The following is a 72,089-nucleotide window of genomic DNA, read 5'->3' as shown; positions in this document are numbered from 1 at the left end:
ACGTATTCGGCTGTGTATTATGTCATTTAATTATTTACAATGTTACACTAAATAAACACCGAAATGGTCTATAAAACATTTACTTTACGTGGTGGAACATGACCTTTAAAAATACTTTTGCTCTTTCCAAAAATATATACAAAGTGATTTCCGCTTTGGGTGGCACATCACAATCACCTCCAGCAGGTCTTCCTTTCCAATATTTCAACTCTATCTCTGGTGTGGTGTTTCAATGTTGATTAAGTACACTTTCTTTAACATCAAAATAAGTAAGATGTGTTTCCCAGCTTCGGCATTTTTTAACTGCAAAGACGTTGCAGGAAACATAAATATAATAAAAATATTCAGACAACTGCTGAAGTAAAAGATAAAAATTGGCTATTGCTACAGAAAGAAAGAGCAATAGTGTATTTGAGCTGAAACGATGATAACATGGAATTTAGTTGTTTGTAAACTGCCAGAAATATAAACTAGGATAAAGTATAGTAAGCATATACACATATACATATACATTTAAGGAATTATTATTAGATGAGTAGATTTATTCATTTACAGGTAATATAATACGGAAATATAATACAATTGTAGACAGTGGATAAATATATTCACCTTTAGAACTGATAATTATATTAACTTTCTACTTGGTATCAAATAGAGCATGAAGATTCACTAAAACCTTTACTTGCTGATTCAAATGTTATTAAACTTCAATCCTTTACAGTACGTTCTATTAATTTGCATTTCTAATTTTTGGTTTGTAGAGCTAAACTTGAGTTTTATATCGTCTTTTAAGAAAACATTAATATAAGCGATAATTCGCACATTTCGTTACAATTATATTTCATTTAAATTCTCAAAAATTAAGAAAACTGTGTTATTAATCCAACCTAGTAAACCAATAAATGAAAAATATAAATATTTTTAGATTAGCTGATTGACTTTACATTTAAAAGAATATATTTTTAGAAATCGGACTTTTGGCCTCTCATAAATCCAGTGTGTAATCAACCTGTTACCACGCAGATCAGACATTTTTTGTAATGGATGAAGGATCCAAACAAATATTCAGTATAAAATAAGAACTAATGCATCTCGTAACTGATCTTCTTGTTTAACAGCATATCTTTGAGGAATTTCCATTTCTGGCACTATTCTCATTCTACTAGATCAGAATTGATTGGTACTCCTGGTTTAAATTTAAAACCAGTTAAAATGTTGATAGGTACGTCTAATTTGAGTTTATGATTAAAAGTACATTTAGTGTTACATGCATCTATGACAAAACACACAAGCAATAAGCATATGGTTACCATGCACATAACATTATAATAAAAATGTTGTGTTCAATAAGAGCACTAATATAGTGTTACTAATTTTAAATTATTACTATACTGACTTGAAATATCCAACAAAAATAATTTTTATAAGAATTTGAAAACAATTGAACTATTGTATATTAATTTAAATAAAAATATTCATTGCTTAAAGATAGAACTAATTATATATATTACATTATTTAAGTTAAATACATACAGTCAATGCTTTCCATAATGAAGACCTTAAAGTACAACTGTGCTCCATTAACACCTCCTGTCGTTTATATGAGTTTGCTTCAGTCTCATAAAATGTTAAACTAACTGTAGAACTCTCTTAATCTATTAGTACAGTACATAATATTAGTGCATTTTAATTAAAGATTATTCCTCTAATATTAGCATAATTTACTATAATACCAAATATAGTATACTTTTAATTCCTACTGCAGATGGAAATAGACATATGAGAGAAACAAGTTTTGCTAAAAGGTTATCTTTTTGAAAAGAGCTTACGACAAATGTTAGCTCTCACCTCTGACCTTTCATGAGGCCACTCGGCATTGTATATTATACAATATAAAAGCTTGCCTCTTGTCAGTTACATCTGACTGTTATATCGCACTACAAACATATCTGTAAAAACCAAGCAATTTTACTAATATTTTACTAACATTTCTGAAAAAAGATACAGTGTTTTCAAATATTAACTCAGGACATAAATTGTGTTAAATAAATACAGATTGCTAACTTGGTGGAACACGTGAGTTATTCAGCAAAGTGTCTCGTTAGTAAAATGTATGTCTAGATTTTAGTTGTTTACCGTCAATTATAACATCTTTAATTGTATATCTAGGTGAAAAAAATATAATTAAATGTGAAAGATTGCCGAGTATATTTCTTTATACTTAAATAGTAATATAACGGTTATTAATTATTAGTTGTCTTAATTTGTTTTTAAAAGGACTAATGTTAATGTTTGGAGGCGTTTAATTAACAGACCTATTTATATTGTTAAAATTAAACCTAAGATGTACTCTTGGAATGTGGAAGCTGAGATTGAGGTTATGAGAGCTGTATAGCTTGTGAATTTGTTATGAGGAGTGGAACATGAATTTTCCATTAGTTAGAACTAGATTTCAGAAGTATCTCTGTTACTATGAAACAATCGGATGAACCGAGTTAAAACTTCTATTACAATTTATCATTCCAACCAAAAATAATTCGTTATTAGGAAGGAAATAGCTAATTGGCCATTCTCGTATGTCAAATTAAACAATATAGTTCTAACTATACGGTACGTCTAATTTCTCTCTTAATAGAATTTTAATCTTTACAATCAATAATTGATAGTTCGATACCAATGTTGGTTCTCCGGATTGTGCTTGTCTGTAACATCAAACAGGAGAGTAATGAAAATATTGAGTCTCTTACGTTTAAGAAACGTGTAGTTTTGTTAATCTTGAATTAACAAGAATAAAATTTATATTTTTGTTTGTAGTCGATTGCTTGTCACATGAAAACGGGTTTAAATTGCGTAGAACAGTATTAGTGAAAGCGATTTAGTCACTTCATACAGATAACCGGAACAATTTATTGCTTTATCATATTGCTTTATTAATTATTTATTATGGGAACTGAATAATACTATACTCGTCTTATTTAAATATTAATTTATATTGTCTTTAACTAACTACTGTTGTACTTTTTCATTTAGAGACTTGACACGTCATGATTTGTACATAAAGCCACAGAAAATAAAGTCAGAAGGAGTATGAAGAATGGTCTTCATGAAGATTTAAAATTGGAAAATATTTGAGAACAGACAATCACTTTACGTAATTAAGCAAATATTTAAATAATTATAATCGATATTTTGTATAGATACAATTGTTTCCATTTCATACACAACTGCACTATTCTGTTAATTTTTATTTATTGATCCAAAGAATAACAAAACAACTTGCTGAATACACCATCAATATTGTACACTAACTTTATAATTTGGAACGACTTCAACAAAATTGGTATGAATAATGAGGTTTAATAAATTGTATTCCCTTAACGCTTACTGAAATTATTTTGGAAAAGTCAAGAACTTTTGTAAAAGTGTTTATTTATTACTTTTTATGTTAATAAAATCCAAGAAATTGTCTCATATTCTACATTTTTTTGAAATTAGTTTTCACGAGTTTTCTTTACAGCACTGGTGGGATTTCTGCATCAATGAAAGGACGAGTATTTGTATCTTGATTGCTTTTACAGTCTGATTTTACAGTTTTGCAATTACTCATTTTTACTCGTTTAAACCATTTGAAACGGTTTTTATTTTGGTTTTCAGACCATTTTTCCTGGTAGGTGATTATTTAAATTCAATACAATGTAGGGAAATTCAGCAACATAGGTAGTTTGAGTAGTTTTGCATATACAACACGAAAGTCAGCACATAATTAAAAGAACAGAACTTTAACTTCTTAATATGGAAAATTCCATCCAATACTTGCCCCCTGTATCTTCCCTGTCTTAGGCATATTTTTTGTCTTGTATAGATTTTCCCGGTGACTTGGCCACCTTTCTGTTACATCATGTTGTACCTATATAACGAAAAAAAGCTTCACTTCATGGTCTCAAATTTTCATTGATAAATGAGTCTTTACAGGAATTTATCGTATAAGAAGTTAATACTTTTAAAGTATTTTATTACGTTGCATTACTAAAAATTAATTTTAGACCCTCTAGAATTTGTCCGAACAGCTCACAGAAGATATTCCACACAGTATTAAAGCCATGTAAGCGTACAAACTTATTGCGTATACTAGATACACTTTCCTAAGTGTAACTTGTACAAGGCAAACAATGGTTTGAATACTGAGAGAAACAGTTGTATTAACCGGAAGAAAGTTTTAGCGCATTCTCACGGGTATAATTGTCAGATTACATTTCCGGTAATACTGTCTCTTACAAGACCCGTTTTACAGTAATATTTTAATCGCTATGCATTAGCACCTGTTATTATTAAACAGGTTAAAAGTTGCGAAACTATAAATTTATGAAGTTAATTGAAAAATATTATTTATAGACGTACTACATTTTCTTCAGAAACTAAATTTGAATAGAGCACTTTAATTAAATTAGTTTTTTTCAGTTCCTGAGGACTCCTCAAGATACGATTATGAAAATCTGTATAACATAGTAATTTTTACGGTAATTATAATATTCTCCAGCCTTAGTATTTTTTTACAAACTTTATTTTGCCTTGTAAGTCGATCAAGAATATATATATAAATACACAGTTCTGAAAAGCTAAATTTTTGTCAAATATGGGTTTTATCACAGTCTTTAAATTTATAGTAAAAGTTGAATAGTAAATTTATCTTTGATATCTGCATTACAGTACTGAAAAAGCACTGCATACCTAACATTTGATCAAATATACAGTTAAAAATACATTTTTATAAAAAGTTTATAATTCCCTTTTTAGGTTACTTTCCTACTCCATGCTCAACAGCGGTTGCGGAAAAGGTTAAAATAAAACGTGTGGTAATTATCAAGCTTAATCACACTATAAATGTAACACATTTAAATTTATCAAAGTTAGTAAATTAATTAAATATATGGTTGTGCTGTCAGAAATCAATGTTTACACATGACAGTTGATTACATTTAACAGAGTCCTTCAAATAATAAAGTAAAGCAAAGTAAAGATGTCATTTTACCAGACGAAGTTATGGCTAAGAAACCCTCTCTAATAAACCTGGGGACTTAACGGCTTAAAGATGACTTCCGAACCACCACCCATGGCCGGGCAGGCGGGCTGCTTGCAAGGTCAGGATCGCTCAGCTGTCACTCCATTCAAGTAGAAGTCAGGCTCGACGTTACAAACAATGAAATAATAATATTTGTTTTGCAGTAATGCATCTTTAGAGACCAGTAAATCAGAGGGATTTTCAAAATAAGAATAGGTCCTTAAGTTAACCAGGGACTATAAGATTTTCTAGGTAACATTTCAACAATCGGTTGAATAGTTTTCGTTTGATAGCGTAAAGAACAAACAACTCATTTTCGGATTCATAATATTAGTTGTATTAGGTAAAGTATTCCTTCTGGTTTAGTCCCATGGAAGGTAGGTTTCACTTGGGGCTGTTATCTCGATCTTTAACGCTTTTAGTTGGTATGTATACGAATTTTCCTTATTAGAACCTCAATTAGAGCTAAAATAAAGGACGTAGTAAATCTAATTTCAAAATGGCGGCTGTTTAAAAACCAGTTAATAGAACTTTTAAATTGATAATATTTGTTTGCCGTAATGAGATTTTAGAGCCAAGATGGGATTTTTCACAATTGTAGAGACTAGTGGGGTGTACCCTGAAGGGACTTTAGAATTAGCCATAGGTTCTCCAAGAACTCTAAGAATGTCCCTGAAGAATTTCAGTACAATCAGTAAAACACAAACAAATCTGCTAAATGTCTATTAATAAGGAAATGAAGTTTCATACAAATGTATGTATTTATAGATGAAATATTTCTCGAAATATATTGCCACATGGTACATTCACATTGTTTTTTAATTAAATTACATTTCATAACAGCGTTTTACTACTAAAATTTCGTTAGGTAAGGAAGGTACTACAACGCAAGAGTGCGCTGAAAAAGAATCTTGTCACCGATTTTTAAGATTGACTTTCTGCTATATTATTTATTCTATTTACTCTATGCATAAATATGTCCATTGACTTTTTTTGTTGCCATTATGGTTACACTTAGAATAAATGTAAAAATATTAGTTAGTGTTCAGCCAAATCCAATGAAGTTACATGCACCATGATGACCTCAGTGTTGCCTATATAAATTAAGCTCCATGCAAATTGTAGTCTGTAAGTCAGATAGTTTTAGAAATATCGATAGATAGACTGACATACAGAAATACAATTCTTCCAGCCCTCTAGTGTTAAGCTTTTACTTTGTGCAGATATTGATTCAAACTTATAAAGCTTTATTAATATTTAAAACACATCGCTGTGTTTGACGATTTTTGTACCTCTTCAGAAATTACCATTATCTTATCAGTATTTAATATAATTAATGTTAATGCGTTAGCGTTTTCTGGGTGAAATAAAACACCTCACTCAACTTATTCATCTCATAAAGATAACCGTATATGGTTAAATGTTTTTCAGGTGATCAAACAACTTTTATATTTTAAGCCTCTGTAAAATACTAACTTAGTATACGAAGTCAAGCCTACTTCCTGGAAACGCTCAATATTACAAACATGATCAATTGATAATTGAGTTTGGCAATCGATATCTTCCATATTTAAAATGAATAATAACGACATCGTCTTCATCGAATTTCTAAAAAAGGGTTGACATGAGCAGTTTTTCTTCTAACCTATGTACCAGGCAAACCAGAATGTGTAACCCAAATCCAATGGCAAATCAGTCACTTTTTGTTGTATATCCAACAGTTAAGCTACAAAACGCCCTCATTTACAATACAAAAAATTACATTTAACTACGAACAAATGCTGAACTTAAGTTTTTCAATATTGTAAAATTTAATATATACTCGTACTACTCATTTATATTTCATTAATATACGTATATATATATATATATATATATATATATATATATATATATATATAATATATATTCTAGTAACCAAAAACATTTGTACATTTTTCTTAATACTCTTTGCAGTTTCTTATCTTTTTAGTTAACTCAATAATATAAAATAGACCTTAGATTTAAACTAAATTTAATTACAGTAAATAATATTGAGGTTTTGAACCATGCAAATAAAAGTAATCGGTTTACGCCATTCCATCTAATCTTAAATTAAATTTTGGTCACTTTTCTGTATAATTATAATTTTTTTCGTAAAATTTTTCGTTTTTTTTTTTTTTTTTATCGTAATTGTGATAGATTAAATATTTTGTGTATCACCTGAATTAATTTCCCAGCGGTTGGAAAGTTATAACAGTCTCCAGGTATTAAAGTGGCACGTCCAGACATGAGAGACTACAACTTTTAATTGTTGTTACCCAAACCTTAGGCTTTCAAATATTCATTGTCTTATATACGGCTGGCCTTTTTTTAATGGGACATAATTTTTATGTCAGACACTAAATATAACACGGAAATTTAAATGGAAACATTTCCTTGTTTTTTACAGACATTTAAAAATAATAATTCAATACCGTACTTTAAAAATATTGCCACCATTTTCCAATCATAGTTTTTCAGATCATCTTTGTTTTAATTTTACAAATTATTTATTCTGTAACAAATTCCGTAAGGAATTTCAAAAACTTTATCTGTTATATTCCCGTTATAAACGAAAATGTAAAAAAGTGCACAAAATACAAAAATCGTAAAATTACTTTTTTTAACAAGAATAATAAAAAATATAGATTGTTCTGTAAGAAAAAAAATTGACCACTCAATTGGCAAATGTATCAAAGTTTTGAATGATTATTTTTTAATGTCTGTAAAAACGAGGAAAGGTTTCCATTTAAAGTTTTATTAGTGACCCATTCAACAGGCCACCGTATTAGACGTTATTATCTCCACGAATGTAAAGGTAATAAATTTTTTTTGTATTGGTATCGTGAAACCAATAAATTAATATTTATCAATATGTACTATGAGAATAACAAATAAAGTTCATTGAATCTATGCATATAGATGTAGCCACGACTTTCTTACCATAAATGTCTGCTGGAATTGTATAACAATTAGTCTATACGGTGTTCGTATGTTTTAAAAAGTGTTATAATAAGTTTTATTTCAATGTTTCAATAATTAACATAATATACAAGTTTTTGCCATGGCTCGCCTAAACAATCTCCAAGGGATTAATGTGGACACTATAGAGATTGTAACCACCAATATTGTATCCCTTAGTTAAAAACTGAATGTTTTAGAGTGCTGAAACATTGAGTGCTTAGGGCAAATTAAGTATAAAAATAATATATTTGAATTAAAATATTCATTTCTCGGTCACTCTTATTCGTCAGCAAGTTTTATCGATTGTAAGCAGCAGTTTTCTTTTAATTTACTTTTAATTTATTTTCTTTACTCACTTCAAAACATATGTAGTAGGCCTGCTAATCTGTAACGCAAACTACTGTATTGTATGAGTCATGTTATAAAATTGAGTTCAGTTTAGCAAATACATGTGATTTGTCCGTTTCACGTCTTAAACATATTTACATCCAACTGAAGTTAGATTTATTAGACCAAGCAAACAACAGTGGGCTGGAGTGCCTCATTGATGTCTGATATTAGTAACATGATCAGGAAATTGATATCTTCCATAATTAAAATGAGTAATGACTTCATCGTATATGACATAGTACTACTGTGCGCCTGGTTTCTACCATATAAACCATATACAGACCCCTCTGCATGCTGGACACAGCGGGAAAACTCCTCGAGCGTTTGATCAAACCTAGGCTGATCCAGGCTGTTGAAGCGGCTGGAGGACTTTCTGACCGCCAGTTAGGTTTCCGCGCGGGTCGTTCTACGATTGGTGCTGTCGGTGAGGTTGTCAGAGCGTTCGAGTCAGTACAGCAGGGAGACCATCGGTACCGCAAACTGGTAATGCTGGTAACACTGGACGTAAGGAACGCCTTTAACTCGGCCAGTTGGGCTGACATGCTCGGTGCCCTACAGTCCACGTTTTTCATTCCACCGTATCTCTTGAGGCTGCTAAATAACTACCTTAGGGATCGGAAACTGGTCTTTGGAACTTTGGACGGACCTCGTAGTAGGGAAGTGACGGCAGGTGCTGCCCTAGGCTCGATTCTTGGCCCAGACCTGTGGAATATCATGTACGACGGGGTTCTTCGTATGGAGATGCCGCACGACACATTCCTCGTAGGTTATGCAGATGACATTGCCGTAGTCATAACCGCGAGAGCGTTGGATGAGGCCCAGAGATTGCTAAGTCTAGCTCTGAGGCGAATACTCTGTTGGATGAGTGAGCATGGACTGTCTTTGGCCACCGAGAAGACAGAGATCGTGCTTCTCACCAGGAGGAGGATAGATCCCGTCGTGCAGCTAAACGTCAACACGGAACTCATCGATACCAAAACGCTGCGTCAAGTATCTAGGAGTGAGAATGGATTCCCGTATGACATTCTGGGACCACATCGCCTGTGCGGCCGAGAAAGCTGAAAAGATTGTGGCCAATCTAAGTAGGCTCATGACCAACGTCGGTGGACCCGCAGAGACTAAGCGCCGAGTCCTCATGTCCGTGACGAACTCGGTTATCCTCTACGGTTTGCGAGATATGGGCGGATGCCTTGCGGCAGAAGCGTTACAGGAAGAAGGTCGTGGCGGTGCAGAGGAGAGGAGCTCTCCGGATTTCATCTGCCTATCGTACCGTTTCGGAGCCGGCCGTCCTTGTGATTGCGGGGGTAATTCCCATCGATCTTCTTGCTCTTGAGCGGAAGCGTGTATACGATGGGAATGGCACTGTCAGCCGTGCTACTGCCCGTTCGCACACAATGGATGAGTGGCAAACTCGATGGGAGACGGAGAGTCGAGGACGTTGGTCTTTTAGGCTCATAAGTGATCTGAGGGGATGGACCGAAAGAGAGCATGGAGAGGTAGACTTCTACCTTACCCAGTTTCTCACTGGGCACGGTTGTTTCGGCTTCTACCTTAACAGAATGGGGAAGATCCCGAGTCCGGAATGCCAGTACGGGGATTCGGATGCGGACGATGCCCTGCACACCTTCTTCAAATGTAGAAGGTGGGAAACGGAGAGAAGGGAGCTGGAGGCAGCTATCGGGCATGTTTCGCCGGAGAATCTTATAGAAGAGATGTTGTCCAGTCCCGAATCGTGGAACGCTGTCGCTGCGTTCTGCAAAAGGGTGCTAAGGCAAAAAAGAAGAGAGCAGCTATAAAGCACCAGAATAGCTCATGATGGTGGATTTTAGAATGAAGTAATGCCCATTGGGCGAACGATGGCACCCTCTTGAAGTAGTTGCAGAGATGCGTTCCCGAGAGGGTTTCCAATGCCTGGACCGGTAGGTTTTTTAGTGGGTGAGAGTCCCACACACCAGGGCGAACACCTGTCCCTGACGGTGCATAATGCATTTTCCTATCGTAAAAAAAAAAAAAAAAAAAAAAAAATACCATATAACCCATAATCAATATTACTTGTTTATTTACTAAATTCTCTCTTTTAAACGTGAAATAATAGCAGTTATTACGTAAAATTTTCAGTTTGCGTGCATCAAATAATATTTATAATTGCTTTATATTCAAGTATTTAGTAGTTTTTTTGGTAGAATTTTGATCTGATATTCACGTGCTAATAGATGTGACAACGCTAACTTTCTGATGATACATAGATAATCAATCTTTCTGGATTTGTTTACTTTGGAACGTATTCTAAGGTAAAGATTTTAAAAAGTATTATAATTTATGTTATAAACAGTACAGAAAATATTGTATTTGTTTACTGTTACAGCATCAACTGAACATGCTTTAGAACACCAAATTACTTTACTATAATATAAAACAGAAATGAGGTTATCTAACTCTCCACTGATTGGATATTTCTCAATGACTGTGGTATCTCATTGATTGAACAATTCCCATTGACTGAACGATTTCTCAATGATTGGGCACTTTGAATTGTCTGAGTATTCTAATCGACTGGGTATTCCTCACTGATTGGTTATTTTACTCTGAATTTATTCTTGTCATTAAACTGAATACTTGAAATAATATCACTCAACAACTCGCAAAACTTGTTTAGTTCTTTTTTGGGTTAAATGGTTCTAATGTATTTCTGAACAGAATTGGTATAAAAAATGTTTGCACCGACCATGTAAAGTAAAATACAATAATGTCTAAACTTATTGTAAAAGCGTGTGTATGGGCTGGAAAATGGACCTTGTTTGTTTTGTTTTTGAATTCTTATCAGAAAATGTAATTTGAATTAAAGTAGGGAATAATTTAAAAATAAAAGATCCTATTTTACGAATTACTAGCACAAACCCGCGGCTTCCCCCCAATTTTTATGCAACATTCCGTGTATTTGGGTGAATAGCTCCTAAGATTACAGTCACTTGAAATATTTAGGCCAATTTCGAGGAACTCCAAAATCGAAGTTCATAGGTTCTTAGTGAAAGCACTTATGATATATATCGACAGGGTCCTACCATAATTTTTTTAATAAGACTATTTCATATCATGTATCAGGTTCTCATTTTTCTGTGTTCATGATTAACACTGTGCACCTGATAATTCATACAGGCAGATAGACAGACAGACAGACATGAGATTTCCCAATCCTTTGGTGATAGGCTTTGCTAACGCTCAGCCAATAAATGCGGGAAAACATTAGAAATAAGGACTGCTATAAAGTTTACCAATTACAAACCTTGAATTATCCATTAAATAACCCAATCATTAATTTTAACTATGGATAAACATGTATTCCAGTGACTAACAAAGGCCTGGTATAATTTATTCGAATTCATCATTACCTTTAAATCATATTCGTTTGCACAGAAGTGGACTCTATACGATTCGTACTCTTACAAAAATGCCACTTTTTTTAAGAGTTTTTCTTTTCACCTTTGTATTTAATAAATATGGTATAGCTTGACTAAGTTTTGGATGAGAGAAAAAGAACCCTTACATGTAGCAAAGAACCAGTATTGGTTTTGATTACTGAATAAATCTATGGAGTTAGAAATTTCAGTGTAGTTAAACATACAATTAATTTGCAGTGTTAAAAGTTGACTGGTTAATCTAATATAAAATGATTATTGGGGTCTCGTTTTCATATCAAAGCAGAAATTTCTTATAATTTGAAACCTACAGTGATTTTTAAATAATTCTAATAATAATGTTTTACATGCAAAAATGCCTTTGTTTGGTTGTGTAGCTTTCACGTATAAAAACTATTCAACCGATTGTACTGAAATTTGACATATACATTCTTACGGTCCCTAATGTGAACATAGGCCTATTTTTACTTCGAAAACTCCAAGTTGCCCAAGGTCACTAAGTCCTCGATGGCTGCTCTAAGTCCAAGCGCCAAATACACTCCTCAATCAACTGCACTTTCTGGTGGTTCTCACTGTAACTTTATATTCTTCAGAGAGAGAAAATACCTATTACTACATTAAATCATACTATCAATTTTAAAACGAGTTTGCTTTTTAAAACTAATGACTTTATTAAATAGACATAATCCATATTTTAAAATTAAAATCGTCTAATTGTTATATCAGTGTACACAATGAGCTACTTGTTAAAACCTGAAATCCATCCAATGACATTACTGTTGGAGACCCAAATGTTCCAGATATGGTTCAGATAGACGAATGGTGAACATTGAAGACCACTGACTTGGGTAATGTGTTCAGTGGTCTGTCCCAAGAAGCAAGTGGAATATGACAAGAAACGCACGGACCTGTTCATGCTATTGAGATATATAAAACAACATTTAAGAAATTAATAGTCCGTTATACCCTCCCCTTTAGGTCCGATCCTACCGATAGTGCGCCACCTATGGACTCCAAGCAAACACACGATTTCCAGGATCTGTATGGAATCCACCCTGCAAGGTTTCCAATTCCTGTTTCCGGGAAACATAAACTGAACCACTCGACTATCCTCTTTTCCTTCACATAAATCCTGCTTTACTGTGTGATACACATTGGCAAGTAATTAAACCAATTTAAGTAAATAAATGAATTTAAGTAATAACCAGCATGTAAATTATTGGTCTTTATCTGAACACAGTTTATACACAGGGATAAAATTTCCCTATGGATAATTCAATGGAGCACTCAAAGATCATCTAATGTGATGTAATATTTTATTTCAATTTTTTATGAATTATACTTAAAAAATATAAATTTGCCTTTAATACTTACCGTCTTTAATTTATTATTAGAATTAAACTGTGTTACTCACCGCAAGTGTACTCGAGGTTTATGTATTAAAATATGTGTGTTTATGTTACAGTAAACAATTCATTGACAGTTACACTGCCAATAAATATTAAATGTACCAAAGGTTATAAATGGAAAAGAAGCAATTCCAATATACGTCTGTAACTGGATGACTTTTCAATCTCCAAGCAATATTATACTATTGCCTTTCGACTCAGTAATAGTGAAGGGGATCTACAATTGTAATATGGGTTGTAGTGAGAACCTCCGTTTCTATTTTCGTTAAAATACGTTTGATACAATATTATTATCAGTTTATAATATAAATTACAATGCAATTTCTTTAACTCAGATGAAATATTACTACTTTAAACAACGTTTATAGTAGTTATCTGTTGTACAAATTTATGCTTTGACTTCACAAAACAGTTACATTCCGAATTAATTCCTTTTTATTTTAGTAAAATGATTAATATTTTTATTCGGTATATACTGTAATTATTGTTATACAGTGTGGATGATTGCGGTAATATTGAAATGATTATTATTTTTAATATTAATAGTATTTCGTTATACTTTCCTAAATGAATGTGTTACAAAAGTAATTAGGACCAATTTAGCTTAACGTTTAATAGCTAAATCAGCGTTAACTTACAGTAATGTGCTGAAATAAAAAACTTAGTTTACTAAATTTATTATACTTATAAAAACGAATTAGTTGCAATAAGATATATCCTGAGAACCATCAGCCACAGTTGCTTATGTCACCTGATTTTTTTATCGCAGTCTGTTCTAAAGGAGCTTGTCTTGGGGCTAAAGCGTGTTCATGAAGATTAACAATGGGCTATTGTTCCTGTGCAGTATATGATTATGATAATTCCCAACACATTCTGTAGACTCTGTGAAATAGAGACGATTCCCGCGGCTCTTGTTCTCTTTGCTCGCTGTTCACTTCACAGTTATGAAATCTGTTCCAAAATTCTGCTTGGAAGTAAAACACATCGATTATTTTGAGAGGAAGAGGAAATTGTGATGTATTTTCATGCAATCTAAACAACATATTTATAACTGTACAATAAACAGACCAATACATCCTCATATATGCCCTTTTCAATGTTTAGTTACAAAACGTAAAGTGTCATACAGCTGCTATTTTTCTGTAATTTTATTATTTAAAAAGTTTAAATTTGTATAAATTATTTAGCAGCGAAACTGATATTGAAACACATAGATTTTTAAATAGGCAAATTTGTATAGGCATCCCTCAGTCAGACCGTGAGGGCCTTTGTACTGCTTTCGGAGTGACGAGTTATTGTGGATGGTAAGGTTGAGAGTAGGGACTGCCTCCTTTTAGGATGCATGAGGAAGGGTTTTGGGCATTAATCTAAGTCATGTCTCGTTGGAGGAAGGACAAGCCAGCTCTGTACCAATCTCTCCAGTCAAACAGATAGGGGTGACACACCCTTATGTGTAGGCTGCCAGCCCTTAAAGTGGTGAGCCTTATCGATTTTGGGTTGAGTAAATTAAAAAATAGTCACAATCCTTCAAGATACCCTTCCTGAAGATATAAAAAGAAGAAAATTTTTTTTATTATTTAAAGAGAAATTAAATACATATGAAGTAGTAATTTTGGGTATTTTCATATTCACGCCTAATGGAAAAGTCTGATTATAAGGATTCAAAATTTTTACAGTTCGTTTGTAACTATAAAATACTCCCTAAACAAACTGCTGCAGAAAGGTAGTACGTATTCAAGGACAGTATAATGTGAGAGCAGTTTTCTAAACATTTTGAAAGTTTTCGAGACCAGGACACAGGTTGCAAAGGAAGAACTACAGAAGTGAGAAAAACAAGGGCAGCTTTGGCCAAATCGTGTAAAGGGGCGGACACATGAATTTGTACTGTTAAAAAGGGCAAATTTGGTAAAGGTATATGTGGACTATCTGATCAAAGTAAGGTACCAGTCTTCGGTTAGACAGGGAACTGTTACCTATACATTATACTAAATAATATGTTTACGCTTAAATCACACATTTAAATGAAATCGTATATACAGTGTTTATGTTTTAATTATGATTGGTGTAATACAAATTAACAAGTATTAAAGTTTTAAAAATGATTTTGTTATTGTTTATTTATTGATTGTACAGCATTCTGACAATAAGAAAGTATCCAACTTTCCAACAATAATCCTGTAGTCTTTATTGTAGAATTGAAGAAATGGTAACAACTGTTTTAAAACAGTCCATAATGTAATACAATTTTGCTTGCGTCATAATGGTGATATAATAATTAATGAAAGCCATATTCCCTTACAAATACTAGTATACTTATATAATCTGTACAGTATTACAATTTTTTAACCAAAAATTAAGTACTTAAAAATTTTTAGAGCAAACTATATGGTTTGAGCGATATCCACTATTGACTAGTTGATTGATATCAGTGGTTGGTAGACCACTTAAAGTTAAGACCATCCAGACGGTTTATAGATTACTTATGTCTGAGATCAAGATTACTCCACCACTCCTGGCTAATTGAATAAATAGTCTGCAGAAATCAAAATTTAACTGTTTTAGTACATGATTACATCAGGAATTTTCTATTTATTTACATGACGTATTTTAGTTTTAGCTGAATTTTATAGTACAATTACTAACATAACATACACGTGTAACATGTGACTGTGGTATCTCATTGATTGAACAATTCCCATTGACTGAACGATTTCTCAATGATTGGGCACTTTGAATTGTCTGAGTATTCTAATCGACTGGGTTTTCCTCACTGATTGGTTATTTTACTCTGAATTTATTCTTGTCATTAAACTGAATACTTGAAATAATATCACTCAACAACTCGCAAAACTTGTTTAGTTCTTTTTTGGGTTAAATGGTTCTAATGTATTTCTGAACAGAATTGGTATAAAAAATGTTTGCACCGACCATGTAAAGTAAAATCCAATAATATCTAAACTTATTGTAAAAGCGTGTGTATGGGCTGGAAAATGGACCTTGTTTGTTTTGTTTTTGAATTCTTATCAGAAAATGTAATTTGAATTAAAGTAGGGAATAATTTAAAAAATAAAAGATTCTATTTTACGAATTACTAGCACAAACCCGCGGCTTCCCCCCAATTTTTATGCAACATTCCGTGTATTTGGGTGAATAGCTCCTAAGATTACAGTCACTTGAAATATTTAGGCCAATTTCGAGGAACTCCAAAATCGAAGTTCATAGGTTCTTAGTGAAAGCACTTATGATATATATCGACAGGGTCCTACCATAATTTTTTTAATAAGACTATTTCATATCATGTATCAGGTTCTCATTTTTCTGTGTTCATGATTAACACTGTGCACCTGATAATTCATACAGGCAGATAGACAGACAGACAGACATGAGATTTCCCAATCCTTTGGTGATAGGCTTTGCTAACGCTCAGCCAATAAATGCGGGAAAACATTAGAAATAAGGACTGCTATAAAGTTTACCAATTACAAACCTTGAATTATCCATTAAATAACCCAATCATTAATTTTAACTATGGATAAACATGTATTCCAGTGACTAACAAAGGCCTGGTATAATTTATTCGAATTCATCATTACCTTTAAATCATATTCGTTTGCACAGAAGTGGACTCTATACGATTCGTACTCTTACAAAAATGCCACTTTTTTTAAGAGTTTTTCTTTTCACCTTTGTATTTAATAAATATGGTATAGCTTGACTAAGTTTTGGATGAGAGAAAAAGAACCCTTACATGTAGCAAAGAACCAGTATTGATTTTGATTACTGAATAAATCTATGGAGTTTAGAAATTTCAGTGTAGTTAAACATACAATTAATTTGCAGTGTTAAAAGTTGACTGGTTAATCTAATATAAAATGATTATTGGGGTCTCGTTTTCATATCAAAGCAGAAATTTCTTATAATTTGAAACCTACAGTGATTTTTAAATAATTCTAATAATAATGTTTTACATGCAAAAATGCCTTTGTTTGGTTGTGTAGCTTTCACGTATAAAAACTATTCAACCGATTGTACTGAAATTTGACATATACATTCTTACGGTCCCTAATGTGAACATAGGCCTATTTTTACTTCGAAAACTCCAAGTTGCCCAAGGTCACTAAGTCCTCGATGGCTGCTCTAAGTCCAAGCGCCAAATACACTCCTCAATCAACTGCACTTTCTGGTGGTTCTCACTGTAACTTTATATTCTTCAGAGAGAGAAAATACCTATTACTACATTAAATCATACTATCAATTTTAAAACGAGTTTGCTTTTTAAAACTAATGACTTTATTAAATAGACATAATCCATATTTTAAAATTAAAATCGTCTAATTGTTATATCAGTGTACACAATGAGCTACTTGTTAAAACCTGAAATCCATCCAATGACATTACTGTTGGAGACCCAAATGTTCCAGATATGGTTCAGATAGACGAATGGTGAACATTGAAGACCACTGACTTGGGTAATGTGTTCAGTGGTCTGTCCCAAGAAGCAAGTGGAATATGACAAGAAACGCACGGACCTGTTCATGCTATTGAGATATATAAAACAACATTTAAGAAATTAATAGTCCGTTATACCCTCCCCTTTAGGTCCGATCCTACCGATAGTGCGCCACCTATGGACAAGCAAACACACGATTTCCAGGAGCTGTATGGAATCCACCCTGCAAGGTTTCCAATTCCTGTTTCCGGGAAACATAAACTGAACCACTCGACTATCCTCTTTTCCTTCACATAAATCCTGCTTTACTGTGTGATACACATTGGCAATTAATTAAACCAATTTAAGTAAATAAATGAATTTAAGTAATAACCAGCATGTAAATTATTGGTCTTTATCTGAACACAGTTTATACACAGGGATAAAATTTCCCTATGGATAATTCAATGGAGCACTCAAAGATCATCTAATGTGATGTAATATTTTATTTCAATTTTTTATGAATTATACTTAAAAAATATAAATTTGCCTTTAATACTTACCGTCTTTAATTTATTATTAGAATTAAACTGTGTTACTCACCGCAAGTGTACTCGAGGTTTATGTATTAAAATATGTGTGTTTATGTTACAGTAAACAATTCATTGACAGTTACACTGCCAATAAATATTAAATGTACCAAAGGTTATAAATGGAAAAGAAGCAATTCCAATATACGTCTGTAACTGGATGACTTTTCAATCTCCAAGCAATATTATACTATTGCCTTTCGACTCAGTAATAGTGAAGGGGATCTACAATTGTAATATGGGTTGTAGTGAGAACCTCCGTTTCTATTTTCGTTAAAATACGTTTGATACAATATTATTATCAGTTTATAATATAAATTACAATGCAATTTCTTTAACTCAGATGAAATATTACTACTTTAAACAACGTTTATAGTAGTTATCTGTTGTACAATTTATGCTTTGACTTCACAAAACAGTTACATTCCGAATTAATTCCTTTTTATTTTAGTAAAATGATTAATATTTTTATTCGGTATATACTGTAATTATTGTTATACAGTGTGGATGATTGCGGTAATATTGAAATGATTATTATTTTTAATATTAATAGTATTTCGTTATACTTTCCTAAATGAATATGTTACAAAAGTAATTAGGACCAATTTAGCTTAACGTTTAATAGCTAAATCAGCGTTAACTTACAGTAATGTGCTGAAATAAAAACTTAGTTTACTAAATTTATTATACTTATAAAAACGAATTAGTTGCAATAAGATATATCCTGAGAACCATCAGCCACAGTTGCTTATGTCACCTGATTTTTTTATCGCAGTCTGTTCTAAAGGAGCTTGTCTTGGGGCTAAAGCGTGTTCATGAAGATTAACAATGGGCTATTGTTCCTGTGCAGTATATGATTATGATAATTCCCAACACATTCTGTAGACTCTGTGAAATAGAGACGATTCCCGCGGCTCTTGTTCTCTTTGCTCGCTGTTCACTTCACAGTTATGAATTCTGCTTGGAAGTAAAACACATCGATTATTTTGAGAGGAAGAGGAAATTGTGATGTATTTTCATGCAATCTAACAACATATTTATACAATACAATAAACAGACCAATACATCCTCATATATGCCCTTTTCAATGTTTAGTTACAAAACGTAAAGTGTCATACAGCTGCTATTTTTCTGTAATTTTATTATTTAAAAAGTTTAAATTTGTATAAATTATTTAGCAGCGAAACTGATATTGAAACACATAGATTTTTAAATAGGCAAATTTGTATAGGCATCCCTCAGTCAGACCGTGAGGCCCTTTTCACTGCTTTCGGAGTGACGAGTTATTGTGGATGGTAAGGTTGAGAGTAGGGACCGCCTCCTTTTAGGATACATGAGGAAGGGTTTTGGGCATTAATCTAAGTCATATCTTGTTGGAGGAAGGGCAAGCCAGCTCTGTACCAATCTCTCCAGTGAAACAGATAGGGGTGACACACCCTTATGTATAGGCTGCCAGCCCTTAAGGTGGTGAGCCTTATCGATGTTGGGTTGAGTAAATTTAAAAAATAGTCACAATCCTTCAAGATACACTTCCTGAAGACACAAAAAGAAGAACAATTCTGATTATAGGGATTCCATACTTTTACAGTACGTTTGTAACTATAAAATACTCCCTAAACAAACTGCTGCAGTAAGGTAGTACATATACAAGGACAGTATAATGTGAGAGCAGTTTTCTACAAATTTTGAAAAGTTTTCGAGACCAGGAGACAGGTTGCAAGGGAAGAATTACAGAAGTGAGGAAAACAAGTGCAGCTTTGGGAGAGTAGAGTAAAAAGGCGTACACATGAATTACTCTGCTAAAAATTTCACTGGTCAAATGTGGTGAAGGTATGTGGACTATCTGATCAAAAGTAAGGTTATAGAGAGATCTGTTACCCATATTTTATATTAAATAACATGTTTATTCTTAAATCCCACATGTAAATTAAATCATATGTACAGTGTTTATGATTTGAATTATGATTGGTTTAAATGCAAATTAACAAGTATTCAAGTTTTGATAGTGAAGATATTTTTATTATTTATTTTTTGTAGAATCCTGAAAATAAGAAAATATTCAACTATTCATCAACAATGTTGATGAATAGTTGGTGGAATTGTCGGCAACCGATTTAAAACAATCCATATTTTAATACAACTTTACTTGTTTCAAAATGGTGAGATAATAACGAATCAAAGCCTATTTTCTTGCAAGTACTAGTATAATCTGTACAATATTACTGTAGAAAATGTTTTAACCACACATTAAATACCGTAATAAGTGTTTTAGAGCAAACTAGAAGGTTTGAGCGATATCCACTATTGACTAGTTGACTGATATCAGTGGTTGGTAGACCACTTAGTTAAGACCATCCAGAAGGTTTATAGACTACTTATGTCTTGAAATCAAGATTACTCCACAACTGTTAATAGTACACTGGATCTCTCCAGGAAATGACCCCAATATTCACTCACCTTAATATTCTGTTAACCTGTCACTCTGCAATGAGTTTCAGCTTCACACCCTACAAAACATTCAACACAAATAGGAGTAAAATTTGTCTTGTGTAAGCTACAACACTTAAGTAGTAGTAAAATTCTCAGATTAGAGTAATAGTAATTATTAAAAACCTAGGTTAAATAATACATACTAGTACGAACTTAATAGTCTACTTGACTTCTGTTTGAATTCCCTCTACAAATTGAAATGGTCGAGGGCTAAGGGGATGTTTCCTTTTGTGTCCTTATAGTACTAATGCTAAGGAGCGTTATATATAGGGTAAGATTACCAAGATTAAGACAGTTTTTGTGGGACACTCCAATTTATCTTAACATATGTTTGAATCGGCTTTGCCATGTTATTTTTAAATATCTAGTAAAAAACAATGCTAGTCTATTATATGCAGTAAAGCCTGTTAAGCGACATGTGGTGTGATCGTACTCTTGCATTGCAGTTACTTGAGCTTGTTTAAAGAAATAACTAACTTGGTGTTTAATGGCACGTGGTACTTACTAACCCTTACCTGTCTCCAATTTATACATCGTGATTCATGATCTAATGGAATTTCTCATAGAGTGCAATGTAATATGCTTTTTTCGGTTTTTTCATCAAAATTGGGCAAACACAATTAGTGAAGGAAACATGATTGCAAATTACAAATCTATAATCTGTTTTATATCTTATAGTTTATTTTGAGTTCATTTTTAAGAATTGGCAACCAAAGCGGTATAACTTTATTAATGATTAACTAATTGGTGAACTGGCAATTTAATGTTCTTGATTTGTCTACTTTTAAAGAAAATAGGTTTCCGATGTATTATGTTAGCTTCATCCCAGTTCACGCGATTGTCTTCGGACCTAAACTTAATTTATTCTTTGATGTCAACTAATGTAAATTGTACTGTTTCCTTTTCACGTTAATATATTGATTTATGTGTAACGATGAACAATAATTGTTTGTAAGTGTAACAAGTACACTTTTTAATAAATAAAAAGTCCCAAAGATTTGTATATAAAAATTAAACAATTATGATTTACGCCTGTACCTAGATGACTATTCTACATTGCAGTAGTTTTATATTATTGCACTACAACTATCAAATAGTCAGAGTAATATACAATTGCATGATGCGATGTAATAAGATCACCATGATTTTGCCCTTTATGCACGTATAATTTATTTATATCAGCAGTTATGTGATATGAAGCAAAATACAATCGTTTTAGGCTGGAACAATTGTTGCTTATTAAACAATATCCTTCTGTTGTAATAATGTGGTATGTGATGTCAGAATTTTTGAACCAGCTCTCATTATTTTGGTAAACAGTTGCTATTTTTTAATACATAACAAAATTTGGCTAAATTATTGTGTTACTTGGTTAGGTACACTGGTTGGAACTGCAATATCAGTTTTAGTTTCCTAATTTCCTAATTCAAAATAAAACAATTACAACAAATAACTGATAAAATTTTGTAATGGTATTAATTTATGATGGTAAATATATTAATTAATGAAGTACACAATAAACACACAATTTTACTCTACACTCATAAGAATGCCATAGTACAAAATGCATATCAGTACATTGCCAATAATAGAATGTATATAGATTAAGAGACATTCAGTGTTGTAAATATGAAACTAATTCTAGTAACTAATAGAGATTATTCTAATTGTTTAATAATAGTGTACTGGCAATCTATATTTTAACCGTAATATATTTCAAAATTTAATTCATTAATTTCCATCCTCCAATTTTGATTTAACTCTCTCAATATCAAATTAGAAAAGTCCTTCTTGAATTTCATAAACAAGCATGAATTTAATGAAAAGGTTTATAAAAGTGATATACTATGATTGCAATGGTGTTAGTTATTAGTGTTTGTCCGATTGGATTTTGATTTCGTTATGAGGGACACGACGCTTTCAGTAGAGATTACATCTTAATTAAATTTCTGTTTCATTCCATTTTACGAACTTCAAACAAATAAACTGAGGAAGTGCGACCCAACTGTCACTCCTTTGTGTCTGGTTGGGGAACCAGAAATTAAGACTGCAAGAATCAAATGATTGTTCATCTATATTAACTCGTTTGATATAATGTTACATATTATAATCGCATCTTTGAAATTAATTATGATTGGTGATAAATATCATTTTTTAAATATTCTTAGAGAAAACGTAAGTTGTTTATAAAATAAATAATTGTTTTAAATTGAAATTAAAACTCGTATAATGTAATATTTATTACTAGTAAATCTGTAAGTATTTTTGAAGTTTCTTGAAATATGAAAGTGATTATTAGTATACGATCGCAAGATCTAACCTAAATTAAGCTAATTTATCCAAAAATAACTGTTGTTACCTGACCTAGACATAAACTCTTTAAAATGAAATTAAGTATTTATATTATCAAAATACCACAAAATAACATTATACCAACCTGACAGAGTCTAAGCTACTACGGAGAAGGCGAAAAGGTAAAAAACAGTACTTCGTCCTGTAGGTTTGGTCTAGCCATAGTTGGCATTCTAAATGAATGAATCGACGAGTATTGGAATTCCAATGCTCAGATCTTTGGATATTATTTTAAGGCTTATCATCAAAACTATTAAACCTGTATGGTTGTGGTCACATAATACTTTGAACTAACTCTAAGGAATCTCGCATATTCCTTAAATATACATTAAATATCAATACTTTCCTATCAGCAAGCGATAACTCCAAACTTATCAAATTTTATACTGAAGGTTTTATTGGTTCTCGAGCCATTTTCACGCCTCTTAACATTTTTGGTTCGTAGTATAGCTCGCGAGCAAAACGCCGTATGCCAAATGTATTGTGAATGTAGGGTTTAGCTCCTGTTCACCTTAATCATAGTGTACCTTATGAGACACTGAGAATACTCTTCACCTATATTACACTATATTTTGTAGTTTCGTTTTCTCTGATGTCAAAAATATGTAAAGAGTTCATTTATGCTTCTACGACGTCAACCTTTATTTCTCTCCAGACAAACATATGTGACATCGAACAAACTGTCAATTCTGTTACAGTTTCCTGGAAAGTGAACTGGGTCTAAATTCAACATTCACATTGAAGCAACAATTCCCACTCCAACCGTATTTTTTTCTCCACTAGCTGCTAACTCCAGACTGGTTTGCTAGGAACTGCTAGCAGCGGTGGACTTAGAACTCCGTCTGGAACCAGGCTTCGAGAACTTTGCTGGCACTATTTACCATGTACTAATACACTAGGATGTACGAGTATACAGGAATACCCGCCAGGATGCAGCGCTTGTCCAACAAGCTGTACTACGTCATGGATTTCTTCTACGGCAATCTACAGGATGTGAGGTAATATTTTCTGAAACGTTTTGGATATCAGTGAAAATATAATATTTGTGTGTATATGTATTAGTTTAGTTACTGTCAATAATCTAGTTTCCGATCAACATAGATTCATTCTAATACTACTTTTTAAATTAGTTGCACGTAATTTAGCATAAAACGTAACTCTATATAATTTAACTTATTGATTTTTTTTCTACTTAATACATGGTGTTGAATGAGCTGTATAATTGGTATGTAACGTTATGTATTACAGGTACAAAGCCATATCGTTGACATCTAAAAATAAATAAACAACCACAGGTTTGTGAACAGTGCCACTGGAACCTAATAGTTTGAATATTTAGTGATAGGTTAAGTTATAGTAATGTATTCCCCATAAATTTCAACACTACGCCTATGTCTTACCCACCCTAGAGTTATGAAGTGTTATTGTGAACAGAAACATCATCATCCTGGAAATGGCATATGGATATTTTTATCAAAACCACAAGAAAATATTTTGCCCTAGTACACGTTGTTACTAATTGGATTACTTTCAGAATATTTAACATTATTTAAAAATTGCGCCATATTTTAATAATGTAGATGAACATTGACATGCAATTTAAGTCTTTCATTTTTACGCGACAAACCTACTCCTTTCATATAAGATTTCATCTACTTTAAAACAAGTCTAATTTTGTATATGGTTGCTTGTTTTGGGGAAAAGGACCTTCGATTCGCGTCACGGAATGTCGCGCATCAGTGTGTTTGCTCTGTAGCTCCTAGGGGCGGGATTATCACGACCATTTTGATGTCAGTGCGTTTTTCTGTTCCGTTAAGTGTCTATTCAGCCGTGACAGTGAGAGTACTATCGCTACTTGTTGAAGTGACTACTTTTTTTGGCGGGCTATGGATGTATGTTTAAAGGATTAAAAATAAAGTGATAAGGTCTTTTCTAGCTAAAAACAACTGTAGTGTAATTTAATCATGGAAGAAAATAAGTCTTTCTGTTGATTATGATTATCAAGTTTAATCAATTAAATTTGGCCTTACCTTAAATTCGTTAGAAAATTGCGTAAAACATACAGTAATACAAATTATTTTAAGAAACGTCAAAACCATTAATTGACTTTTAAAAGATGCATTAAGTTTCCCAATTTTATACAGTACAACGAGATATGTACAAGCAATGATACTGGGTTTACAAGATATTTAGCAACATTTTAAACTAGATTTTAATTTTTTATTTCAGTTACAATTAACACTTAATTTCATTTTTAGAACACAATAACAATGAAAATGAAGAAATCATTTCTGATATACAAGATCGTAGTGAAAATGAAACTGAAATTTTACCAATGTTTTACCCATTAATACAATTCTATTTACCAGTAAAGGTAGAGCTAGCATGTGTTTTAAAATGAGACTAAATTATCTTATTTATAAAAACTTACTGTCGTTTATAAAACAAAACGTGAACTGAACTTATTTCCCGGTGAGTTTAATTTGTTACTCCTTATGCACAACGTAACTTGCTTGAATTTTTGCACTAATATTTTTATAAGTCAGTAGAAAAGTGATCAAATAAGCCATATCACTTTGTCAACTAATTTAATAAAACATCGAACCATTCAAAACGATGGTACTTGATTGTTGTTATGAATAATTATTTTCAACCTATCTATTTCAATATTGTTAGTACTTTTTATGAATAGCTAAAAATTATTATGCAGGAAATAAATAGTTATTGTTTTAACACATCAATACATACGAGCAAAGATTTGTATCTACAAGACTAGCATTAGTTATACATGAATTTTATAGTGCAATTACTAACATAAAATATACTTGTAACAAAGAGCCAGTACATTCAGAAATGAACAGTGTTGTCACAGCCATTTTCATATAGTTGATTCTCTGACCCAAATCCTTATTCTTTTGTTACAGCTTCAAAGGGTTTGAATAGTTAAAATTATCTCTTTTTTTTAATAACGGCGTGTGAATAATGACTGTGTAAATTTCAATTGTGCTCTAAATCGCATTAATTTTGAATAGTTTTTTTCGTGTGCGATTATTTACAGGAATACATCTTTAATGTACTTTATTTTATATAGAATTTATAAGGATATATCGTTTGGGATGTTCTAAAATATTTTATAAAGTTACCCAGGTTTTTATAAAAATAGTATTGAGTTCTCAAGAATTTTCATGGTTAACATTAGGTCAAGAAAGCGCATCACAACCATCTATTGAAAATGCCCGATGTTTTTTTCCACTTTACAAAGTACATGTGAAAGTAACTACAGGAGCCCGCACGTAAATAGTCCGATGACGTTTGAGGCGGTGTTGCCATATCGCTGTTGACCACCAACTGTTCCTGCTATGGCGTGGATATGGTCATTACTATATAGTTATGGTCGTGTATTTTTTAGGGCAAACAGTGATGTTTGTTTATTGAGGCAGATGATTAGACTGATAAGTAATTTTCTTAAGCGGAAAACTGGTAACACTGATTAGTGTGGAGTGTAGAGGAATTTAGACGCACCTCTCACCATCTATTTTAGATTATTGTGTTCGTGCTCCTTTAGTCTTAATTAGCTCATGTTTACACAAACGCGTTATTGCTGTGAAATGTATGATTATAAACAAAGTACACTAGTATCGTAATGCTATGTGAATGTTTAGTATAGCTCCAGTTCAGCTTCCTATAAGAGCAGCGTCTGAAATCTGACTCTGTCACAGACTTGACTGCTGAAATACGGAGTCATGTTCGTCTGAAGAGATGCGAAAAAAGCCGGTGACGAAGAATTTCAAAACGGTTGCTCCATCGTGCTTTAAGATAAATGTGCACCTGATGACCATTTACCATTTATAAATTATTTTTTTATTTATTTATTTCTATTACCATTTATTTTTAGATTCATTATAGTTATGATTTACCATTCTCTAGTTTTGTAAATTTTGCTGATGTAATAATCACGCAATTTTAGTTATGTAAACCTTTCTATAATTTATTAACTACTAGTATTCATTCAAAGAAATTCTAATCTTGTCTTGTTCTAGCACTTAAGTTTGTTGTATGTATTCCACAATGTGTTTTTGTTATGTATATTGGCATTGCCGTTGAGAGAATAAATAAATGATACAAGCACCTTTCACCTAGATTACACTACATTGTGCCTCTGATGTAAAAACGATATAAAGGTTTCGTTTTGAGCTTCTTCGTCGACATATTTTATTGGATCTCTTCAGACGAACATCAGCCCAGATCCAGGAGTCAAGTCTGTTGCATTGCCAGATTCCAGGCACTGTACTAAGAGAGGGGTTTAAAACAAGAGTTAACATTCCCACCATAGCACATAATGCTAGTTTTATCAAATCAGTATCCACAAACACCAACTACTATAGATCCAGGGCACGTGTTGCTTAGCGTGAAAGTTTGTAGGAATATACTAAAGGAATGATAAACGGATCTTCCGTTTACTTACACGAACATTATAGAGGCCAAGGTGAAACATAAAACAGTTAATTTCCACTCACTCGTTCACAAACCAATATGAAATGTTCACCTTTGAAGCTCTATCGTATTTCCTTACTTTAACTCTTTCCCCAGCCCTTAGCATAACCCCAAACGCAATACAGTTACTATAGGAAACAAAACGTTCATTCAGTGAAAGAGTATAATATTTCGCCCTAGATAAACTTGTGGTTTTGATATTTTTTTACGGTAATGTAGGTAACATATTAAGTAAATGTTCTTTTTCCTATTATTTTTATTTTCTGAGCTTATGGTGCTACTGAAAATTTGAATAAGCATAATGAGCTTTGGATGGATAAATTATATATCCAGATAGATAAAATATTTACTTTATTATCATGTCAAAAATTTTAGAAATATGCCCCAATGCATATCGAGGAAAATCTGCGAGACCTATATGTATTTTATGGCCTTGGAAAACTTCGTAGTTCGACTCATAGTGTTACGTGCTTGAGTTTTGTTAAGATCCTCATAAAATATCTCTTGATACTTTTCGTCATTTTCTGACATAAATTAGGATTACGCACTGTGTTATTATTGAGGCAATGATAATGTGTTACTGACCATATTGACTATTCCCTTGATTACATATTTAGTCTAGAATTATATCAAGTATAATTACTAGGAATGTGTTTTTCATAACAAGTTTTTAACCTTATCTTGAAGTCCGGCCTTGTCACAAAATTAGTATTCATCATTGTTAGACGCAAGAGCTGAGTAAAGAACTTTCGGTTAAAATAAACACATACGGGCATATTGTAAACACATGAGTCAGGGTTCACAGCAAACACGTTGTATGTCAATTCCCAGCACACTGTAATTAAAACAAGCTCCTAATGAAACGCAATTGTCACTATTACTTTCTTCACAGCTAGAGTATATTCCAGAAAATATCCTGTCATTTTCAAAACCATTGTCAAAAAATACTGTAAGCAAATAAAATTCCCATTTTAAATCCAAGTCGTGGTCTATGTTAAATTAATGTTAAACAAGAACAACAAAGTAAAATAATTTAAAAATGTATGTAAAAGCTGTCTTGCACAGTAAAAGCTGTTGAGCTCATTTTTTTGTCATACTTTAGCATATTACTCTATAAAATGTAATCCATAAAAAAAAGTGTGGTATCGATCAATTAAAATTATATAGTTTTAAGTTTAGATTGTTACATAATCTGGAAATAATGTCTAATAAGCCTCATGTGACTAGTTTGCAAGGTCAAAATCGTCTAATATTACGACTTGTCAGTCTAATGCCTCTGCAAGGGCAAAAATTAGGACTTAAACTACAAATAGGTAAACATTTTTTAGTAGCAACATATTCACATGTACTATTAAAATGTAATATGTCAATCATTAATTTCTGGTTAAAATGTTGAACACATTTGAAAATTGAACAAGTATACGCCATCAGTTATGTAAAACAGATTGAAGATTCCAAGGAGAATAGGGAACACAAAGCCCAGGATAAGGCAGCGAAGGTAATATTGGCCAATTAAATAAACAATATAATGTTGCCTATTAAGCTTTGAAGAATTAAAACTCAGTAGGTGAAGCTATTGAACATTAAATTCCATTAGTGATATAATCAGGCCGCACATAACGGTCTATTGTTGTTGTTCAGTTAACAAACAGTTGCCAAACTGTGGGTATCAAACCGAGATTTGTCACAGAACAATATTGAACAAAACGAACTGTTTAACAAAATAGTATTACAATCAACTGGTATCCCAAAGGTATGTGATATTTAAATGGGTATTCAGGTTGGTACAAAAATAATACTTACAAGTTCGAAAGAGAAATGCAGCAAAAATGTGTAAAACTTCACGTAAACGAGGTAACCACTTCATCGTTCTGGCAGCTTGTGAGCTAGTAGTGGAAGAGATTGATTGCACATTATTTTCTTATTCTTCTACTGGTTTCGTACAAACTAGTTCCTGGAGAGAATTTCAAAATTGCTTTAAGAACAAACATTTATTTCAAACATTGCTTAATTATATTCTTAAAATGATTTGGTCTCAACGCGATAAACTATTATAAATAAACGTATGTTAAAGGGGTAATCAAATTTCATGCATTTAAAAACTTTTGATGGACAAAACTTAATATAAAGAATGTCAACAATACCGAATCTACACAATGCAATCTATATGCTCCCTACTATGACTTACTAAGGTCAACAGTTTCATTCAATTTTTAAGCTTTTGTCTTGGTCGGGTAATTTACCAAGGTAGTTTTCTCCTCAGGTGGTAACACTGGGTGACTATTCAATTTCAAGTTCCCATATCCTGTTTGTGTATGACTATATGTGGTTTAGTAGTTTTCGTTATTTTTATATTATGTTTTAAAAACTGGTAGGGGTATTTTTGTATTGTATTATAACCTACAGAGTCATTACAACTGGTATGTGGTTTAGCGATCTTTCAGCAAACCCGATTATAATACATGTACTTAACGCCCTCACTGCGACCCTATAATAAGTGAGTCAGACTACTATTGTTGCGGTTTTGTACTGTGAGGCGTCGTCTGTCTCTGTTAACGTGATAAGTAAACATGAAAGTCGCGTAGTAAAAATTTTTGGTGGCTCAGGCTTTGAACTTGATAATCCAATGGTTTAAAATGATAATAGTATATCGAACATTTGCCTTCGTTACAAAATGTACAAAGATTGAAATGTACCCTATTTTTCAAGTTGTAAACGGTTAATTCATAAACATGTACTAAAAACCTAAAACAAGTGGGTATGTAGTTTCTATAAAAAATTTTATCATTACTGACAACAGCTTAACGTTAAGATAGCAAAAGATGAACCAAGGCGTTGTTACTGCAAAGAGTATAAGAGCTCAAAGCAAACATAGCACCTAAACAAGCGATTGTTGAACACTAACAAGAAAGTCAATGTCGATATTTCCTTTGGTATCGTGGCGTGTCATCAAAGGGGAGGGGCAGGAAAGAGATAAAGTTGGGAGATGAAATGGTAAAAGCAGCCGCATTTGGCCCTATGTTTTCGTTCTGGTCCACAATTTCATGGCGTTTGTACGAATCTTGTTAGTTGAGGATTGTTTGATTGTTAATATTTTTAATAATTCCGAGTTAGTCGCTGTTTTTTTACTGGTACCTTCGGTAGCATTAACTCAACCGTAGATTGACTTAGCTGTTAATCTATTAATTTTATGTATGAAGCCTCAATACGTTAGCGTTTAAAGAAATTCTCCTCGTGGTATTTTATGTTGGCTTCGTCACATTTCATGTGATGATTTTAAGACCAGCAGTGTTAAGCAATTTTAGACTTTTGAAATTCATATTTTCTTTACGTTCTTTAATTTTTACATTCAGTGGTCTTTATGTATGGCCTATGTATTTTTTGTTACATATACATGATTTTTTAGTGTATGAACTCATTTTTTTAGTTCTGTGTTCAATGTTTTCCTTTGGTTTTTACGAAACTTTGTCAAAGAGTATTATGTGTTCTAAACAAGCACATACAGGGTTGAGATATCCGTAAATATTTCTTTATTTTCGTTTCTGACTCAAGATATTCTACGATTTGTATTAAAATTACGTATTTATAACTGACTGAGTTTTCCTTTTTCGTAAGATCCGACTAAACGTTATACATTTTTTCAACCCATCTTTGTCTGAGTACATGCTCTTTGCTCTGTTAAACAAAGAGTATGGAATTCTTTCTTTTACAGATTTCATTCACCAGATGAGACACGTGGTAGTAATATGGGTTTTGAAAGCAAGAAACATGTTGGCTGCAGACATTATTATCAGAGTTTTGAAGTGTGTGGTGATGATGCAATTAACGAAGGTATCCCATAAAAATACGAAAAAACATTGAATAATGACTATAGTGTTCACGTCGTCTATCTATAGTTACTAAGCCTTTGACTAGTACAATCCTAATAAAACTTCTTGGAGAGAAGTTTCAAGACAACCACTCTCTCCCAGAATTTTCCACGTTTTTAGGTCTCTCCTGTATAAAGGTTTATCACAAAACACAAAAAATTGTTCTCTAGATGGTACTTAAACTCCTACCATTGCAAACGTAAAATATTTATAGTTCCTTGATCCTTTTTGGCCCATTGGCAAATTGATTCAAATCTTCCTGGATACAAAATATACGTAACTTATCACCCAGAATTAAAGCAACAGGCTATGAAATTGGCAGAACATAACCTCTTAGTCTTGAATAAATCCAAACACAAACGCTTTCACATTCAATATCATTGTGTGCTCTGGAAAAAACGTCGTTTTTTCTGGTGGATTTTTTATTACAAGCAATGACCTTAATTTTAATGATTACTGCTCAACATGGACCAAGTTCTAAAGAAGCGGTTCTGAACAAAAGACGTAGATTCCTGTAAAAGGAAATCTTGGTCCTGCTTGAAAATTCAAGGCCTTATACTTTTGTCTGGAGTTGGTAGATGATTTCGATTTTTTTTTTTTTGAACAAGTGAAACATTGATGAGGATAAAAATACTGGCAAAAATAACTTAACGTCGAAGAAGAAGTAATTGGTCATAGAGCAAGTGGAATAAATGTTGAAGATGTATTATGAAATGTAGTTTTATGGTACGATAAACTTGTGTTTTAAAAAGTATATTACTTTTTTATGTGAGCGTTACATTACGTTTATCGTCAGAGAAACATTTATAAATAACTTTATATAAAAATCACGACATCATATTGGAACCATCTCCATGACAAATTTACAAACAAAATCTGGGACATAAAATAAAAGTAATTAACACCTAACTGAATTACAGCACAAACAATACGTAGTTACGCACACACATTAGACGTTAATGCGTTCATTGAAAAAATATGTAGATTTTCATCACTCAACTGCAGCGAAAATTCTGGCAGAACAATGTAACTGATAATGACACAATACGGATTTAGGTCAAAGTATACACTACAATACAATGGCTGCAACAATTGTGTTCATTTCTGATTCGTATTGGCTCTTTGTTACAATTAATATACAATGGTAGTTAAACAGTTCGCTCAGAACAGAGGTCTAATTAGATGATAGTTCGTTAGTTCACTACTATTGATTAATATCATGCGATATGTTGAGGACGAACTAACCTGACTTGAAATTTTTGTATCAATCGTAATTTCTGTAAAAGTAATATTCGAGTGAATTAATGTAATAATGAATTTATTTATTTATTTAATAAAAGCAACTGTTGGACCCAGTAATAACCAATTGATGTTGAATATTTTCAAAAAATTTCGCATTGAATTCAATGTTAAACAAACAACATGAAAAACTTAAATGAAACTGTGTAATTGATTTCTCTCCTTTGAGGAACGCAATCAAATTAACAAAACAACTGATTTACAAATCTATCGATATAAAATGGTTTTCCCAAATATTGAATGAACCGATTGATCGTATGTTACCATTACTGGTCTATATATTGTATATATTACACTTATAATAACTGTGGGTGACTACAAGTTTGAAATATCATGTAAAACACCGGTTGTTGTTTGAAGTTAACAGTTGAACGAAACACCGCTGGTAATCCAATAAATACACGCATAGGCACATAAACAAAAACACAACCACCTGTGCATGTGAAGCGTGTAAGTAAATTGTCTTTAGTTGGGAAATATCTATTGGATTAGTAAAACTCTGATAGAATTAGCAGGTATTTATGTATGTAATTTAGAAAGTAACGATCTAAACAACCCTTTAAATAACAAAAACTAAAGATGTGTTATTTATCAAAATTGAATTGTATACGTATGTTTTATACAATTTTTATAACATCCCATTTTTCTTGTAACATGCAGACATTATAATTATAATTATAATTATACAGTAATTTTAATATATACATATTCATAATGTATACGATCACTATTCCAGCATGTATACTATGACCATTTCAGCATGTATACGATCACTGTTACAGCATGTATACTATCACTATTTCAGCATGTATACGATCACCCCAGACATCTATATAGACATTACTTTCAGTGTCTGGCGATAGCCACAGGCTACTATAGGGGGGTTAGGGGCTTGCTGCTAGGGCGCCTGTGGGGGTGACGGGTGGTGCTGCTTGTTGCGGTCACGTGGTCAATCGGTGTGTTACAGTGATTGAATGTGTCTTTGCTTCTTGATCTTCGTTTTGGATTTTTCTTGTATTTATCGCAATATCTATAAAGTTTTTCTTTTTTTATTTTAACTATTATAAATTAATGTACTGTACACAATATGAGGTTGAGTGGTAGAGTGGCCCAACTGCGTATCTTTAGTAAAAACAATTTTCATTTAATTTCATAGCTAACTGACGCTGATTTAAACTTTATATACGAATCTTACGGTTGATTTTAAATGTGTTAAAAAAACAAAACATATTTTGATACTCTCCCATTCCAACCTCCACCAGAATTACAACAGCTAACAATCAATTACATTCTTAGAGGAAATTTCTGTTCGTTTTATGAAAAATGAGGTAGTCTGCTTAAAAGCGCAAATTAACTCTCGACTTCTGGACTCAAAGTTTTGACTACTAAGTTCCTGTTTCCGTCTGCACATACACTTGTTAACGTTATTCTTAGGCAGCTTTTGCTGCTAGAAACTGTTGGTACAACTCGATTAATGTTTCTCAATTCTCCACTGCCCAGCTGTGTTCACGAGATGTTATTTTATCCTATCAGCAATCAGATACGTTTCATAAGACCTTCGGATGGATCTTTCTGATGCTTCTAATTAAAATGTGTGTTGTTGCCGTGCAACTCTTAATTTTGTAAAAACAAGTCAAATCTCTGTACGATGATTCTTCACGGATATCAAAATGCCACGTGTCTTAAATGCTCCCTTTCATAACCTTATGTACATAAATGTGTGTGTGTGTGTGTGTGTGTGTGTGTGTGTGTGTGTGGTGTGTGTGTGTGTGTGTGTGTGTGTGTGTGTGTGTGTGTGTGGTGTGTGTGTGTGTGAGTGTGAGGACTTCATCCACTAACCCTAAATGGAAGATTGGGGTATTTAAAAAAATTTGATTACGGTTAACCCTAGCAGATACATCTCATTGTAAGAGTCCTTTACTACATTATTCAAATTTATGTCTCTTGCAATTAGCTATCCATTATTACATTTATTACATTTTTATTATTACATTTTTTTTGTATTTTATTAAATTATTTATTTAATTCGATTTCATTGTATTTTCCAAAGTTTGAGCTAATTATACAAACTAGGTTTAACAGGCTTTTATCACGGAATTATAGCATAATTGAAACTGAAATTAGGTAATCCATAATTAAATTGATATATTCATACTATATTTTCTACATATTTATGGTATTAATGAAATAAGCATAAAAAATTAAGCAATGAAAGTTCATAAAAAATTATTTTAATCACAGTTATACTAATATTTATATATATATGTTATAATATATATAAAATCAAATTTTCTTTGGTAGTCATTACTTTAATGCCTAACAATAAAATTATTTGAGTCTGTAAATACAAATACAAATTTGATTTTCATGCAAAAATTCGACTGTGTACTATGTCGATGAATTATTTAAAAACTGTTTACAAATTATACAAATGAGTGGTCTGTAAACATTGTCTTTATGTGATGGAATCCGAGCTTTAAAAATAATTCTGCTTTTTTCCTGGAAACTGTGCGTTGTGATTTCCGCTTGGGGTGGCACATCGCAATCACCCCCAGCAGGTCTTACCTTCAAATATTTCAACCCTATCTCTGGTGTGGTGTTTTAATCTTTTGTTTAGTTTTTTAATACAGTTTCTGTAAACTCCCCACTAATCCCAGATTCAAGCAAGTAGTGATTTTCAGGATAAATCAATACAATTATATTTAAAGAACAATATCTAGACAGTTGGAATTATGGAAAATTCAAAGTTCAACAAATGTAAATCATGGGTATTGGATACAGAAGTTAAATATTTGCCTATTACTACTAAACGAAAGGGTAAAGTGATACTTGTTGTAAAACGCAAATAACATAGAATTCAGCCTTGCTATTTGTTTTTTATTGTGGCAGCACTATTAAAAATAAAAGGTAAGGTTAAAAATAAGAAGGGTATAAATTAGTTCACCGACGATGAAATGAATACATGATGGTAACCCCAAAATACTGACATAATACCTAATTGACCCGATCAAAATATGATGGGAAGGTGAACAGATAACTTGAGACAGTACAGAAAATGAAGATCTGGTTGTCATGTTATTCGTTTGAAATGCACGAATAAAATTCACTGAGATGCATAATTTTTGCTTCTTCTGTTACTAATCACATCGATATACTTCCTTCTGCGCCTCTTCCTTTGTCCAGTGTGTCTGTTTAAAAACTGTTTATGTTACAAAAACTATTTAAAAATACAAAAATTTTATTATTTCGGACATATAACGAATATAGAACGTTACTCACGACAGTTTAGGATATGAAAGAGATGGTAAGTTTCGATAGAAAAGTTCCCTTATTTTTATTAAAATTTTAGTCCAGGAGCAGAGAGTCAATTCGCATTGTAAAAACATACAGTATTGATTTTACCTGAAATCTTTGAAAACACTTCTCCCAAGAAAGTAATTGATCAACAGTCGCGCTATTTTTGGTGGAGAGGTCTGATGGAGGTCATCAAAATTTTAAATATTTTCAAAACTATAATTTTTTTAGCTTCAAATCAAATCTTTTATTTGCTCGTTAGAATTACAATAAAGAGGTACACAAATTATGAATAGTTATATCATCTTCAGAGAAATTAGACCCGTAGTTTATATACCAAACTTATATACAATATTTGAGGGATCGTTTTAAATTGTGTTAAGCTAAAAAAATAAGACCCTTATAGTATCCTTCTATTTTGATCACCACCTAAATTATGAATTATTTCTTGGTTCTGCCAATTTTAAAAGAAATTCTGATTATACAACGGAAATTAGGTCTCGGTTGCTCCTGTGCTTATAAAATTTATAGTCAAGAAAGAATTGATAATATAAATATCCTTTGGCAATGTTTTGGATTAGTGTATAAGTTACTTCCTTTAACTCTATTAGAATAACATGTATAGCCATAATCACTCTTAATGTACAATAACTTTGCACATGGAAAAATTATTTAGAAATGAAGTTTTCTTGAACCTAAGGAATAAACTAACGTGTTTTTGTTCCTTACTTTATGGCTGGATATAAGCGCTGTGCTTTATTTGTATGCATTCATTAAGACAAACAAAAATCTACTCTCGAGTGAAGTACAACATTTATAATTAGGAACAAACTCTAACTTCCTAAGTTTGGTGATTAAATAGTAAAACAGTTTTAATAAATTTGGATTAGATGTGTCAACAAGGAGATTTTCTACTTGAATTTTTACCAATGATTTCATGTAAAATACACAAAAAAATAATTATGAAATGAAATAAAACATTAAAACTTAAATAAGAAACTCGTAATTTTGTTTATACACTTTTTTACAAAGTTGACTTCTCCAATCACATCAGTCTAGCCAAATGACGTTTGTACAGGAGATAAGCCTTTTGTATTAATTTTATATCTTAGCATTGTTTCCTACGAAGGTTCATATTTTACAAATTCATGCAAATATTTACAACTTTTATATGAATTAAGTTACTATTTTGTCGTCATATTTTGAACACTTTCATTATAACTGGTGGATCATAGTTTATTTATTAGTTTCAAATATATTTATAGTAATTAGTAAAATCTTATCTTTATAAAATCTATATATTCATACGATAGAATTATATAATAATACAATAAGATGTATCAGTAATGAAAATTGTAGTTACACCTCTTAGCAAAATTCCTTACTATTTAATAACACTTTTAGTTGTTCTCGACGTCGTTACTTCTCAACTACCAGTGCTAACATACTGTTTTACTGTTGCTGGAATCAAATTAAACTATAAATATAGATGGTATAATAGCTTTAATGTTGAAATTATATGTTAAAAGACGATTACACTACTAGTGCTGTTTTTAATTCGTCAGCCATCGTGTTAAATAACATACCCAAAAGCCCCAACAAAGTAGCTCAAACGCCTCAAATTACCGAGGTAACCCCAACACAACAGTAGGAAAAATTAGCTTAAAACCAACCTATAATCAATAATTAAAAAGGGAAGCAACCACCAATATCTATAACGGAAAAAAATTGGCCAAAGAAACCAAACCCATCCCAGACACTAAAAATAAAATGAAATAAGCAGACCAATATTATCACACGCAGAATGTAAAAGTATCAATCCAACATATAAAAATAGCAAACAGAGACTCAAGAAAAACGAAACAAAAGCGGAGCAAACTCCATAAGAACATACCAAGCAAAGATCAAACAGTCAAACACTAATAAACAGCTTAATGTTAATCAAAACAAAAAAAAAAAACTGGAGAACAACAAAACAACAACCACGAATTACAGGTTAGATCGTAGAACAGGACCTCGCTTAAAGAAAATAAAAAATTAAAACATAACAACTAATCAAAATATTAACAAAAACACCAAAAGATAACGAGCACCACTAATACTGCCACAAAACCAAACCCCAACAAACCAAAAAATCTATCCCACGACGAAACAACACCGAAAGGAACACCCGAAAAAATAAAACCGAACAACTAACAACTACACGAGAAAAAAACCCCAAAACAAGACAGTAAAGACAAAACCAGGCTTGACCAAAAAACAATACTTTTACAACAGCCAACACACAGCATAAGGACGAAGATACACAATACAAATAATACTACGCAAAGACCACAAAACAAAAACATAAAAAGACAGGAATTTCACAAATTCAAGCTAATTTCAAATGTGCAACACACAAAAACCCCCACAACACACTATCAGGACCATAAGTGTTCCCCCTAGGAAAAACCCAAAATGAACCCCCCCCCCCATACACAACAGTACCGACCAGAGATCCAAAAAATGAGATGCCAAAAAAAAACCACCACATACATCCAACATGCACACTAATTCAAATCACATCGACCCACCATGAAATGCTCACGAGGAAAATTACCAACCCAAAACCCAGAGTTATTAATGCCCACAAAAAAATCAACTAGTAAACGCGGTATCTCCAGCTCCCCCCTCATAAACCACTTCATCCTCATACCCCATAACAACGTGCAACACACACAATAACATCAACAAAACATCAAACACAACAACAACCAAACCACCACCAAACCCTCCGCTCACCCACACAACCCCCCAACCCCAACCCTACCCTAATCGGACCCCCAACACCAGCCCCTCTTCCCCTCCCCACAGTTTACTACTCAACACACGCCCTAATACCCCCCCCCCGTCCTCCCCCGGCACTCCACCCACGCACCCCATCCTCCACCCCAATACCTATCCCCCCCCTCAGTCCCCTCCCTCCAGACAATATCCAACCACACCGATCCCGCGCCCCCCCCCCTTACGCCACCCCCCGAGTACACCTCACACCTCACCGCACCTCTCGGGATACCAACTCGCCCATCCCCCCACCCGCCGTCCATCCACGCCCCCATCTCACCCTCCCCCACCCTAACCCGCCGACCCCCCCGCCTCCGCCACCCCAACACTCGCCCCGCCCTACATCGCACCACAGCTAGCCCCCCCCCCCCACGAACCCCCCACCCTAGCCCACTCCGCGCTCCAACCCCCCCCGCACATACCACCCGCCGCCTCACCTCTTCGTAGCCTACCCACATACACCACCCCCCCCTCCCCACAACGCCCCCCTACCCCTCTCCCCCCCCGCAAACCCCCCCCACAAGCGCCCCCACCATAACCCCCACCCAGCGACCTTCCCCCACCCACCCCCCCACGACCCGACCAGCACACCCCCGCCACCCCCCCATCCCCACTACACCCCCCCGCGCACCCTACCCCACTCCCCCGCATCCCCGACCACCATACCGCCCCTCTCACCCCCACTACCCCCTCCCCCTCCCACACCCCTCTCCACCATCTTCCCCCCCACCCCCCCCCTACCCCCTGCTACTCCCTGATACACCCGCCACACAATCCGAAACCGCCCCCCCTTTACGGCCACTAACACCAGCCTCCCCCACCACCCTCTCACTCCCCCCCCCCCTCCCACTCCTCACCCAATTAGCCCCTCCCCCCACAACACCTACCGTTTCACACCACCCCAAATCCCCCCCCGCCCCCCCCCCCCCCCCCGGCCTCCCCCCGCCCCTTCCCCCTCCCTAACAACAACATCTCCCCTCCCTGCCCACCGCACCCTACCGCTACCCCACTTCCCCTACACCCTCCACGCCACCCCGCCCCCCCCACACAGCACCCCATCTCTCCCCACCCCCTTACCAGTTACCCATCTCGACCGCCCACACTCTTCGCCTCCCCCTTCTTCACACCCACCCCTCCCCCCACCTGCCCCCCCCCCCCCTCCTCCCCAACCCCACCACCCTCCCCCAATCCCCCCAACCCACCCCTCAACCCCCCACCACCCCAACACCCGACCAGTCCCCCCCGCGCCCCCCCCCATTCATCACCTCCTTAACCCCCCCCCAACCCCCCACCCCCCCCATGCCTGGCCCCACCCGCACCGTCCCCCCACCCAATACTAACCCCCCCCCCCACCCCCCGCAACTACACACCCTCAGACGCACGGCCCTTCCGACCATCACCCAACAAATGACCCCAGACACCCCACACTCTCCCCGACCACCCCTCGTTGCAACTTACCCTCCAGCCCCGCCTCCAGGCCACTTCAACACACGCAAACTCTGCATGAACCCACCCTGCCCCTACTCCCCCCAATTCTCACCCCCACCCTCGCCACCCCAGCCCAGACCGCCTCATCCAATCACCCACCCCCCACCACCCCCTCACGCACCCCCAGACCCCCCGAACACGCTAAGACCCACACACCCATCTAAACCCACACCCCCACTACCACCCCACGCCACCCCCCACTCACCCCCCGCACGCTCACCCACCCCCCCACGCTAACCCCTCCCAACCATACCACACCCCCACATCCCCCCAAACCCCAGACGCCCTGATACCTCATCCCCGCGCGCCCCCATCCTACTCCCGACACGCTCAACCCCCTTCAACCCTCAACCACCGTCACCACTCCCCCCCCGACCCCCCACCGCTCACGCAATCCAACCGACCCCCCCAAACATACCCTCCCAACCGCCCCCCCCCCAATCATTACATACCCCCCCCATCCCCCACCTCCCCAGCTCCCCCGCCTACGCGCCTCTCCTCACCATCCCACCTCCCCCGCCATCCCCGTCCACCCACCCCCCCCCCCCCCAACCACCAAACCTCTCCCCCGCCCCCATCACCCCCCAACACCCCCGCTCCGATCCCACCTAACCCCCACCACCCCCCCCAGTCCCCATCCCCTCGCCTACAGCCCCCCCCCGCCCCGTCCTGGGCACCACGCCCCCTACACCTCCACAACCCCACCTCCCCCCACCCCCCCCCCCCCCACTCGCACGCCCCCCGGACACCCACTCCCCTCCCCCAACCCTCCCCCCCCCCCCACCGAACCACCCCCCCCCCTACGCGGAACCCCACACACCCCCACCCCCTGCCACCAATCTCCCTCATACCTCGCCTCACACCCCCCCCCAAATCCCTCGCCCCCACGAACCACCACACGCCCCCATCTTCCATTCCTAAGCCCCCACATCCCCTCCGTCCGGTCAGCCATCGCTGCCGCCACACCACTACCCACTCCAGACCCGATCGACCCCCCCCCCCCTCACACACCCCCACCGACACTCCCTCCCCCCACTTAACAACCACCCCCCTCCACCGCCCCCCCCCCTCTTCCCCGCCCACCCCCCACTCCAGACAGCCCTCTCCCCCCCCTACACCCCACTCATCCTCTGCACACCACGCCCTACCCCTCCCTCCCCCCACCAACACACACCCACCCTCCTCCGACCCCCCTCATGCTCCACCCCCCCACCCTAGCACCCCAGCCAACCCGACCCTCTTTCCTCCCCCCCTCAACACCCACCAACCCTCCCCCTCTTCCCGCCACCACAACTCCCGCCCCCCCACCCCCCCCTTCCCCCACGACCCCCTCGACGCCCCCCCTAACCCCACTCCCCCCCCCAGCGCCCACACTCCCCCTACCCGCCACCCTCCCCCCCCCCTCCCCGACCCCCTCCACCGCCGCCCCCCCTCCCGCATACCACAAAAGGCCTCGCCAACCTCCAACCCGCTCTCACCTCCCGCACACCTCGCCCCCCATCGTCTCCAAAACACCCCAACTCTACACTTACCTCTTCCCGCAACCCCAATACTCCCCCCCCCCCCGCCCACACTCACCCCCCCAACGCGCACCCACCCCCCCCCCCACCCACCCTACAACCTCCTACACTCGCCACCCTCTCCTCTCCGCCTCCCCCACATTCCCCCTCCACACTCACAACCACCCCACCACACAAGACCCCCTCCTCCTCTCACCCCAACCTCCACACCCCCTACCCCCGCCACCACCAACCAGCACCGCCCACACACCCAGATCTACTCCTCCACTGGGTCTCAAACTAACACCCTACAACCCCTAAACCGCCCAGCACAACCATCATCCCCGCCACTACACCCCGTGTCCCTCACCACCCCCCCCCCCCCCCCACCACCCCGATATCCTCACCACCCCGCCACCTCCCCCCCCCCCCCCCCCGGTCCCTCCCCTCCCCACCTACCCCCCCCCCACCTCCTCCACCATGCATCCACAAACCCCCCCGACCTTGCCCCCCCTCCCCGACCCCCGCGTCGACCCACTCCCCCCCCCCCCTTCAACACCCACCCCGTCGTCGCATCCAACCACGAGCCCCCCCCCCCTTCCACCACCCCCTTGCCCCCCCCCCCCTACACCCCCACCTTCCCTCACGCTGCGCGCCCCCACTTCCCCCAATACCTGCTCCCACATACACTCCCCCACAACCCCCTCGCCCACACAGTATACAACTACCCACCCATCCCACCCCGGACCCCGCACCCTCCCCACCACCCCACTTCTCTCCCACCCTCGCCACCCTCCCCTCGCCCACCCCCCCACCTCAGTCCCACACAACCCCGCCATCCTGCCCCCCTACCCCCGACCAGCCCCCCCCCTCCAGCCCACCCCAAAATCCCTCGCCCCCCCGCATCCACCACACCCATCCCCCACCTATCACCACCCCATCGCCCAAACCCCCCTACCACACACCCGCCACCCTCACTTCATGCCCCCTAACCCCCCGTCCCACCCTTTCAACCCCGCCTCCCCCACCCCCAACTTTTCCCATTCCCCCTCCATAACCTGCCACAACCCCAAGCTCGCCTCCTAACCCCCTCTGCCCCAAACCCACCACTAACAAATCCTTTAACTCCCTCCAGCCCACCCACCTTCCACCTACATAGGCCCCCCCCCCCCTCGACCGGACAACATTTCTAAATCTGCCTCCCTACCTTCTCCCCCCACCCCCCCCTACGCCCATCCCCGTCCTCAATCCCTCCTTCACCAACAGCAGCACCGCAGCACTCTCCCTCCCGCCCCCCCATCAAGCCCCTCCAGCCAACCACCCAATCCTCCTCCCAAACCCACCCCCCCGCCCCCCCCCACACTCCCCACTTACCTATCTTCACCCCCCACCACCGCCCCGCACACTCCACCCCCCCCACCCCCCCACGAGCCCCCTCCCAACATACCCTCACCTCCCACGACCCATGCCCCTTCCACTGCCCGCCTCACCTTGCCACACCAGCCCCCCCCGTACCGAACCCCACCCCCCGCCCTACACCAACCACGCCGGCCCACCCCCCAACGACCCTCCTCCCTACACTCCACATACTCCCCCCCCGCACCCCGAATCCCACCCGCCCCCACCCGTCCACCTTCCCCCCCCTCACGTCAGTCCTCCCGCCCATTCCACCCACCCAACGCGACACCACAAATGCCTCCCTACTACCCGCCCCAGTCCCTTCAACCTCCCACCCCCAATACCAAACATCCGCATCGACACGCTGATAACACACCCACCACCCCTCTGCACCACCGTGCCCCTCGAATACACCCCCCCCCCCAGCCCCCCGACCCCCCCCCTACCTCCCCTACAATCCCCACACCCTCCCCCCCCCACCGCCCCAACTCTCACTCCGCCCCTCCCCCCCCCACTCAAACACCCAACCCCCACCCGCCCACCCCACCCCACCCCGCCCCCCCAGTCCCAACAGCACCACCCATCAATCCACGCCTCCACCTCCCACCACCCTCCCTTGACGCCTCCCGTACCTCCCCCCTTCCCCGCACCGGCCACCCCACCCCCCTCACCAAACACACTTCCACTCCGCCCTCCCCCATCCGCCCCACCACCCACCACACCCGCCTACCCCCCACCCCCCCCCCCCATCCCCCCAAACAAGTGCCCCCCCCCCTCCACCCCCTCACCTTACCACCACTTGTACACTCCTCCCCCCATCCTAGTGAAGTCTCACTCCACCCTCAGACACACTTCTAGCGTGCCCCCCCCGTCTCAACCCCCCGACCACAACATATACCTCGACCCTACCCGCACAACACCCCACCACCCGCCCCCGCACCTTCCCACCCCCCCACGCCCCCTCCTACTCCATCCCCCCCCCACCCCCCCACCCCACAAGCCCTCTCCCCCACGTCACCTCCTCCCACTCCCCCCACTCGAGACCCCTTGCCCCCACACAGCCCAGCCCCCCTTCCATACATCCCACACCCCCCCCACCCCACAATCTTAACCCACCATTATGCCCATATCCCACTCTCCACCCCACACGGCCCCCTCCCCCTCCCCCCCTCCAATCCCCCACACCACAACACCCCCCCTCCACTCCCACCCCCTCCCCCCCACCAATTCCCCCGACCCCAAACCCCCCCCCCCTGCTCTCTATCCCCATATCCACCTCAACACCCTCCACCGCCCCTCCCCTCGCCCCCCCCCCGCCCCTGACACCAAGCCCCCCCACCACCACCCTCCATCCGACCCCTCCTACCTCCCCCCCCACTACGAGCCCACAATCCCTCTACCTCCCCCAACCACGCGGGACCGCGCTCAGCTCCCCCCTCATACTCCCCCCCCCACATCCCTCTACTCCAAGCTCATACCGACCCCCACCACCCCTCAGCCCCCTCCAATATCAATCCCACAGCCACCCCTAACCACTACTCTCCCTTCCCAGCCCCCCCCAAAGACATCCCCCCCCCCCCCCCCCCGAAACCCCCTCGTCCCACCCCCCCACAACCCCCCCACCCACCAACACCGCCACTCACGCTCCACAAACCCCCCCCGAAAACCCTCACGGTACCCCTACCACCTTCTGCCCGCCACTAGTAGCACCCACCGCGCTCGCCCCCCCCCTCCGTACAACAACCCCTAACCCCCACCCCCGCCCCCCACAACAACATCCACCCCCCCCACCCCACCTCCTCCACACCCCCCCCCCCAAAACCGACCACGCACTGCGTTGACACCACCTCCCCCACCACCCCTCCTCCACCCGCCCCTCCAGTTCCAAACCCTCCGCTCCGGTATCCCTCACACCCCCCACCCGCATCCCGCCCACCGATCTACCTTATGCGAAAGCAAACACCAAGCATCTCCCCATCACCGAGCCTGCCCCGCACGACTTTTCCCCCCTCTCAACCCCACGCCCGTCCATCACCAGATCACCTGCGTTATCCTCACCCCCCACTTCACCCAACAGCACCGGCCTACGCAAACAACCTGCACTCTCCTCCCCCGCTGTCCGAAACCACCCCACTCACACCCCTACCCTCCTCACCCCACTCCAACTCCAAACCCCTCCACCCCCAGCCCCTTGAACCCGGCAACACGCCCCGTCGCGCCCGAACAACGTACTCACCCGCCCCCGCCCCCAACCCACCACCCCTCCCACTGCCCCCCAACATCCGTCCACCCCCCTCACTCTCACCCGCTATCCCCCTCTTCCTACCCCCACACACCATACCCCCTCCCCAACTCCCCACGGCTACACCCCCACTCCACCCCCCACATCCACCACACCCACCCCTCCCCCCCTCACCCCCCCCCAACTACCAGAACCACCACCCTACAGACCCCCCCCCCCCCTCACTCCCACGTCCACCCACGCCCTCGCAGCCTCCCCACCACCCGCCCCCACTGCATCCCTTCATCCCCACCAATACCGTTCCCCACCCCGACGCCCCTTCCACCCCCCCCCGACTCCCAACACCCCCTTTCGTCTCCCCCCGCACACCCACAGTACCCCACACCCCACCATCCATTTTCATACCCCGCTACAGCCTCCCCACCTCCGCCCCACCACCCCCGACCCCCCCCAACACCCTACCCTACTGTTATCCGCTACCCCCCCCCTCCCCCCGACAACCCCCCCCGCCATCTTGTACCCCACAATACTCCCTACACCCCCCCACTCCCCCTAAGAACACCTCTATCTCCTCCCCTTCCCCTTCACCCCGCCCACCCCCCGCCCTCCCCTTCATCTCCCACTTTCTCCCCAGACCCCCCCGATCCCCCGCGTCCACTCCCACCCGCACCCCAACTCTACATCACCCCCTCCTCCCCCAAACTCGTCCGTCCTCCACACCCAGAACCATACCCACCCGCCCCCACAAACCCATGTCCCCCCCACCCCCACCCCCACCCCCCAACCCACCACTCCCTTCCACACCGTCACCCTACCATTCTTTCGCCCACCTCCGCGTACCCCCCCCACCAGGCCAAAACTCCCGCTACCACAGCCCCCCCGGACCCCCCACTCCCCCCACCCTCCCCAAACTTCCCTTACCCATACCGACCCCTCCGCTCTCCCTCCCCCATCGCCATAACCATCTACCGTCGCCTACCTACCTCCTGCACAACCACCACCTCCGACGATCAACCGTCCCACACATCCGCCACACTCCCCACCCTACCCCACCCCAACCCGCCCCCACCCTCGCACCCACCCACGACTCCCCACCCCCCATTCAGCTCCACCCCATGCCCTCCCCCCTCACCTCGCCCCCCCCACCCCCCCCCTCCCACCATTCCATTCGACACCCCCCCACTAGATCAGACAATTCCCCTAACCACCCCCCAACAACCCACACCCACCATATTTACTTACATATGAAGCCAGCACTCCTATAAATCACCCGAGTCCACCACACCTCCGAAACCCACGAAAAACCTTCACCCGCGTTCAGGTGAAACAAGAAACGGAACAGAGACATGGCCAACACCACCCAGTCTCACAAAAAAGCCACATGATGAATTGTGCAAACCCAAACCTAGTGATGAAATACCGCAATGTTTCAACAGTTTCAAGTGTGATCATCCTTTTCACCTAATAAAAACATAAAAATTGGCATACCCAGACCAACCTACCGATGACATAAACCTTACGAGACAAAGAACATACACACGCCTAAAGTAATCCAACGCCGTGCCAACACACAGATCCTAAATCCCCCGCTTAAAGTAAAATTAAACAATAGTTCCTTAGTCCAACCTACGTTAGAACGAAACATCTAAAGAAGTGTAACTAAAATTTCTTTGTAATATGGGACTTTTAAGATTTCTTGAAGCTAGTGCGTATTTCAAGATGTTGCCACGTGGAGCTTTTTCGTTGACCTTTTCGTGCTGGACTATTTTTATTCACTATAACAAATAGAACTCAAGAACTCGATGTTAACTTAACGCCTATCCTGAATTACGTCTAAAAATACTATCCATAACCGATCCGTCCTAAAATTCACTGGAGCTGAACTTCATAAAGTACATCAGAGATTTTCATTTATAAATCAATTGAAAACTTCAGTTTAAAACAATAACCTTTAAAACATCTTTAAAAAAATAAAATTAATCCTTAAAGGATACCTCCACCCATAAACGAAACGTACGGCTTTGTAATATGCTTGTATTAACCATATAAAAACACACAATTAAAAATGTAACAGAACAAAAAGCAAAATAGGTTAACCACGTTTCGATTCATTAAAACTCTACATTTAATTTGGTAAAACTCGCCTGACGTGGTTTACTACAAACAAACAATACATCTATTAGTGGTATTTTATATCCACATATATGATTATACCGCCTGTAAAAAAAAATCATATTAATTTCACTCAAATTGAACTTAACTCTCAGACTTAACAGTAGAAATAAAAAGAAGGACCGCCTCAGGACTTTTAAATTTCATACAAATTGTAATATTGTGTGAGCAAGAGCTTGCAGCAAATATTAACTGACGTAGGACCTTAATGCAGCCTCTCATCATCCCCCCCCCCGTGGGGCCCCCAAAACCCCCCCAGGTGTGTCCCCACTTGTCATCGTGTATTATAACAAAGTAAAAACTTCACGTCCTCGTTATTAGTTAAAATCTGACACGTTGTATCGCACTACACCTATTCTATTTAAATTAAATCTATTTTGATCCTAAAAATCACTAAGCCAGATTGAGACATAAAAGTTTTGAGGTGAAATTCAATAGGGACCAACGTGTTAACATCATGTGGACCCACTTCATAATTTTGAAAATCCCTGTTCATGGGCAATGCCAAACTGGTTTTCTAAAGTTGTATTACAGCATATAAATAATAATAATTAAATTGAATAGAGTCCTGCGGAACGTAATTTAAACTTGTTCTTCGTTGAATAGTGTGTTATGACATCACAACTAAATGCTTAATTAATTTTAATCACTATTGTCAATTCTTTTATATTCAATGTCTTAAAAAGCATACAGTAAGCTTGAGAGGTAACAAAACTTTTTTATTTAAACTGGTTTCTACATACAGCTGTGTTGAGCACAGAGTAATAAATATCCAGATAAGAACAGTTTGTAAGAATTTAAGTAAAAGATATACTGTTTAACTGTAAGTATTAATTGCGTTTGGGGTCAGTACTGTATTGTCGACACGTGGTACAGTTAAAAGTATCGGGCTTCAAATATTTAGTATAAAGAACCCCATTAAGGTTACACTTCCATTTGAATAGTCTATGGACTTAAAATTTAGTATTAAGCTCTAGTTCAAAATAGGCTAATCGAGTTCCATTAGTGAAGCATTTTTAAATTTGGGGTCACATGGAAAACTGTGGATTGTCAAAAACATTGGCCTAAGTAAAACAAGTTTTTTAACAAAACTAGCAGTAAAAACAAGTATCCCTGTGAAGATGAAAATCTACACCGTGAGATTTGGGAGCTTTGACTGGAGTTTGAACAACACTTTAAGTTTTATATTAAATTAACATTCAAGTTGAATCTTCTCATTAGTGAGAGTACTACTAACTCGGAATGAAACTGTTTAACTGCAATACAAAGGAAACTCGGATTCACAGAGTTCAAATCTTATTATCGAGATTTATCAACTCACCCAATAATTAATGGAACGAATAGAGATATATTAGATACAAAGGGCTAACTTTTGGTAACACCCCTTTCATGTGGAAATAAACATTTTTAGTTAAAAATATACTCCATTGCAATCGAATTTCCGGAATCACGATGGTTAAAATCGACAGTTCCGATACCAATGTTGGTTCTCCTTGATTGTGTATGAGCCCTTTTCCTGAACATCAACGAGCGCAGATGATTGAAAAAACCGAGTCAGTTTTCTTCCAAGAAATAACGCAGTTTATTGTAGTTTTTGAAGCAACTATGAAAAGATGGTATACATTTTGTCTCTAGTCTATTTACTATTACCAATTGAAACTATTATTTTAATACTCTATTCAATACAGTATAGAAAAACTGAAGCAAAAATAACATTTGTTCACGAACGGACCCGAATAATGCCATAGTGACTTACAACAAATTTTAAATGTGTGTTGTGCTTTTTACTGTTTAATATTTTAATTTATTTATTTGTTTCCAATCATATTCTATATTAATAAATAAACAATTCTAACTTATAACAAAGCTACATGCTAAACATAACAGTAATATCTGCATAATTCAATTACACATTTTTAAACAATTTGAACAAGATTGAGGTAAATATATTATATAGGGATATTTAAACTTTATAATCGGGTCCTTACCATTAAGAAACAACAGTGAAAAACAACTAAAATTATTATGATAAACCTATTTCCCTTTTTACCTTTTAGTTAATAACATCACAGGAATTGTTTTGTGCTCTAGTACTTAATGTGAAATATGATATATAAAAAAAAGATATTGTCATCATGCTGAGATTTATATAATGGAAGAAAAACATACTTTACTTTATTTCTAATATCTCTGTATTTTGTTTTCATAATTATCGGCTATATCAGTGACTGTTTTTAACCATTTGCTATAGTCCTATCAGCTTTACTCCCCCTTTAAAAAATGATAAATTTGTAAATCGTTTTTCATTTTGAATCCTCAAATAACTTTCAATCATCATATTTATTTATTATTTCTATTTACAAATTAAGTTAACCGAGTCATGTGTTTCTATACTGTTAACTTAGAGTATTATTAAATTAAAATTATTTCACAGAGTTATTTATATTTCAAAATTTATGTATAACCATTATTCTTTTCATACCATAAAAGTTTTAAAACTACTTCGTGCATATTCTTTCCAAATAGCACTAGATAAAAGATTTAAGAAAATTAAAACATTTAATGTACTTTCCTTCAAAAATACAAAGAGATTTTTCTCCATAGCTATGAATATATATATAAATATCATATATATATATATATAAATATATATAAATCTATTTTATATATATACAGCGGGAATAAAAGTTATTTATAAACAATATAGAAGTAAGTTAATACACATGAGCTAAACATACTGTACGCTGACAATGAACACATGAGTTGTTGCTTAAAGTTTGGTAAGAGTATTAAGTACATCAATCCATATGCAATAAAAACCTAAGGCCATATATTTTGGCAAAATACATTCACTACTAGATCAATTTAATATAGAGTAATTATGCTTTCAAAAATTACTGTTAGGCTAAAACGTCAATTAGTTGGCAAGTTGGGGTAATCTATCAAATGTGCCGAATATCAATTTAAATTGACGCCGTTCAACTCCATCACTACATGGTAATTGAAAGTTCCAGGAAAGTGTTTTTGATTACTTTAATTATATCAAGGTAAATTTTAAAATTGTGGTGTTGTTTATTCTGTCCAACCTGACCTATTTTCAGTAATTGAATTACACAAATTAATCACGAGTGACTATTAGTATGTCACAAAGAGATAAACTAATTATTTTCCCAATATCGATTGAATCGAACTAAAACTGCCCTGTTGTTCTCCCCCCCCCGCCACAGGTAATAGTTTAAATTCCCTCCAGGTTTATAATCTCATATATCATATCTACACAGGATACCAGCAAAAAACCGATTTTTCATTTAAAATCTGGGCATCCTATCCTTATGCAGTTTACCAGGAGCAGCACATCTAATGTTTTATTGGTTTTTACCACATGGGCGATAACCAAGCCTACACATAAGATCGTGCCCACTCCTTGGCCTGCTTTTAGACAACATAAAACTGATACACGAGTCTGGCTCCCCTACTTCAAAGGGGACATGGAACTTATGATAGATTGCCCAAAATCCTTTCCTTATGATTCTTGGCAGGACTGCCATATGCCCCCCAACCTTAACTAAATAATCTTATATTATTTTGCTTATTTTGATTTAGCTCGTTTAAAACAATATGAGTTTAAGTGAGATTTTGCAGGATGTACACCAAAAATTCTATAGCAATAGAATTTGTATTAATACATTCATTAAATGTGCCACCCTGTCTTTATTAGTTACTATATAGAATGATTTCATATTGTTTTATTTATATACACGTAACATTGCCTGAGGCTACATTAAAATTAAGTTAGTTGTTCAATGAAACGAGTAAAATTTGGGTTATATGATACAATCCCACCATTTGCTAATATCCCTTGCTTTATTATATGATTATCAAGCAAAAATTAAGATTTATCCTTTCTATGTAATGATAGTTTTCCGAGATAGACGGGATATTTCAATTGTTTCTTTATGAGGTGGTAGCTCTATATCAATAATTATAAATATTACAAATTAGTTGAAGTATTATAATTTCTCCAATACTTCGGCTACATGTTAACAGTGTTTGGATTATTTTTCCTAAAAACTAAAATTATTGTATCTTTACTGTCATTTGATAATGAGGAAATATACGAGTAAATCCTTTATTTTTTTTCATTAAGGATGAAGATCCATACCACACGTTAAGAATAATGCAATAAAATCGGGAGAATAATAAAAAAAATAGAATAATTAGTCGCAAGATTTTGAAAAACTGATACAAAACCCAAACATCAGTACTGAAAAAGTAACTACATATACAAGTTTCCGTTAGGAGAGCGTAAATGTTATTACACCATATCAAGACAGTAGGAAATTTTATAAATTATAGTTTTCTCGTTTATTACACAGCCACATACATTGTGATTGATTTGATTGAAAATATAGGTTTATCTCTCAGACAGAAGTACAGTCAGTCTTGTGCGACCTATTATAAAACGAATGTTATAAGATTTCCTAGAAATGGATTCCTAAACCTGGTTCCTTCCCCTATTTTTAGTTTAAAGGAATAGTGGCTCCTAGTGCTGGTTGGTTTTGACATCCTCCAGAGATTGAGGATCCTGCATTCTTCTTTTTCTTAGATGCCAGCAGTAACCGCAGTCAAAGATAAATATGCTCATCAGTATTTAGTTTTCCCTGGCACTGCAAATAACGACTGCAGAATTTATCATTTATAATACGCGTGGCCTTTCTTCAAATAACACTCACGTTGAATATGCTCAGTAAAGGAAATGAAATTAATCTTTAGGTTCTTTATTTCGTTCTTTACGTTAGGTTGTCTGCGCAAAGCTACAAATGTACACCAGTCAAGGGTAACATTAGACTAAGATGTTCCATTATCAAGTTTTCATGGTCTAGGGCTGGACAACTACCACCCACTACTGTGTTTCATCGAGAGCAAAATGGTTTAGTGGTGTCCATCAGCCTTGGAAACGGCTAATAACCACAGACTACTCAGGACACACTTGTGGCAATTAGTCTCTTTTTTCTGTTATATAGGTCAGCTTTCTCGTCACCTGGTGATGCCACAATACCACGGTCCTAGTAAAACTGAACGGTCGTTTAGAATGTTTTGTGGTACCTTCCGGACTCAAAATTTTGAGGGTGACCTGAGTGCAATCAACAGCCAAAAAAACTGCAATGGCTATCATAGGAATATATCATGCAGGATTATTGCTCTTAAGCACCTTCCTAATCCTACTGGAACTCATACATGAGGATAGCACAGATGTCCCCATAGCGTACAATACAATGCGGGTGATGACCAAGAAATATGCGACGAAATGACTGTACGTGGAAATCTAGATCCTTAATTGCAGTTTATGTCCCCCCAGCATCATATATCAGTAAAACCCAAAACTAATAGACATTTGAAGAGTCCGCCCCAAGTACCAAGACAGCATTGCAACTGTGGTAAAAAGAAACAACAGCTAAAAAACCCTCCCCACTAGCCACGAGGACAACTCTCGCAGAAATGGTCCTGTGGAATCCCGAAGGAAGTTGCAATTGTGGTTGCGGCGCTGTCTAATGGAGGAGGAGCGTCAGTCCAGAGATAATAGTGAATGTCCACTACAATCAGCCCACAGCGTAATAATGTAAGAAAAAGGAAGTATTGTCGAAGGATTCCCTCTATTTCAATAGAGACATAAACTTATATTTTCCAAATTATAGGGATATATTTATCCTTTAAATTCCTATTTATCGATATATATTATATCGATTTTAAATTATAGTAATAACATATAAATTCAAGAATCGATTGTCATGTAAGGAAACAAAGCTACACAATATATAATCGATACTACAGATATTATTCAAATGTGTGTCCCTTACAATTTTAAAATCAAATTTCCCCTTTATGTTGGTTTGTTTTCTGGCGGAGGGAAAACAGCTTGGAAAGACATTCAAAAGTACTTCAAATCTGTCAAAATTTGTATAAATACAATCACATATATGGGGAATATTTTCTAACAAGAAACACGTTTGTTTTCCTATGGAATAATTTTACCTCACAAATTTTCTATGATTTAAAGTTTTTTATTTGATGGCTCCTAAACATGGCCGTTTGCCTTATATATATAAATTATATATACTATATATATATTAGATAAAATTATATATCTTCCCCCCTACCCCCATGACCCCTAATAACCACCCCAACCACCCCCCCGCCCCACTCCAACCTCACTCCCCCTCCACACCCCACTCACCCTCCCACTAAATGGGTAGCTGATACATCTTGGAAGATCATAGAAGAGTAACCATAGGTCATAATTTATACCGATAAATTTAAAAAAACGAAGAAGATAATTTGAAATTTAAAAGATTCGTTTTTGATTATCGTTTTACAGATAGTGTTGGAATTGACCCCTTACGGTCCTTGACAACTTAATCACTTTTACAGGCATCCCTTACACAGGTTGCGTCGTAAACAAATCATCCTGGAAGCCTCCTCGTAACATCCTAACAAGTTATTTTTAAGTCAACTGTATGTAAAGGGGTAGTCTGATATATATCAGGGTTAAATTATAAAAGCTTTTTAAATTTGAATCAATACGTCATCTAACAGTAAACTTGAAACGTTTTTAAAATAGCTGTTTAATCAAACATTGGTATAATATTTATTCACTCACTATTAATGGGGCTTAAATCTCTCTGGAATGCAATGGAAATAAGTATTGGGTAAACTCTATTTAACATTTTTTGACATTAATCACAACCTATTTCCCTGACTCATAATGATAGCTTAAAAAGGGTTTTATTCAAAGCATTGTATTTCGTAACTCATATTTCAACGTACAAAATATCTTCACCAAAAGTATTGGCAAACAAAATGAATATCTAAAGAATTTTTGAGCTCATAGAATTTTATAACTAAATACAGAAACTGTAATTGTAAGTCCAATTTGAAGACAACACGAATAAGCTTTTTAATTTTTGGAAGCAAGCTTTTAATACTTACGAAATCTTTTCCTGAATATACATCAATAAGAGATAAACGTATGTAAGCAAAACAATTGGAAGGACATTCTCTTTAAAAACATTTACGAATAATAGTTAAAATGTTCTGAGTGTTTACCATATGTTACCAGTTAAATGAGGCTGGAAAATGTTTCAGGTATGGAAGAAGAAAAGTAGCACAAAGAAAGAATAACCGTGTATTCGTTAATAAATGACAAAAACTTTAGTAAACTTTATCTGCGATGGTCTAAGATATCAATTGTCGAGATAGATTTGATTTATTAATGTCTATAATAACCTAGACAAACATAAATCAATGTTTTTATTTATTTAGAGAATGAAAACTTATTTTAAAAAACATTAATAATCAAAACGTACAATAACTCATTATAAATTCTCTAATATATAATTACCATGTAATGCCAAAAAAAAAACAAAGCAAGTAATATCATAATTTTTTAATAAGGAAATAGTAAACAAATCATAACAATTAAATATATAACAGTTCCGTCAAGGAAACATTAGGGGTCTTACGTGGGCAAGTAGGCCTGTCTATATACCCGAGCCTCAGTTCACAAAAAATTAAATTGATACAGATGATATTTGGAAAACTTTTAACTCAAAATATTGAATAAAATGTTACTAAGATGCCTTAAAAATATTAGAAAACAACCAGTTAACTTAAAAGGTTAAACAATAATCACGGGGAAATAACAGATTTTTGTAATAATTATTTATTACGGTAGTATGAAAAAAATGAGTACAAATTATAGATTTTATCGATTTAAATAGTTAAAATTTTTAAATCAATGCTATGGGTTTTTAAAATATTTTGACCAGATAAAATACATTGTACCAGAAGTCAAATACTTAGGCAAAGCAAAAGGGTACACCGAGAGCACAGTGAGACGTGATTGCACCATAACACGTCCCAGCGGACCATCACGTCCCTAACCGCACGTTGTCACATACCTCATTCAAATACATCTACACTAAATCAAAAAAAAGGCGAGAACGACACACCACTTATTGTGATGACAGTTTTTATTTTTTTTTTTTTTTTATTTTCAATGCAAAATTTCAAGTATATAGCTTCATTTTAAATTTATTGACAGATAAAAACAGCTAACGACCCCCATTTTATGGCAAAGATATTTTTATTTCCCCTAGAAAAACAAAATGAAAAAACTGTGATCAGCACACCACACTGAGTGATAAGCTTCAATGATGTGCTCCAGCCAAATTTCTATGTTTTGGATAATCAACGTCATAAATCTCATTCATATATTTTGTTGTATAAAAGAAAGTTTCATCATGCATTATTTTCAAGTCAACAGATACCTTTGTCCTAGATATCTGGCCACAGTATTTCATATATTTGTTTATTAAAATTTCATTTGCAGTCTTTAAAATATAAAAAAGTATACCCAAAAAAGTCACCATAAAATTAATGTTTTAATGTGTTTGGGGGGCAGTTAGGATACCATTAGTTCGTAATTTTATATTTTTAAAGTCTCTAATGAATAGTTCTAATTCTTATTCAAAATATGTATTTATTTCTGTGATTGCCCACGTTGCCATCAATGGTTACCCATAAGATCAATAAATTGCAATAAAATATTTTCCAATCCCTCAGCCTAAACCCTTGGACGAAACAATTAGTCAGTGTTTCTTCATATAGAAACTGAAAAGCTTCCATTTATAATTTATTCAGTCTGTTGGTCACTTCATATTTCGAGGGTAAAGTTGGGGACAGACGGACAACAATTACATTTTTATCCCAATGCCACCAAAGTCTTTTTTTTGGGGGGGGTTTTTTTCCACAAACAGTCTCAATATTACATAGTTCTTACCACAACCGAATAGGCATTTTTAATATAAATTCGCAAACGATTAATAGCTTTGCTAATTTTTACTTCTATAATTACTTCCTTATCACGTCTACATTACATTTACGTTATAATTGGTTAACGGCTTTATCGCCACTCTTTCCCTTGATGAAAGAGTAAGTATGTTATGAAATAGACCCAAAGTACAAGACCCAAAGTATATAGACCCTGAAAGGAATATGGTAACTAGGTGGGCATTCCTATGTTTCTAAATTCCGTGATTCTCTTTAGTTAAAGGAAAACAAGTAAGTTTTTTACAAATCCCTAAATGTTGGTGAAGCTAAACGTTCCTAATGATAATATAACCGAATGTAATCACCGATGGTTGGTTTTCAAAGTAATTTAGTCTAGTTTTCTTGAGATTTTCTTCAGCAAAAACAAATGCCGAAACCTGCAATGATACGGATATATTAAACTGCATTCCGGAAAAAACACTAAACAATGTCGGTTCCACAATAGGTGTTCTACACTCAATGATACACACAACAAAGTCTTTCTTTTGGGAAATCATGACGTCATCTGCAAGGGACATGAAACAGTTGTAAAATACTTCCATGTTTTAACCAGTTTCCCTTAGCTAAATAGTTGTTGTATAAATAATCTTTTTTAAAACAAAACCCTCAAAAATAATTGTTTTTACTAAAATCTAACCATTTCTCTGTTTTAATTGAAGAGTATTTCAAAAGAAGAATGGACGTTCGGAATTTCGCCATCGGCTAGTATATAATGAACATAGGGCCAACAACACATTTTGAGCAAGGAAGAATCGACTCTCTACTTATAAGTATCTTCTACCTGCATTCCCTGATACGTGTGGCCTGTAAGATCCCACCCGAGTTTTCTATGTTTTTTACTATATAAAACTAAAGAATTGCTTGGCCTATCACCAGGTAATTAAGTAGACAAAAGCGTTCATCTTCTTAAGTTACTGCTGTTGAAGATGAATCATCCTCATATAGTCATTTCCAGCTACCTTTAAAAACAATATACTCTTTTTAATTTTCAATTTTAATATAAGCAAACTAGAAAACTCGCCTATGTACCCTCAAATAAATTGTTTTATTTTAACTTGATAAAAAAATATAAATTCAATACTATATTATACACAGAAATAATGAACACTATTGAAGTTTTACTTGTTGAAAACAAGATATTTGAAATTCCTTACTAGATTAAATACAAATTTTATGAATGTATTATATAAAGCAACATAATAGTAAATCATATTTACGACGAAAGGAAAAACATTAACGCGTATTGCTTTTTCTGATTCTGATTAAAATTGTAAAATTTATAAGTCCGTAGATTAATCACAAAGAAAAGGAAAAACATTCAGACTACTAAAAAAGCTCGTTAGAAGCCAATATCGTGTTATATTAAATTATCGTTTTGGGAAAAATTTATGATTATTAATTGGTGATCAAAATTTCAAGTATACAAACAAATTGTTTTGTTTTTGCTTTGGCATTTAACGACTATTTTAAAGGGTCCTAAAATATCAAAATCACTGTTTATGGCAAGAAAAAAGGACATAAAAGTTGTAAAAATGATTCTACTTTTTTGGATGAGCATAAAGTTTGCCGATATTTTATTCGACATATCTGTGAAACGGCAATCAATTCGCACCAAAAATATCTTATCTGCCAAAGTTGAAGAAACGTATCTTTTCTGTATTTTTAAAAATGTAAAATTGAACATTGTATTAAAAAGTTTTAATTTCCTAGAAGCCGTACATTTCTGTATTTTTACACATTCTAGTTGAAACCTAAACTAGATCGGCATCATGCATTGAATGAGAAACATCGTCTCACAGTGAAGTGAATGTGACGTTGTTATTTATATTATTATGTATTTTTTTACATAAACTCAGTAAAACTACTGGTCCAAAATTAATTACTTTTAGAGTCAGATTTTTACATGATTCATAAATAAATTTAGTACTTCAATAACGATTTGGAATTTGTATAAATTAATTTATGAAATAACACTTTCTTGGTTTGAATACCTTTCATCCGCCATAATTTCATAACTGTTTGCAAACCCTGAACGTCTCCCACCCACAGCATATTTACAAATTTACGTATAATTCAGCATATTCGTAAAATTAAATGCAACAGATGCCAAGTTGGTCGGTGAAACTTGCGTGGCGGCTAGTAGTCATGATTTGATTGCTGTTAAATCCCACATTCTAATGTCGACCAAATATTCATTGTCACCATAAGTTTTACCTTATATAGATTCATAAATGCTTTAATTACGATAGGTTTATGTATTTTGAATGTTCAGTTTAGCTCCATTTCACCTACCCTTTATTGCAAAGTCCTAAATATCTAACGCTGTCTCAGACTTTATTACGCTCCCCGAGTCCTTTTTCGTCTGAATAGAATCCAAAGAAAGTCGGCGAAGAGGAAGCTCAAAACGAACCTTTTACAACGTTTCGACATCAGAGGACTCCTATAACATAGGAGAAGTGTAGATCACTGATTGTCCCCCCTCATCAGTGGCCCAACAGTTGAGGTGAAATTAACCTATTTTCTGAGTTTAATCAATCACCTACTCACAGATTCACGGACTATTAAAAAAAGCGTACAGTGATAAATCGACATGTTAATTAGACTGTTATATGATTTTTTCCCAATTATTTGTTTTTATATTTCGTTAAAATCTAAAATTTTACTTATTATTCATGTCTTATATCTCCTATTGGATTAGTTAAACCTAATATCAGATTAAAATTCCCACTTAATAATCCTTTGTTAATATTCCTTAATTAATCATTAGTCATCATAGGACTTAGTGGAAAAGGCATAATGACCCATTCTATCTCTGCGGTAGCAGTCAATTGTGTTAAAAATCAAGTTAAAATAATTATCACATACGACCAAATACATCAAAACTTATAACTGAATACGTGTACTACATTGGTCAACCATAGCGGTGAACCCTAACACACTGGTGTCAAAGTAATCCGTACGGGGTCTGATAAAATCATGTATAATCTTTCTTACTGACGTGTTAATGATATTCTAACATTGAAAAACTGTCTTGACGATAAATAACACAGAACAAAGCAAGGGATTTTAAAAAGTAAGTTATATTTTTTATATCGGATTCTCTTGTAGAAATTGCACTTTTTGGTTTGAATATAAGAATCTTTCCTTCATCATTGATTTATTCTAAAAAATTTGTACTTATAGTGATTTCACCATTATTTCTAACGAAATCCAACCAAATGCGTTATAAGATTTCAACAAGGACCTGAATTGGCCCTAACTACGAAAATGTGCGAGCTGATTGGAGATATTTCCACAAACTTAAAGGATTAGAAAATAATTGCATGACTCCTGAAATTATACAAAAATATTGAAAACACTTAAAAAATACAACATCATAATTTTAAAAAGGTAAGCCTGTTTTTTCATCTGAAAACAGTTTATTTTTTCTTATCAAGTTAATTTGCTGTCCCATGAATTCAATAAAATATTCTGATGATTTGTTAAAAATCAGATATTTTGAGGCCCACTTTCTCTAAAAATTAAACCTTCAACTAACGTAAATTTTTATTCAGGTTAATGTATAGATGAATAACACGAGTATATTTTAAATTACTGACTCTCAGTGTATTTATTTGATCATGTACAACACAACTGTTTAAAGTTTCACATAGATTATTTTAATCAAACATGTAAAAAAATAACAATAATTCTTATGACTGTTTCACAAAAAACTATTCAAAGAATTGAGTTAAGAAGTAAAGAAGGTATACAAATATTAGTGATTTTTAACAAAAATACAACTTATTACATCTTCCTGTATTGTTATATATTAACTAAAATGGTTAATGGATGGATACAAAATCGTAAATAGTTATAGCTCTAATTTCTTTAAATTATTATCGAAAAATTATAATAAATTTTAAAAGAAATTATTAGCTGTGCAAAGGAATTTTCCATGTAGAAAATTTGAGCTTGCAAACTAAAATATTTTTTATTTCTTCCATCGAACCTCTGCCATTTTATTTAGTCTCGTAGTTTCGTTAAAAGGAGCGAAAACGGTGTATTTTTTAAACACCAAATCAAATCTAACATGGAGGCCTATTGAAAAAGAACTCTAGAAGACATAAAAAGTTTAGAATCAGTTCCAAAACTCAAAGAGAGGGAAAGATGCATTTTATTAATGCAGAAGCAGCAGGTACGGGATTTTAATAAAACAAGCAGTACTGAGGAATATAACGAGCAGCGAGCGCAGCGTCCGACAACTAGTCGCCCGATTTAGTATAATGTCAGAACAGACTGTATAATAATTTCAATGTAATCCAGCTTAACACTGCAGCCACTGCACTGTTACTGGAACAGTTGCAATATTTCATCTAGCACAATAACCACAACAATATTTGCAAGGTTCATCGAAATACTCTTGTTTTTGCCATTGGAATAAAATGTTATTGCGTTCGTAATACCACCACTTATGATTAAGAATCGTCAGGAAAAATCCACATTAGGACATGAAAAACCTCACAATCCCGTCAAAATTGATTGCTTTAGAACATTTCATTACATTTGATTGAATTATTACAAACAAGTAGATAAGATAAGTTGAACGGAACGACTAGTTGGTGCTAAGATCCGTCAGACCAGATTCATTAAGTTTGAGGTCCAACACTATGGCAACGCTTCACTTAACTTGGAAACTGTTCTAATATTACTGTGGTTAAAAAACTGTAAGAGTAATACCTAAGACCTAAACCCTGATAAATGTGCCCTCTTCGCACCACGGATGGCAGTCCAAGCTGAGCGTGCCTTTACCGTTCCTTGACTGTCATAAGATTGGAATGAGGTTATCTCTTGTGCAACTAACACGATAAAAAATTTTCAATATTCTACAATAAAAATAATAAACAAACCAGCCGGTGAAACTAATATTTTTAATACATAAAATAGAATGTATTTACAGAAAAGTTAATGTGTATACTAATAAGTAATTCATTACAAAAGAGTTTATAAAATATACGTTGAATATGACTTAATTAATTTATTGTCCTACAAATATCCAAACCCCCAATTCTCTATTGGATAATTAACAGTATGTTGCTTGGGGATTAAATTTAAAATCACTTAGATACAAAGTCGTTAGTATTGGGGTCACCACAAACATGTAGATTCAAGATTATTATTAATTCTAGAGTAAGAACGTCAGATATTTTCCACAGCTTAGCAGGTAATAAAACCGTAATACAATTATTACGTAATTTGGCCGATTAGAAAGTTCAACCATTCATTATGAAAACTCAAAGAAATACATTTAGGCCTCTTCTGTAAACGATGATCAGCCCAATATTTTAATGTTTTCATTACCAAAGCGGTAGATTAATATTACCCTGAAATTCCCTTTTTTTAAAAAGCTGTTTGTTTTGTAAAAATAACGACATGACTCCTGTAAACACGCTACTTTAATAAGGTATCATCCAATGGGGGAATCGTCTATTCCCGAGAGTACAAGAGTAATTAGTTAAATATTTAATAAAAACAACCAATTACATTATAAACTATTACAAAACAAAAGTATTAAAATTAAGAAATTTTCAACACCTTGACGTAATAAGGGTTTCATTCAAAATCCAAGACAAATTTTTCAGATGCGGCGCTACGTAATAAACGTGGCAAGTACCTTGGTCATATTAATCTAAGATTAAGTTTAACCTTCTTAAACATTCTTGTTAAACTATACTTAACTTATTTAATTAACACGGTAACTGTATCCTCAGCTCGTTGTACTATAATACTTTTAAATGTCTTAATAAATTAATATTCCTGTACATTGACAGGAAATGTACAAACAAACTAAAAAAAAATAATTAAGTAAAGTATGGAGAGTGACATCGTGACCAGGCTTTTATTAACAGCCTTTACCCACCCTGTCGCTGAACTTTAAATTCGAAAGTATAACCAGCTGCAAACCTGATACAAAACAGATTGACCCCTTCGCCTTTTTAAACTCGGAACGCAAAAACTCTGTACGCCATTCTTTCTCTCAAATTCATTAATAGTTCAGTATAGTAAATTTTATATAAATGAATGTAATTTAATCAGTAATTGCATTGCATCATTAGTACAAAGCACGATCCATGGACCCTGCCATAAAGTCTATACCATTTACGATTTACGGCTAAAAGCAATTTATTTAATTATAAAGTTTAAGTTGTCTGAAAATGACTACGAGCTTACTGTACTTGTCGTGTTTCTCTCAAAATAGTAAGACAAGGAGAGAACAGTTCTTTTAATAATGGCTAATACTTTGGGTCCCTCCGGTTTGTTTCTTCAAGTCAAGTGTAAGTAATGCATTTCCCACAATGCAAACAGTAACCAAATCTACCAATTCAGAATAAAACTAATTGGATTGAAAGATCATCACTTATCTTCAATTACAGCTTAAAAGCTAGTTTGGTGATTGTAAATAGTCCCGTTTACATCGTGTTTGTTTGATCTAAAATTATTCTAATATCTCATCAGATGCATAACTTATTTTTCAAAACACCATTTTCATAATCCTGAACTAGTCAGTAATTTTTTTATTCAATAACAGGTTTGGTGTCACCTCTTTTTGCTTTTTTTAAAGTTCATTTATTTTTTATTTAGATTCTATTAACTAATCATCGTTTACAAGTTCCGAAAATGTTGTACAGTTATAGGTCTCAATCCAAAAAAGATCTGTTACATACAACGCTACATGACTGCAATCTTTAAAACAACTCCAAGTTTCTTCTTATTAGTCTAGTGAATAATAACACTAGATTCTGAGGATATATCATACATATCAAAGTTACAGTTTAAGTTTAGGATCAATGAAATCGGAATTAGACAACTCATCATTAAACTTACTTCTAGGAAAAATGAATCAGTATAGTATGTAATAATACATTTATTTGCTTTAATTCGATTGGTAGAACTCTTTAACCCAGTATATGCCTAGTGACCTAATATTTAGGACACTTGTAGTGTTCTCCATAAAGCTTACTATCTGAAGTAAGTTTCAGCTTTTTCTCTCAACATTTTGGCAGGGTGGGCTCGTTTGTGCTGTCAGAGAGAGAGTGAATTCTAGATAGAGATTTAGTAGAGTGAGAGAGCGTTCTCACTGAAATGTGCACTTCTGAGCAACGCAATCAAGTGGGAAAATGCTATCAACTAGTATGATTTCTTTAAGACTAGTGTTACAAATTTTGAGGATTTCTGCAAATTTCAACTGTTCATGACTCGTGTTCGCCATGTGGCGAGAGAAAGGCTCTAGCGAGTAGCAATACTCATTATTTCGGCAGGTAGTTTTAAAACTCATTTAAGTACATTTTTTCCTAATAACTGACTAACTAGTTATACATTTATCTTAGAAATGTGACCGTTCTAAAATTCAAGGACCGTTTTAATTAGTTATGTTTCGAAATTGGCCCGTCCAACATGTAGTCCCGTATGCATATGCCCTACAACAATAAATGCTACCCACGCTCAAATAGAGTTTCGACCCTTGTATTACAAGTTCCGTGCACTTAGTAATTGGGCATCTAAACTTTTTGTTTTTAATCATCAAATACCAAATTTTTTACAGTTATTTTAAAAAAAATCTCTGAATAAACCTTGTTATGTATCGTACTTTGAATGTGTGTTTTTAGGAAACTTGAAAACCTTTCATCGAAATTTTGGACGAATGCAAGAATGATGAAGAGATCCAAGTGCCAACCTGATGAAGAAATTGGCCGTATATTATTCAGCCACCAATCAATGCAAATTGATAGATGTCACTGAATGAGGCCGGATATCAGGGGCCCTCCCGAGGACATGACTTCAAATCCATCATCTCCAGGGCAAACCAAACTATTGGCCCCGGCTGAAGTTTTCCCGAAGAATTTGAACCTGAGTGGGACAACAAAGATGAAGAGGATCCTTTATCTTTATTCACATCGAACCAACCTTACCCTCTAGTTCAGGCGGACTCGCAGCTCTCGCATGGGACATATGCACAGGCCACCAAATAAAAAAGGTAAGACGAATTCAGAAATTTCACCTGAACGAGAAAGCCCAGCAAAAAAGTTAAGTAACGCACATTCAGCGCACTAAAAAAGCTAGTACAAATGGGTCAAATGAGGACCTAAAACTAGATTGATACTATTGTGTAGATAATAGACCAGGAAGTTTACAACAAAAATTAACACCAATGGAACAGTTTTTTTGTATTTACAGATGATGATATTGTAGATTATTCGCAGAAGTTGAGAAAACAAATCTCGTAGCGCTCGGCGGCATACATAACCGTCTCACGTTAGGTGTAGATGTAACTGTCGATGAAATGAAATGTCGCGATTCATCAGGAGTTGTAGTTGTTGAGCATTTGGTTTTATGTCCATTACCACTCTAAGGACGAATATTTTATGGGAAACAGCTTTGGACACTCCGCAATGAATTAGTTTTATAAAATGCAGCATTCTCCTATAGACAGATTTGGAGTTTATTATGTCAAATTTGCATGTTTGTGATATAATGACAACACTCAATGCTGATGAAAAGTATGTCAAAAGTACAGTCCCATCTGTTTGATATGCATTTGAACAAAACATTTTATTTGATTACGCACCACATGAGGAAACACCACCTCATTGATGAGTCTAATGGTCCCATATTTAGGGAAGGCAATGGTTTGAAACAATTCATCAGAAACAAACCTATTCGTCGCTATGGATTTACAAAATTCTGTGGGTTGGTTGCTGACAAACCCAAAGGCATATGTAAGTCTTGGTAAAGGGACCCCAACCAAGGGAGCAGCCACAAACCTTGGACCCCTCAGTGCGATGAAACACTTTGGGCCTTGGTGCCAGTGTTTGTTATTGCAGTACAGTGTATGATTCTGAAGAAGAATGGTGATTTTCCCGTACTTCTTGTTTTTTGATAATTTTTTTTCTGTGGGCCCTACCTTTGTTTTGAGAATACTCGTCCCCAAAAGATATAAGAGCTATTGGTAACGGTGAGACGGAGAACAGAAAAATGCAAAGTGCCCACTGACTGATATAAAGATTTAGAAAAGAGAAAGAAAGGGGAAACTTTTTGATACGAAAAAGTAGTATGTGATGAAAATTTAATTATTGCAAGATGGAATGACACACATTATTGTCTCACTGTTGTTTTCAAATGCTGTTGTGGTTGTACCAACCCATACGCGTTCACCACATCAGTTAAAACGCTTTTCCTTCTTAAAGCCATGAAACATGCTTTCATCATCCATCAACCAAACCTCATACAGACCAGTACAACAAAAAAAATGGGCGGATGGGACACGTTTCGGATCAAAATATGAGCCTGTAACCGCATCCCCAAATTCAGAGGTAAGAAGTGGTATTCCCTCTGATTCTGTGACTCGCATTGACTGTGCATAACAAAATGCCTGCAACTTCACCGCCATGCTGTAGGGAACCTTGACCCACTAGTCTTTCCAGACGGCAGAAACTTTGCCTGTAACCTGCTAGGAAACATATTGGTAAAGAGGGTGCGCGACAAAGGCTGGACGGCCATCGATACAATCAAAAGTGGACTCCAAGGTTTGACATGATTGGACCACCTTGTTTTTCCTCAGGAAAAGCAAACGAGATGTGGGCCATTGCCATCGCCTAAGTGCCACTAACCAGATGCCAAAAGTGTGAATGTTGGTCTACAATACCTAAATTGTTTTATTGATTACCACACAAAGCCATAAACTACAAATGTCACTTACTAAAAATTTTATTTAAGCTTGTTTATATATCTTTGGTTAAAACCAACATTTGAATTTAAAGTACATAAAAACATACTATATCCTAATGTAAATGTAAACCCTTCTAAAAATAAAAAAGCAATTTTTGGGCAAAATTTTTAGCATTTCACGTCATAATTTTCCCTACTGTACCCTTATAATAGGCCACCCATTAATTTTTACGAAACGACGATGAAATTTTTACCAATTATTTGTTTATAATGTGTTGATGAGAATACATTTATAGGTATAAAATAAAAAACTGTAGAATTAAAAAAAATTAAAAAAAAAAAAAAATAATTCAGGCATATCTGGGGTTTTATAGAACATTGTAGGTAAAATTATGTACATGTGAAACATGCATACCTCTAATACAGTTAAAACCAATATGGGGTATATTCCATTTATGCCTGCTCAAATCCGGAAAATGAACGGAAAATCGGTTTGATCTTCTCTCCACAATTTTTCCAAGTGACAATATGTATATTGTCATCAACACGTACATAAGGTATTTTCCAAACAACTTTTGGTTAAATTTATTTTAATTTCGGTGTGTATAGCCGTTTGCAAATTGAACGACAGAATTTTTGTCGAATGATGCTTCTCAATAGTACAAACTCTTGTATAAACATTCAAGTATAAATGATATTATAGTTCTTCTGCAATCCCAAGAAGTAATTTAAGTAGTACGCCGCAAAATGAAAATTTCCCTTTATCTTCCTTTAAATTTCCAATTGCGTAGAAATATTCCAACCACGACATTTTCCCATCCATGTAAGTATCACAGTGACGAGATTTAGTAAATTCTTTATATGAATAGTTCGTAATTACCTAACATTTTTAATCCTAACTACAATTTCCGTCCCGATCACAGTTCATCTCTTATATCATCAAACAAAAATTCCCACGGCATTATATACTAATTCTGTCTTGGTGAATCTTCATAATTATCTGCAGGCTTTAAAATTTTTCCCTCAAATCAACGAGAAAACTTTTGACTGAGGCAAAAGTGCATACATCATAGAGAGTTGGTGAATTAGTAAGGGGTAGTCAATTTCATCGCAATTTTATTAGATGAGATATTCGAAGAGTATGGATTGTGGGAGTGCCATTCAATATCAATGAATTTAGAATCATCGGAAATTAACGTTTTCACTGATAACTAGTATATCTTTTGTGTTTTCGACATGTCTGATGTGTATTAAATAAACCCAACGGATTAATAAGAATAAGCGATTTCTCCATTGTTACCACTTTGACAGTTCGAGGGCTACTGAAAATTTGTATTGCGTTGTTCTCTGTAAAACAGCGCACTGTGGATTTTTTACTAGATTGATGTATGACAATGAACAAACAAACACCCATTGTCATGTTTCTTGATTTCACTCTAATAATGAACACGTAAATTAATAGTTACACCTACTAAAAGTTCACTAAATCACCATTTTGGATCTTCCAGGTCGTATATCGAATTCTGGATAGATTATTTTGTCAGTAAATAGGAAGATTAATTTACTGTTTCGGGTCCTCTCAACAATTTTAAAACCCGGTCCAACTAGATGGAATAAAATTCGTTGTAATACGTTTTGTCCTTCAATTCCCGTTTCTATAAGAAAACCCTGTTACAATATTACAAGTTATCCCTTATTAAACATCAACTTTGTTAAATTACAAAACTTGAACTTGGTGACTCGTGCCATTTATTATGCCTCGTAATTTTGTGTTATCTGAATTTGTGAAAACCAAGTAACAATCCTAAATTGTGAGGTTTGGAAAACATCTCTTTCCCTTAGAGCACCATACATCACTTTTTCAGAGTGTTATTATTACGAGCTTTTATTTTGAATGATACAATCAGGGAAAATGAATCCATTTTAGATTATTGGTTAATATATTCATTTATATCATCGATCTCGTAAAGATCCAAAGTAGGCAAGAGATTATCACTAATAGTTGAATCAATATAGAGGCTTATTGTTAAACACTATTCTTCAACAGTTAGGAATCGAATTGTTAAGTCAATTAAATCCAAGAAACCCATTTCCCCATTCTAACAGATTTTGACAAATCTAACGAGGGAAATAACCGTGCAATTTCAGATTTGATGATCGTCCTGTAATACAAATTCATACTTGTTCTGATAATAAAAAGACATCTAAACACAGAATGTCCCCCAAGAGTTTTACTGTGTCCTCCGTTTTGTTCTTAGGAAAATAGTTATACCTGATTGTTTACGTGAAGGGCCTCCGCTGTTAAAATAATATTCTGTAGTTCAGCTAGGTGCGGTCTTAAATTACAAAACGGTCAAGAGTGAGTACCACTTCGTATACCACTGCTTTACGTAACATACCCAAATGAGTACCGCAGACCAATTTATACTGTCCTAAGTTAACAACAGCTGATTCCATTTTTCATTATACTTTTCAGCTAGTTAACAAATCCCTCACATAAACACTCCTCAAAAAAATGGTTATCTTCAACCGGCTGGCACATATGATAAATGTCCAAATGAGACAGCGGTTAGGATATGGTGTTGAGTTCCTTCAATTTATTTTCGATGAGTACTTTTTCTTTTTTTTTTATTCCAGAACCAGAATTACGGGTTTTAGATTATAGCCCTTTGCCTTTTAAATTTTTTTATTCCTTTGGTGGTTTCCTCTTAGTAGTGCTTTTTCCTTATGCTCTCTTATTCTTGACATTTCTACTTTTCCTAGCCGTTCAACCTGCCTTCCAAACCGCCACACATTTTACCTATTAGCTTTCATAATGTTTGTATCTGCCCCACGCAGGCAGCCTTTTCACTTAAACTCGAGTCCGATGCTATTAAATCTTTCCCAAGCCTTTTCAGCTAAAAACTCCTATCGGCAATTATGATCATTTGTGTTATTATTCTTTGGAATAAATTTTTGAGTACAGTATATCGGGTTTTCCTTGCATGCCTGGTAACATTTCTAGCTAACTGTATCCTGTAAATCTCGTGCCTGGCCCACAGTAAGAAATAGTTTGGGAGGATGTAATTCAACAGGTAAAAGATCCGAATCCCACGATTTTAAAATACTAACTTGCTGTGTTTCCAAGATGGAGTAACTTAACATGTCCAGTAGGCCACGAAAAGAACTGCAGGCGGTTTACTTCTATTTGATGCATTATTTATTCTCCGTCGCTGAGGAGTCGTATTCGACCGTGTTCGGAGGTTTCTTCCTTAACGGAAAAAAGATCAAGCCCAATTCGTATGTTTTTTAAGTTTTCATAACCACATCTGACCATCTCTTTTTTTTGATTTCTTTTTCTTTACAATTTATGAATCTGACTGTAAATGATATTCGCCCGTAACGTTATATCTAGCAATAGTTTTACCATTAAATACAGTTTATTTACAGCATCATAAATAAGTTGAGTTTAGAAAGCGATTTAGACTAATTCCTCCTACCTTCTCAGCCCACCCTTTATTGTGTGTGTTACCGTCAACGTCTCCAGACTTAACATTTAACCAGTAAACGTGCAATTGTTTTTTTAAAGTACTCAATATTGGACAGCATCGTGGTAAAAGGTGTTCAGTGTTTTCCCAACATATGATAAAGGTAATTTTCCGAACATCGAAAGAACTTTTATCTTCAGGCTCTTGTCAGAGCATGGGTGTATTGAAATATTTCAGGTTTACAACGTCAAAGTCCTCAAGTGGTTATCACTCACCCGTTTTTGTATAAACGTTATTTTTTATTGCCATCGATTTTCTGATTTTTTAATCATTTAAACAGTCTCCGACCGCATTTCTTTACCATATTTAACGTTTACAGCATCCAAAACGTTATTTGGTTGCTCCAATATTTCGAAATGGTTTTAAATGCTTGCGCATCAAATACATTATTAACATTACTCTTTATTAGCGCACGGTTTGGGGGGTTTTTTTGTTTTAAAATATTTGACATTCACAACGTCGTTTCCTGTCAAGCGGTTTCTCCAACGTTTCTTTATATTCTGTTCTTTTGCATCAAAATTACCGCTGATTAATTACCCTAAACAGTTTTGAAACCCCGATTTCTGTAGTGTTTGTAAATTAACACCATCTTTCCTGTGAGTTTGCCGTTTGCAACATAAACACAGTTTTCTATTTTGTATATCAACAAGTTTCCATGAGGCGTGAGTCAAACCCCTCTCCTTTAGGTCCTCTAATAGGTATTTACTACTCGTTGAATGGGTGTCCAAAACTTTATCAATAACTCATGATTAAATGTACCACAGTATAAGGGGTAGGAAGTAGAATGAAAGAATATATTATGTTGTAATAAAAAATATATTTAATCAAACAGTATCAATTACCGCTACAATGTTTTTTGACAATATACAGGTCCTAATTCTGCGTATTTCTTCAATAATCGAGTTAATTTACACTTGAAATGGCCTGTATTTCCTGCTGCCTGTGATTGGTAATAGTAACCTTAAATCGATCTACAAGTTCATTTAGGGTCATCGAAGTAAACGTAATTCCGGTTTCGTGTTGGTAAGCACGATACCTCCTCCCCAGTTTGACTGCGTTAAACATAATATAACATAACATGTTTCTCATTTGTGAGTGTCTTCAAGATACGGTTCTCGATTAGCCAACTGAGCAATAATATTTTTATATTTATTTTCCCTCTGTTTGATTTAATTTTTCCCATTTGTCGAATAATTTGCTCTACTGAACATTAGTTCTCCTCAAAATGGCAGCGTATGCATTTAGGTCCTTCTTTCCGTATAAAATATAATCATTGTTGAAATTAGTCATGACAATCCAACATCATACAGACCAGGGTGTACCTTATGTATCTTTTCCTTCTATTAAACATATCATCACATCCAATTTCTACTTTGTTTGATCACCTAGCCTCCAAATAATCACCATCAATACGAATACCATAGTTATGGATCAACTTGTTTTACCTCCTTGTAATTAATATTAAAAAGTTAATCTCTATGAAATCTTTCCCGTAAATACTTTATTTTTAATAAAATTACCTTAACCAATATTTCTCTCCTTCTAGGTGTTCTAATCATTTCTTGACACGCTTGAATGGACTCGTAACACCTCTTCATCTCGGCTGGTTTATATGGTTTTTGTGTCACATCATCTCTAATTCATTATCCATTAATTTGGTATTTTCTGCGTCGTAGTCACTATCATAACTAGTTTCTTGAGTTTGCTACGTTTTGCAGGCGTATCCTCGTCGATCTACTTTATTTTCCTTCATAAATTCTTTCTTGAAGTTTTTCACCCTGTCATATAGACAGTTGTTTTAAAGGCACTGATATAGGTTTGGATATTTCTTTTCCAACTGTTTCCTCCTGTTTCTAAAAAATTCCACGTTTGAGTGCTAAATGTTTTTTGTTTGCTAATTTTTTTCGAAGGTTGTTGCAATTTCCTTCCTTAATAATAAATTTCCTTCGATTTGTTTTCCCATTGGTCCCTCGTCCATTCTTTACTCTTTGTTTATTCAAACACCAACTGAAGAAATCAGTTACTCAGTTAAAAAACCATTTTGTAATCCCCCACCTCCCTTTCATAGGTTTTTTTTACAACAACTACAAAGTCCTGCTCGGGTATCGTCCTTTATGAAGAATGCTTTCCTTGTCAATAACAATAAATTTATTGCACTCCTTTTTTGTTTCAAAATTTCTAAAACTACTAATTTTTTAAACATGTCAAAACTCATATCTGGGTTTACGTGATCATTGGTATATATGATGTAATGTTGCGTATCATCTTGC

At 36.5% G+C, this 72,089-nt stretch overlaps 5 protein-coding genes across 5 annotated transcripts; all 5 read left to right on the top strand.

Moving 5' to 3' along the window:
• Positions 1-41,583: 41,583 nt before the first annotated feature.
• LOC124372943 (extensin-like) lies at positions 41,584-42,207 on the top strand. The gene has a single exon (XM_046831356.1). The coding sequence runs from the start codon at positions 41,584-41,586 to the stop codon at positions 42,205-42,207; it is 624 nt and encodes a 207-aa protein (XP_046687312.1).
• Positions 42,208-42,366: 159 nt separating this feature from the next.
• Positions 42,367-42,972, top strand: LOC124372942 (vegetative cell wall protein gp1-like). Its single transcript, XM_046831355.1, has one exon. It carries the CDS (start codon positions 42,367-42,369, stop codon positions 42,970-42,972), a length of 606 nt encoding a protein of 201 aa, XP_046687311.1.
• Positions 42,973-43,351: 379 nt separating this feature from the next.
• Positions 43,352-44,395, top strand: LOC124372941 (leucine-rich repeat extensin-like protein 3). Its single transcript, XM_046831354.1, has one exon. The coding sequence runs from the start codon at positions 43,352-43,354 to the stop codon at positions 44,393-44,395; it is 1,044 nt and encodes a 347-aa protein (XP_046687310.1).
• A 9-nt stretch (positions 44,396-44,404) lies between these two features.
• Positions 44,405-45,034, top strand: LOC124372940 (protein TRACHEARY ELEMENT DIFFERENTIATION-RELATED 7A-like). The gene has a single exon (XM_046831352.1). The coding sequence runs from the start codon at positions 44,405-44,407 to the stop codon at positions 45,032-45,034; it is 630 nt and encodes a 209-aa protein (XP_046687308.1).
• A 197-nt stretch (positions 45,035-45,231) lies between these two features.
• On the top strand, positions 45,232-46,791 carry LOC124372944 (extensin-like). Its single transcript, XM_046831357.1, has one exon. The coding sequence runs from the start codon at positions 45,232-45,234 to the stop codon at positions 46,789-46,791; it is 1,560 nt and encodes a 519-aa protein (XP_046687313.1).
• The last annotated feature ends 25,298 nt before the right edge of the window (positions 46,792-72,089 follow it).

Source organism: Homalodisca vitripennis, unplaced genomic scaffold (genome assembly GCF_021130785.1).
Source record: "Homalodisca vitripennis isolate AUS2020 unplaced genomic scaffold, UT_GWSS_2.1 ScUCBcl_4412;HRSCAF=10560, whole genome shotgun sequence".
NCBI lineage: Eukaryota > Metazoa > Arthropoda > Insecta > Hemiptera > Cicadellidae > Homalodisca > Homalodisca vitripennis.
The sequence above is the reverse complement of the archived record's forward strand: the minus strand, read 5'-3'. Positions and strand labels throughout refer to the sequence as shown.

Coding starts and splice junctions, on each gene's coding strand:
- LOC124372943 (XM_046831356.1), top strand. CDS start 41,584: ATGCTCCACCCCCCCACCCTAGCACCCCAGCCAACCCGACCCTCTTTC.
- LOC124372942 (XM_046831355.1), top strand. CDS start 42,367: ATGCATCCACAAACCCCCCCGACCTTGCCCCCCCTCCCCGACCCCCGC.
- LOC124372941 (XM_046831354.1), top strand. CDS start 43,352: ATGCCCCTTCCACTGCCCGCCTCACCTTGCCACACCAGCCCCCCCCGT.
- LOC124372940 (XM_046831352.1), top strand. CDS start 44,405: ATGCCCATATCCCACTCTCCACCCCACACGGCCCCCTCCCCCTCCCCC.
- LOC124372944 (XM_046831357.1), top strand. CDS start 45,232: ATGCGAAAGCAAACACCAAGCATCTCCCCATCACCGAGCCTGCCCCGC.